Raw genomic sequence first — 64,428 nt, 5'->3', positions numbered from 1 at the left:
GGTATCGTATCAAAGTTAGAAATTCTAGTATGTGACAACCCTACCCTCCGGCTAGCACACTTACCGTAAATTCCGGACTATAAGCCGCGGCTTTTTTCCCGTTTTTTGGCCTTTTTTGGCCCCTGCGGCTTATATAACGGTGCGGCTTATCTATGGATTTTTTCAAAAAAAAAAAAAAAAAAATCTCTCTTTTTTAGCACTCTTTCTAACTATAAATCCACTTCTGTTTTAATTTCCTCTCTTGCCCTCTTTTAACAACATAACATAACATAACATAACATAACACAACACAGGTAAGCAGAAAGAAAAAGACGAAGCAATCACCGCCATGAATGAGGAAATGACTCACCTGCTGGAGGCTGGAGATACACGGCTTGGGCTAAACTTTTACTCCGTGAAACACTATTGATTAAGTCCGACATCGCTCAGAGGTTTGAGCAGCTTGAAAACAAGTTTGAAAACGTGCAGAAGTCCATCCACTCAATCACTAAAGAAAATAAGGCAACCGTGGCGTGAACAGAGTTTCTAATGCGGAAAAGCGCATCAGCGCACTGGAGGACAAAAACAACACAGTGAGTCCGAAAGTGGATAAAATGCAAAAACAAATCGAAACCCTGCACACGCAGGTTGATGACTTAATCAGCAGGAGTAAAAGAAATAACATTCGCCTGATCAATGTAAAAGAGGGAGCTGAGATTGGTGACATGGACGCTTTCGTGGCAAAATCCTGTGTTACATCCTGGACCTGAAGGAAGGCGAGAAACCACCAGAGGTGGACAGGGCACACCGGGCGCCTCGGCCACGTCCAGACCCCGGCCTGCCACCGAGGGCCATCTTCATCTGCCTACTCCGCTGGCCCGACCGTCAACTCATCCTCCAGGCTGCGGGGAAGAAGCCCCTCACCTGGGAGGGTAGGCGCTTTTTCGTCCGGCAGGACCTCTCCGCGTTGGTGCAACAGAAACGCGCAACATACAACAGCATCATCGAAAAGGTTAAAGTCAATGGATATCGCTTTGGCGTACTGTACCCAGCGAGACTCGTCATAACCATTGATGGACAGCGGCGGAACAAGAGCTCAAAGTGAAACTGCCGAATATCTTTTGAGTTGGACTGGTCAATAGTACTGTGAGTAACTAAAATAAAAAAATAAAAAACGGAATTCTCTCTTCTTTAGCACTCTTTCTAACTATAAATCCACTTCTGTTTTAATTTCCTCTCTTGCCCTCTTTTCACCACATCGCGGACACTGTGTGCACTGTAAAAAAAAAAAAAAAAAACCATTAAAACACCCGCGGCTTATAGTCCGGTGCGGCTTATATAAGAAAAAAATAGTCAACTTTGAAGGTGCGGCTTATACACCGGTGCGCCTTATAGTCCGGAATTTACGGTAATTTTATTTCTCTTGTCATTTCATCACAATTAATCAACTAAAAAATAAAAAATAAACAATGGATAAATTGATAATCGGTAATTAAAATAATAATTTGCTGCAGCCCTAGTCATCTTGATTTCATTTGTTTGTGTTTGTGAGATGTTTTTATAAGCCCATTGGCTCTGAACATACTGTGCACATGTCTGCATATAATGAAAGAATGATAGAAAAATAGAAGGAACCGTTTTTCCAACTGGTGCAGCGTCTCCCCACACATACACGTGTTTTGACAGACAACAACATGAGACAGGCCCTCTGAGGACGCATTTCAACAGAGCTGCTTCTTCAGCCTCGCACACACCGTTTTCTGTTGCTATGGTTTTAGCTAGCTAAGCGTATCCACCTCTTAGCCGCCAGATAACCTCAATCCAGTGGGAAACACACTATTGTCAGGCCAGCAGTGGGATGGTATATTTCTCTCTGACTGGGGTGGGGAAGTTTATGGTTCAATAACGTCAAACAGACATTCACACAGTGGGAGATATAGACACTCAGCCAGGGTTCAATCTATCATTTTTCAACATCTATGATTGTTGCTTTCTCCCCAGATATCTCACTTGGGAAAGAAAGAATCATATGTGAAATGTGAGGTAAAGCAAAGTGGATGTTCTCTTCTTCTCTCAGCACACACACACGCACGCACGCACGCACACGCACACACACACACACACACACACACACACACACACACACACACACATCTTGAGAAAGGAAAGTGCTGCCACTAGCAACTACAGTATTATTGCTGACTATTGTTTCTGACCAAAACAGAGAGATAGGGAATGATCAGCCAATCAGAGAAGCAGTAGAGAATAATGTGTATTGTATTGTGACCTCATAGAGGCAGAAGAAAACACTAAAAGCTAAAAAATAAATTTACTTCAGATTTATGTTTCTCATGCGGCCCGAAACAAAAGGGCTTGTGTGCGTGGCAAGAGGCTGAGCTGCGACCAGCGAGTATAAAACACATCAGCAACCAATCAAAATACAGCTCTCGTCTGGAACAGGAAGTGATGCAGGAAGCGAAGCCGCTTCTGATTCAAGCTTTGTGCAAAACACAATAAGAGTCCTGAGCGAAACGAGCGGGCGGAGCCACCGTGGGACTCAAACAACAGTCTTTCATCTGGGCTTTAGGAAGATAAGAATGTGTGAATGAATGGTGGCTTCCTGTGTGAGAGGCCAATCAGAGATCCTCTGAACACAGAGAGCAGACTGACTTCCTGTGTGAGAGGCCAATCAGAGATCCACTGAACACAGAGAGCAGACTGACTTCCTGTGTGAGAGGCCAATCAGAGATCCACTGAACACAGAGAGCAGACTGACTTCCTGTGTGAGAGATCAAACAGAGATCCTCTGAACACAGAGAGCAGACTGACTTCCTGTGTGAGAGGCCAAACAGAGATCCTCTGAACACAGAGAGCAGACTGACTTCCTGTGTGAGAGATCAAACAGAGATCCACTGAACACAGAGAGCAGACTGACTTCCTGTGTGAGAGGCCAAACAGAGATCCACTGAACACAGAGAGCAGACTGACTTCCTGTGTGAGAGAGATCAAACAGAGATCCACTGAACACAGAGAGCAGACTGACTTCCTGTGTGAGAGGCCAAACAGAGATCCTCTGAACACAGAGAGCAGACTGACTTCCTGTGTGAGAGATCAAACAGAGATCCACTGAACACAGAGAGCAGACTGACTTCCTGTGTGAGAGATCAAACAGAGATCCACTGAACACAGAGAGCAGACTGACTTCCTGTGTGAGAGATCAATCAGAGATCCTCTGAACACAGAGAGCAGACTGACTTCCTGTGTGAGAGATCAAACAGAGATCCACTGAACACAGAGAGCAGACTGACTTCCTGTGTGAGAGGCCAAACACAGATCCTCTGAACACAGAGAGCAGACTGACTTCCTGTGTGAGAGATCAATCAGAGATCCTCTGAACACAGAGAGCAGACTGACTTCCTGTGTGAGAGATCAAACAGAGATCCACTGAACACAGAGAGCAGACTGACTTCCTGTGTGAGAGATCAATCAGAGATCCTCTGAACACAGAGAGCAGACTGACTTCCTGTGTGAGAGAGGCCAAACAGAGATCCACTGAACACAGAGAGCAGACTGACTTCCTGTGTGAGAGAGGCCAATCAGAGATCCACTGAACACAGAGAGCAGACTGAGAAAGTGAACAGATTGGGATCTAACATGTAAACAGCTGAGAGAAAGGCGGTTGGCACGCGGATATAACACAAAACATTTCATATCATCTTTCAGCCACTAAGACAATACGCCAGCTCAGTTCAGCTTAGTCTTTGTTACAGGCCTTTGCAGTAAAATAAGAGACAAGACTGCAGAATAGTGTAACAGAATAATATTCACATACAAGCAGAACATAACTATTCGTCTCCATTCAGCCAGGGCTTCTTGATTTTTAACAGAACACAGAATCACCACTCATTGTTTTATACAGTATATATCTGACTACTGTGTATGGACTGATAATATTACCCATCCTTAATATCACACATTGTGTCTCAGGTGATGGCTCTGAGACACAAAAGACAAAAAGCTCAGTATGGCCACAGGCTGTGCTTTGTGACAGACAGGAGGTTTACATACCTGAGCTGTCTAGTTAGACTGGTTTTAAACACAACATTCAACAACTTCAACAAGACATCCATCGTAGAAGAGGAGAGAGAGCGGTTTCTCCACCCACAGGAGCAGGAGAGACACCAGTTGCTCCACCCACAGGAGCAGGATAGACACCAGTTTCTCCACCCACAGTAGCAGGAGAGAGAGCAGTTTCTCCGCCCACAGCAGCAGGAGAGAGAGCAGTTTCTCCACCCACAGTAGCAGGAGAGAGAGCAGTTTCTCCACCCACAGCAGCAGGAGAGAGAGCAGTTTCTCCACCCACAGCAGCAGGAGAGAGAGCAGTTTCTCCGCCCACAGTAGCAGGAGAGAGAGCAGTTTCTCCGCCCACAGTAGCAGGAGAGAGAGCAGTTTCTCCGCCCACAGCAGCAGGAGAGAGAGCAGTTTCTCCACCCACAGTAGCAGGAGAGAGAGCAGTTTCTCCGCCCACAGTAGCAGGAGAGAGAGCAGTTTCTCCACCCACAGCAGCAGGAGAGAGAGCAGTTTCTCCACCCACAGTAGCAGGAGAGAGAGCAGTTTCTCCGCCCACAGCAGCAGGAGAGAGAGCAGTTTCTCCACCCACAGTAGCAGGAGAGAGAGCAGTTTCTCCACCCACAGTAGCAGGAGAGAGAGCAGTTTCTCCGCCCACAGTAGCAGGAGAGAGAGCAGTTTCTCCACCCACAGTAGCAGGAGAGAGAGCAGTTTCTCCGCCCACAGCAGCAGGAGAGAGAGCAGTTTCTCCACCCACAGTAGCAGGAGAGAGAGCAGTTTCTCCGCCCACAGTAGCAGGAGAGAGAGCAGTTTCTCCACCCACAGCAGCAGGAGAGAGAGCAGTTTCTCCGCCCACAGCAGCAGGAGAGAGAGCAGTTTCTCCGCCCACAGTAGCAGGAGAGAGAGCAGTTTCTCCGCCCACAGTAGCAGGAGAGAGAGCAGTTTCTCCGCCCACAGCAGCAGGAGAGACACCAGAATCCAATGCAGCTACACAAGACAGGTTGGGGGTATGGCTGCAATTAGAGCCCAACCGATATATCGGTCCACCGATATTATCGGCCGATATTGGCCGATAACCGATATATCGGGGCATGCCCCCCCGCGCGATTTTTTGTAAAACATTTTAAAGTAAAATGCATGAATTTGGTGTACTTTGAGAAAGCTTAAAGGGATAGTTCAGTTTGTTTGAAGTGGGGTCCTATGAGGTACTCTCATACAGTCAGTGCACTGGGTAAAGCACTCTGGACGCATCGCCCACCGAGATAGGAGAACTGCACTCCAGCTGCGGCAGGCACAGAGAGCTGTCTGCTGAGTGTGATGGGGGCCAAGAGCAAAAACATACAAAACAACAGAAAGAATACATAAAGTGCTTCCATACTGCTCACCTGGCATAATGCAAGTCTCCACAAGCCCTGTGATGCCAAGTTGACTTGAAAATATGTAATTTACACCCTGTTAGCTGAAATTGTCACTAGGGCTAGCAGCTGAAAGTTCAACTAGGGTACAACCTTGCTACAGTATTGCTATAATCTTACATTTCCACAGAACTTGAAGAGATCTCAGTGTACTGTCCTAAGCCCTTACGGGAAACTCCGGAAACACAAACACACACACACACACACACACAAACACACACACACACACACACTTTCTCCAAAGAGCACACGGGTCTCAGAAATGAAAAACATTGGAAACAACTATCCAACTTTTCCCGACGTGAATATGAAGGTGGACACCTGCTCCTTTCCCCACTTAACTAGCTAGCATACATTTATTTACAGGTGAACTGCTGCTAAGGTGGTAGCCGCAGACGTACCTGTGTGTGTGTGTGTGTGTGTGTGTGTGTGTGTGTGTCCTAAGCCCTTACGGGAAACTCTGGAAACACAAACACACACACACACACACACACACACGCACAGTCCCCGTCATAGTTCCTGCCAGGAGGAGACAGTGAGGGTTTGAACTTTGACCCGCTGACGTCTGGTTGCCATGGGAACCAGCTGTGTGACCCTGGTGAGGCTTGACGAGCTTCTTGGGAACATGCAGAGCAGACACAGACTGACATGACTGACTGCCATGACTCTGCCCAGCCCAGGTTTTCAACGCTATTTATTGGGTAATAAAAGAGTCAGAGGAAATTGGATAAAGAAGGAATGTGCCTTTCTAATAGGGGTGGGGGAAAAAATCGATTCACCTAAGTATCGCGATTTTTAATGTCACGATTTTTTGGATCGATCTTTTATTCCAGAATCGATAATCACAAAAAAAAAAAAAAAAAAAAATGTGGTGCTTGCAGTCAGGCCACTCACTGAACAGCAGGCCAGGCGCCGCCTACTGGTTTACTAGTGGTTTTATTACTTTATTAGTTAGTCTGAAGTAATAATTACACTTCAGGGTTAAAGTGGGTGCATCTCATTGTAAAATTGGACTTCAAACGGCCCAAATCTGGCTTCAAACAGCCCAAATTGGGCTTCAAACGGCCCAAATTTCACACGCGTCGGCCCATATCGGCCTGGCCTGCTTGGTATCTAATGCCCGGCCTGAATTATGATCCCAGTCCGCCCCTGTTTTTAACTATATCGCCCAGCCCTACTCATGATATATAAGTCTTTAGTGTATGATTCAACTTTTCCCATGTTCTAATCTAGTGTAAAAAATCAAACAAACTGAAAAAAGAAAAGAAAAAAAGAAACAAAAATCGCAATAAATCGTAATATCGAATCGCAATAATCGTAGAATCGCAATACTTAAGAATCGCAATATAAATTGAATCGGCACCCAAGAATCGTGATAGTATCGAATCGGGAGATAAGTGAATCGCCACAGCCCTACTTTCTAACAGTACATTAGATTCACTTTGATGTCCATGAGATCAGGGATGGAACCATAACCGGTTGAATGATAACCGTGATAATCTGACCTGCATGTCCTCTCTATCTCTCCCTGCTTTCCTGTCGCTGTCCAGCACACACTATCCTATGAAATACAGGCAAAATTAAAAAAATAAACAATATATATATATATATATATATATATATATATATATATATATATATATATATATTAGAGATGGGAATAGATTAATTTTTTTAATCTAGATTAATCCTGGTCATTAATCTAGATTAATCTAGATTAAAATGGGTCATTTGAAGTCTGTCGAAGCCATTCAAAATATGTGTGTGCAACATAAATAATGACGAAGTAAATCCTTGTGAACAGGTTTCTGTTTATTCAATTCAACTTGAATAGCCAGTAGGCATTTAAAGGTAAGAAACCAGCAGGTTACACACATGGTTTGTCTTCATCTGGACAAAGTTCTATCCTGAACTACCTGGAATGAACACCAGAGGGTATAAGAACAACAACCCACATTTCTGGGATCAATAATATTAAACTGGCATTAAACTGTCAGTAGCTGTGTTTCCATTACAGTTTTTCGCAAAATAATTGCGATATTTCTACAACTTCGACAATGTACAATTGCGACTTGTAGGCGTTTCCATTGAAGTTGAGTTTGGTCTGATGCGCGCACACCTGAACGCAATTCCCCATTACCAGCAGCTGCCACAGTGATTACGTACGGGGATCTGCCCATATCCCGTCCCCTGCATGCTCAAATCTAACCAATGGTCAATGCAAATCACAACATCAAGTTACAACGCATATAAACGAGCCTGATTATCAATTCAAAAGAAAATGAGTCGCAAAATGTTGCTGGCTGCAGTGAATGCGAGCGCGACAGACAGAGGAAAAAAGGTAACCTATACAACTGGTCCGATTTAGACATTTCAGAATGTTGTGTAGGCTATTATAACATTGCACCTGAAACGTGTGTAATGTATTACTCACAGTCACTGTATTCACTTCACTGAATACTGAATACTGAAGTGACTTCAGTCAGGAGCACCACACCGGTGTGTGCTTTTCAAGGAGAAGACGGGTCACATGATGTGCAAATTCGGAAAATCTGTTTCCATTACACTTTTGCGATAAACTGCTATATCGACACGTCTGAAAAACCACCTCATGAGAGCGGCAGACATAAATGTCCGCGCTTACATACCTGTTCCATTCTAAAGTGATAATCATCATGGCCTGCTCAATATAAGTGGACCCTGCTACCAGACAACTTTGAGAATAGATTAACGGCGATAATTTTTTTATCGCGCGTTAAGAGTCTCGCGTTAACGCAGCCGTTAATGGCGTTAACGATCCCATCTATTATATATATATATATATATATATATATATATATATATATATACATATATATATACAGTGTTGGGCAGTAGCTTGCTACAAGTAGCGAAGCTACATAGCTTAACTACATTTCTCAGTAGCTTGGTGGTAGCTTCACTACTTTTGAACCAACTAGCTTGTTCAGTAGCTAAGCTATTTATAGACCCAAGTAGCTTGTAGCTTCCCGCAAAAGCTACAAGCTACTCGCCAGAGAAGATCCATGAGCAAAGCACGCAGTGGAGATTTCTGCTGCGGGTTGGTTTATACAGGAGGAGACATTGCATATGTCAAGTGTGCCTGTGTAGCTAATAAAGCACTTCCAGTTCCATTATGACGGACAAGTCATCCTTGCTTTTTAGCATCCTTGCCTCTCTTGCAGCAAGACCCGGCAATACTCTGCATCTGATTGGGTTGGGTTTAGGCAATGAATACTGACGATTGGTTAAGGGTAGGGCAAAATATGTCATGTGCTGGCGAAGTCACATCAGCAACGAACTTTGAAAGATGGCAGAGCCAGAGGGAGCCACTGGCAGTGATGAAGAAGATGTTCAGGTTTTATTGTCTGTTTTTGAATATTGTGCCAGTGAGAGTTTCAGTGTGTTTTATAATATAATAAACAATCAAAATTAGATTTTTCTTTGCCTGCCTATTTGTTTGGTGGAAAGTTGTTCTTTGACATGAAGTTGATTCAATGTAGAAAAAAAGTAGCTTTGATGTAGCAAGCTGCTATTGCCATGTTGCTCGTAGCTTAGCTTGCTACATTTCTCTGGGGATAGCTTCATTGTAGTTTAGCTAGATTTAATCGAGAGTAACTGATAGCTTAGCTTACTACATTTTCCAAGTAGCTTGCCCATCACATATATATAAAAGGGGGGATGTGGGCCATGGGGGGGCTTCGTTTAGAATAGGTAGGTTTCAGAAAATGCTTCAAAAGTCATAAAAGTCACGTTTGTGAAGATTATCCTGCTGAACACAAATTACCACTCCCATAAACGTGTTACCCACAGATATTTAAGCAAAATCCCCATTCTAAAACCCTGTTGACTTTTCCCCTGAAGAGACAACATATGCGGGACTTCCGCCTTCCGCATACTAAAATATGTCATCCCTGCGGTACTTCTTTGGCGCAGAATCAGATAACGTGCGACTATTCACGAGTTTCCTGATGAGACCGTGGGAGCTTCCATGACACCCTCCCTCCCTGTTTCCAGCTGCTGTTGCCTGTTTCCGCCCAGGACCGTTGATAGCGAAAGAGACTGAAAACAATCATAATAATTGTTGTGACTTTGTACCTACTGTATGTCTTGTAATGATGTCCCCCTGCATAATAATTTCACACGTGCATAATTGTACAAAACGGAGTGACAATATCTTGAATCTTGAAAGAGAGAGACCTCTAAAGCTCCGTTCAATGACCAAATAATAAGAGTTCCGGTTTGGACGTTTAGCCTTCAAAACAAAAGCGGCCGCTATGCAATCACATACTATTTTTAGTAATTTCGGCTAAAATAAGCCCATACAGTACGAGTGAATTGACATTCACCTAGTTTTTGTAAAATATCGCCGCTATGCAAACCACACGTTTCTATTTTTCGACAACCGGCAACCGCTGAGAATCATGGGAAACGTAATTCCAGGAATAAGGTGAATACAGCAGGTCCTAATAGAACGTTAGAACGTTTGAAATAGAACACCAACCGTTCCACAGGTAGAAAAACTGACAGGCGGCGCCTTTTAAGTGCTATCCAATTACAAGAAAGCATAGAACTCAAGACAATATTTGTTTTTAATCATGCAAAATGACAACATGTCAGTTTTACTAGACTTCCATCTGGCAATGGGCCATAGTGCTGCAAGTTCCACAGCTTGTTTTGCTCAAAGGACTTCCTGGAAGAAGATGCGTGCACAGCTACTTGTTTCAACGGCTCTTGTGCAGATCATGAGCAGTCACTCTCACTTCCCCCTTCACTGTACAACGTTAAGACAAGGAGGGCTCAAGTGCGCTCAGCAGCCAGCACTTTACATGTGACCCATACGAAGATTTTCAGAAGATGAGTTGGGCAATATTAACGATGGAGAGAGGACATCAGCATGTAGGCTAGGGCTGCTCGATTATGGCAAAAATCATAATGACGATTATTTTGATTGATATTGAGATCACGATTATTTAAGACGATTATTGACCTCATTGACATTGAGAATATCATGCATTTATTGAACATTGACACTGGCTTTTCTTTTTAACATTGGATGTCTTTGGATTTTAGATATAATTGAAAATAAATAAATAAATAAATAAATAAATAAATAAATAAATAAATAATTAATAAAAGTGCAAAGATTTAGAAATAAAATAAAAACTAAAATAAATATACAGTATATGTAGGCCTACTATGTTGCAGTGAACTGCCACAACCAACTGCAACTATTAATCTACATTCAATATGTTGGTAAACATCTGAACTAGTAGTCCTTAAACCTCAAATCTAACCAAATGAGAACGCTATTGAGTAACGTTCGTTTACATTAGGCTACATTAAATTACTCATTTGGCAGATGGTTTTATCCAAAGCGACTTACGTTTAGGTTCATAATAGGCTATTGTTAATGTGTATCTGTGAGATCGTTAGCTGTTGAATGCATATTCATGCATCATATCAATGCGGTCGCATTGTAAAGAGTGTCCTGAATCGATGACTGTGTTGTGGCAGGAGTAACTAGATGGGGCTTTGTCTTTTTGTTCATTTAGCGTTATTTCTTGGTCATAGACCACTTTGTGAGTGGATTTCAAGTGATTAAACAGAGGGAGAGGTCGTGTTGCGGGGTGATGCCACGACCGCGCATATCTTGACAGGTGGGTCAAAACTCGCATCGCAATTCCATGCTGTATATTCGCATCGCTCTTGATGTGTAAGTTACACATCAGTTACACATCAAGAGCGATGTGAATATACAGCACGGAATTGCGATGCGAGTTTTGACCCACCTGTCAATCACAGGCACAGACTTGGAACAAACAGTGCAAGATATGCGCAGTGTAAGGACCTTTAAACTCGGCGAAACCATAGTGTTTCCACCCCACATACGTTGTTTCACCTCTCTTCTCGACCAGCGGCTCTCTTTCTGTGATCGGGGAGTGGGGGAGGAGAAACGTGCGACGTGCCGTGGCTCTTCACACGACAGTCATTCACAACTCGAGCTGGTGTGCTTTGGGCTTTGGGGGAGGGGCCGAGCAAAGGAAGGGGTGCGCGTGATTTAAAACACAAGACAGAACGAGAGAGACAAGAGCCGCAAAATCGTTTGATGTCAATTATCTTGTTTTCATAATCGTGGACAGCCCAAATCGTAATCTAGATTAAAATTCGATTAATCGAGCAGCCCTAATGTAGGCTATAACTTGCTAACTGCTACGTGTAGCATTTTAACATCAATAAATTAGCACCACCTTTTGCTTTCCAAGTTAATACACAACTTTATTCCATGCAGTTGTGCGATTCTATTCTATTCTACCTGCATGTTCATCTTGTGTGAGTGCATAATGTTTTTATCAAGGGTTTATGTCCATTCTTCTCCTTCAAGCTTGAAACTTGATCTTTGCATCAGGAAGCAATGGGTTTTAGAAGAATGTGGTTTACATTGTGATCAACACAAAATACTACATGTGGCACCTTCAACTTTCCTGTATAAGGAATCAAAAGTATTTCAAAAATGTGTTTGGTTTGAGTTTGTGTTTGTTTTATAAGTATTTTCAGCCAAATTAGCCTGCCTGTGTTGAATAACAGGGACTCGGTTGGCAAGTCGGCACTGCCATTTGAGCAGGTTATGTCTGTGCCTTGCTCAAGAGCACTTTGTTGGTGCAGTAGATGCTGATGGAAGGATCGGCGACGTCTTGTTCACTCATCATGTATTTGAACCAGCAACCCTCCAGGTAACAGGTAAACTCTCCTCTCTATTCACCTCATGTAGAAGAGACAGTCTGCCTTGAGAGACTAACAGGAAGTGTAAACACAATCGGAAGCGATTGTTTACACTTCCTGTGTCAGAGCTTATCCCTGCAGCCTGCTTCCAGTGAGTCACTAGTTTTGACCAGAGAGACCATCTCTGCTTTGAGGTAAAACAGCCGACGTTTTGAACAGGAAGTCGTAACACAAACGGGTCAAGTGGGTGGGGCTCCATAAGGTGAATAGCATGAGGCTGCAGTGCCACAAGGCCAGGCAGGCAAAAGGTTATACAAGTTGAAACGATGACAGCTGCAGTAAAAAACGCTGGCTCATGTGAACAGTAACGTGGCAACTTCTGTAAACAAACTCTCCACTTGTTCATGGGTGACCAAGTTCAGTGTGCAGTGGTTGTCAGTGTGCACTAATGAGCAGTTAGGAGACACACATACACACACACACACACACAGGGGGGAATAGTCGGGCGTCCATACAGGCAGATTGGCCGTGTCTGCGGGTGGGAAGGCGGATTGGGGGGTATGTGTCCTGATCGCTGCACTAGCGCCTCCTCTGGTCGGTCAGGGCGCCTGGTCGGGGGTCGGGCGGAAGGCAACTGGTGGGGATAGCGCGATCCTCCCACGTGCTACGTCCTGCCGGTGAAGCTCCCCACTGTCGGGTGAAAAGAAGCGGCTGGCAACTGCGCATGTGTCGGAGGAAGCATGGTGCTAGTCTACGGCTCTCCCCAGATCAGCAGCAGGGGGTGGAGCAGCGACCAGGGCAACAGGGGGAAATTGACCAGGCGAGTACAATTGGGGAGAAAGATGGGGGGAAATCAGAAAAGAATAAAAAAGTAATAATAATAATAATAATAATAATATTAATAATACATACATAATAAAAAAATACAGGGTTGTAAATAAAGACAAGCCTGTGTTTCTTTGTTCCTGAAAAGCCGACAGCGGAAATACAGTCAATGGTTTTCAGTCGTCAGCAGCAATATCCGTTCAGATAAAAATGTCCTGGCCTTCCCCCTCCTGGAAAGAGTCTTATCTCTCGGTTTAGACGAGTGCAAAAGACCAAACTCAGGGTGATGACATCACAGTGACATCACCAGCTCATTAACATGTGGCAGCGCTCTGTTGTAGGAAAGCCAAGTCATCTTTTAGTCATATATTTGTTCATGTACTGAACGGACCTGGAGGTCATTCTATCATGTTTTGTCTTGGATGTTGTTTTGATCGTATCAGGAAAGAGGATGCAGTTAAGTGATGTCATGGTGACTGGGCGGGCGTGAGTGACTGCTCCTTCCTTTGCCATTTACATCTTGTTCAGTCTGCTTTTAATGCAGTTGAAGTATGCTCATGTCTTCTCAGGAACCCAGGCAGATCCGTCTTGGTGAGGCTTGTGACATCAGGAGTATCCAGGACAGTCGTGGTTATTGGCAGAAGAAATAATGTAGACTTTGTGGTGTTTTAGGAGACCGAAAAGGCGTATGGGGAAATGTTCTGTTGTTGTTGTATTAGGCTTCGGTGGAGGAGGTCTCTTTCTGTTTACATGTAGATGAGGAAAGAGAGATGCATCAAAATGACAATACCAGCAGCAACCACCAGGGTGTGACATCATGAAAGACAGTAGCCCTGTTCCAAACCGGTCCCTGTTACAGAAAGGATGATGGAGGAGTTTCACCAGGCAAGATGTAGCGCACGGCAGGATCATGCTATTCCCCCCAGTTCTCCTCCCCCCCCCGGAACAAGCGCCCGCCCACCCGACCAGAGGAGGCACTCGTGCAGCGACCAGGACTCATATCCCACCGGCTTCCCACGGCCAATTGTGTCTATAGGAACGCCGGAGGTACCGCTGTCGGGAATTGAACCCGCGTCTCCGCTGTAGTAGGCAAGTTCTTTTACCGCTACACTACCCAGACGCCCCAACATGTGAATTCTTAAAGTGGGTAGTACAACAAGTACAGCAAATATGCAGGAAGGAAGTGGTCTTGGTGCCAGGAGATATGTCACAACACAATTCATTTTGACATGGAAAATGGCTCTCTTCAAGTGCAGAACATACAATAAGTAGTAAACGACATATCACTCTACATACAGTATATACTGTAAGTCTGTATACTCTAAGTCCAGCAGTTCACTGGAATAAGAAAATATGGATTACATCATGATGACACAAGCACAAAGCGGTCAGACGCAGCTCGTCTCTAGTGACTGCAAAACCTTTTTTCTCTACTGAAAACTCCGGCCAATAGGAGTTTGACATTACGATCAGCAGGAACCGCGCAGCTCTGGTACAGAAGTCACATAAGAGTAGAGCCCGACCGATATTATCGGCCCGCCGATATTATCGGCCGATATTGGCGATTATCGATATATCGGTATCGGCCGATATTTTTTTTTTTTATCGGCCGATTTTTTTTTTTTTTTTTTTTTTTTATATATATAAGTTATAGACAGCATGGACAGCATGTTGTGTATATTTGATATTTTTTCTTAACTATTTGTTCTATTGTGTTTTTGTATTTCTAGTTATTTATAATTATTAAATTCCCAGTTAAGTTTACTGTTTCATTGCATTGAGTTTATTAATAAGCTGTAAAATATCCTGCCTACATCACATATTTCAATTCATGTCAACTCAATCATATCTTTGTCAAGTGTTTGATATTTGAGGGTTGCTGATGTGGTGCCTCCTCTGGTCGTTAACTCATTCAGGGCCAGTTTAGGACTGCCAATATTTAGCACAGGCCAAAGATTTTCATAATTGTTGGTCATCTTTCAAGACCCACAGTAAATTATCTATTAGCACCAGAGTGATTTGCAATACCTCAAAATGAAGATGTACGTCTCTGGGTTCACCAGGAAAAAAAAAGTGAGCTTTTAGCATGTTCTGTACTCTACTTATAGCCATTTATATACACCCTGTTTTCCCCCAGAATGTCTCCCAGAGAAAATAAACAGGAGAAAAGGCAATTTTTGTAAAAGGGCACAATCTCAGGCATAACTCACTCTCAATTCTTTTATTTTGAACTGTATTGACATCAGACATGTAAATATTATTCGTTAGGACACAAATGACAAAAAATATATATATATATATATATATATATACACATGAAGTGCTTTTTTTTTTACATTCAACAATACAGTTTACTCGGTGTGAGTGTGCAGACAGACAGACAGACAGACAGACAGACAGACACACACACACACACACACACACACACACACACGATCCTTTTAGATTTCTAACCCCACATAGGATAAGCAATAACCACGCCCTGTGGCGCTGGGATTGGCCAGGAGCAACACTGGAGGGCACGCAGCCCAGCGATTTCATGAACCAACTGAAGAGCTCTTGAGAAGGACAGCGGGCTGCTGTGACTGCCTTCTGCCCGCTGCTGCCTAGCTGTTCCTGTGTTTATTTTGATTTGTTCTGGTACACCCGTCCTCGTCCATGTCTCCCTGTCATATCTATGATCGTTCCCGTTTTCCCCTCGGCTATTCAACACGTCCTCACCGCCCTCGCAAACTGATCGATCATTTCCTCATTCCTCCGATGATCAAACACATCTCTTGATTACTTTCTCCCGTTTTCTCCTGGCTGGCACAGAGGAAGGCGACTCCAGCTCGTGCAGCGCGCCGAGGGCGTTTCAATGGCGTTTCTCCTGTCTGCACAAGGAAGCGTTACCCGTTTTGCTGCTTTTCCTCTTGCTCAATTTCAAAACAACAGCTGCGGTATGTGTTTGATCGCGTGCTGTCGGCTACCCTTTGAAGGCAGGGACCTGTGTCTGTGTCACAGGCTGGGCAAGTGTTTGCTGCAGGCGCTGCACCAATAAAAACAAAAACACGTCAAACACGTCATTGGCGGGGAGGGCTATTTCTGATAACACGTCAAAGACGTCATTGGCGGTGAATGAGTTAAGGGCGCCTGTTCGGAGGGAGGGGAACTCGTTGGAATATCGTGATCCTCCCACGTGCTATGTCCTACCGGTGAAGCTTCCCCTGTCAGGTGAAAAGAAGCGGCTGGCTAACTGCCCATGTGGAAGCATGGAGCCAGTTTTCGGCTCTCCCCAGATCGGCAGAGGGTGGAGCAGCAACCAGGATAAATAAATAAAAAATTAGCACTAATGGGGGATTAGCACTAATGGGGGATAAACATTTGATGATAAAAAAAAAATATATATCGGCCGATATTATCGGTATCGGTAATTTTTTATTCCCTAAAATCGGTATCGTATCGGTTTCAAAAATCCCATATCGGTCGGGCTCTACATAAGAGGAACTTAACCAGGCTACTCATACAAATGCTACTCTATAATGCTAGTACTACCGTAAATTCCGGACTATAAGCCGCGGCTTTTTTCCCGTTTTTTGGCCTTTTTGGCCCCTGCGGCTTATATAACGGTGCGGCTTATCTATGGATTTTTTCAGCAAACGGCCACTCGGGAACCTCCAAAATCTATGGATGTTGGTATGAGGCAGAACGAGAGCAAGACAGACATTACGAGAGCGAGACCCTGATTGGATGATGTTGCAAAAAATGTGCCTCGCGACCTGATTGGAGCACTGTGCCACTACTCTCTCTCAGCCACTACAGTAAAACACCCTCCCTCCTCTCACCCTCCCTCGCTCCGGGGGGAAAATGGCAGCGATTGAGCCTGAAAGACAGTCTGAATGAAATTGAATGTAACATTCCCAATTCTATGTATTACATTCTAAAAAACTAACGGCAACATTTTGGAAGGCTAAGCCACACAACTAGCTCGTTGTAATCTAACATCATGCTTCAAAAGATGGAGAACTGGCTGTGTTATGACGATGGCGGCGAGAAGAAGAAGGAAAGAAGGAAATCGAGCAGCAGCACATAACCTTGGCATCAGGGTGTTGACACAGAGAGCAGACGGCCGAGGTGCCGTTCAGATCCGACTGAAGGCTCAAGTTTGCCAGTGGATCCTGACAGCGTGGAGGAGTGTCAAAACATCCACGATCACCAACGGGTTCCGAAAGGCTGGACTGCTGCGTGATGAAGAGGAGGACGCCGCCACAGCTGAGGGCCTTCAGAGGCTGTTCGATTCCGACAGTGACGAAGAGGAGTTCTTGGTTTTGAGAGCGACAACGAAGGAGAGAGGAGAGTGGCTGACGAAGCCACCCTGAGCCTGTTCGTTTCCGACACTGAAGATGAGGACTTTGGTGGTTTTAGTACGCAGGAAGAAGACGAAGATGAGGATTAATGACTTGACTTTTCTGGTTACAGCCGTGTACTGCACCTTAGCCTAAAAGATGAAGACGAGGATTAATGACTTTTCTGGTAGGCTGATTACCGTATATTTTAAGCAGCCGTGTTACTGCAACTTTAGGCTTACGCGCTTACTGTCGTGTTACAGGCACTTTATTTTGCACTTTAAAAAAAACACATTTAATTTAGCGATTGATATTGCCTCGTCAAGCGCTGTAAGCTTTGTTTTTTGTTATGGTACTACTGTAGGCTATAATGTAGATCAGTGGTTTTCAACCTTTTTCATGCCAAGGACCCCTAAATTTACACAGCACAGTACATGTTCTGTAGCTACTATTGCACTAAATGGTAACACTTGAATACGTTATGCAAATATGCAACTTGTTTTGTTGAAATGTTAATAAATGGGAGCTTCCCCAAACAGCCATCTCTTTCCCGACAATCCCCTCTGTGCACGAACCCTTACATATGGTAATTAAACATCAAAACACCCGCGGCTTATAGTCCGGTGCGGCTTATATATGTAAAAAACAGTCAACTTTGCAGGTGCGGCTTATACACCGGTGCGCCTTATAGTCCGGAATTTACGGTACTCACTTTCAATGGTTGTTTTGACAGTATGTCACAGTGTAATAAGTTCCTGATTTGATGTCAGACCATGACAAAATAGTTTAAATCGGTTTGACACACGTGACAGTATGTTCCCCCAGTGTGTGTGACAGAGAGAGAGAGAAACAAAGAGAGCGAGAGAGACAGCAAGAAAGTGAGTGGAGTAACTGATGATTCAAAGATGTGTGACTGCAAGCAATTCATTGACGCATGCACACGCACACACGCACACGCACGCACGCACACACACACACACACACACACACACACACACACACACACACACACACAGCCCTGCAATAGTGGAGATATATCTTATCAGTAGAGAACTACCTTGGACAACCAACGGACACGCATTGGACTCTGAAATTAATTAACTCAAGTTCCACCAATGCAGCGAGCCATCCTTTCCTTCCTACTCCATTTCTCATATTTAGCAATTAGCCTACGCCACAAACGCCTAGCCTGCAACAGGCCTTTCCACTAGCCTACGCCACAAACGCCTAGCCTGCAACAGGCCTTTCCACTAGCCTACGCCACAAACGCCTAGCCTGCAACAGGCCTTTCCACTAGCCTACGCCACAAACGCCTAGCCTGCAACAGGCCTTTCCACTAGCCTACGCCACAAACGCCTAGCCTGCAACAGGCCTTTCCACTAGCCTACGCCACAAACGCCTAGCCTGCAACAGGCCTTTCCACTAGCCTACACCACAAACGCCTAGCCTGCAACAGGCCTTTCCACTAGCCTACGCCACAAACGCCTAGCCTGCAACAGGCCTTTCCACTAGCCTACGCCACAAACGCCTAGCCTGCAACAGGCCTTTCCACTAGCCTACGCCACAAACGCCTAGCCTGCAACAGGCCTTTCCACTAGCCTACGCCACAAACGCCTAGCCTGCAACAGGCCTTTCCACTAGCCTACGCCACAAACGCCTAGCCTGCAACAGGCCTTTCCACTAGAAACAACAAATAGATAGACACACTGGACCCTTTTAATTTAAGACCAATTGAAAATAAATAATCAAATAAGAAACAAGGCTGCCGTAACCACCAGCCTACTTCTTTTGAAAGTTCTGAAACTATAAATGACAAGTGGTAACTGGTCATTAGTTGTTGATGGATATGAAGTCCAATTAATTTGTGATTAGCAAAACGGATACGATGCATATTTATTGAACCCCTAACCCTGTTCTCTCTATGCTAAGAGTAGACATGCAGCTTAGGAAACCTGCCATTGCATGGTGAAAAGATAATACCGGCATGGCTGCATTTAATGCATTTTAATACTTTTTTATGCCTTAAATCTAGGTAACTTAGTACTTTATCCAACTTTTTAAGGACCTGCAGACATTCTGTCAACCTACAAAACAGCCTTTTTATGCTTGTTTTAATATGCAAATGTAGTGCAACAAAACTGTGCTACTCAATACTGAAGCTACAATGACCTTAAAGGAAATGATATGTTGTTGTTTTCTCCTATGCTGTCACTATGCTGTTATATTCCTAGGCACTGGGATCGTTTTTCTGTGACATTTTAGTCATAGGATCATTCTAAAATGGTTTTCACAATGTTACAGCATTCACACTCACTTGTTTGCACAGGTTTGATAAGAGAACCTGTTCATCCCAAAAGTCGTTCATCCCAAAAGCCCACCGCAATATTTGAATGAAGCAAATCCACGTAGTGAACCCCTGGTCGCAGCCGGCTTACCTGAGGCTGAGCTGAGGGGAGGGACGTCGTCCGTGCCGGAGAAGTCCAGCGTGGCTCCAGCAATGTCCACCATCTCATCGTCGTCATCGTCACTGGGGTGATGAAGGCCGTCAAAACTCCCCGTGCTGTATCCGGAGTTGTCCATCCTTCTGAATTCTGTTTACAAAATAAAAGGGGGGTCATTTTGTGAAGCAGCATCTGGACTTGCCTCTACACAGTAGTTTTACTGTAACGTTACCTATGATTTCAGACGTGTATTTCTGATACAAACTCGTCCAATATTTAAACATTGTCACCAAAAGGTTGTGCGGCTTCAGCAAACAGCGACTGTCTGCAGGGAAAAACTAGTTGTCTTTCCTCTGTATTGATGAAAATAATGACAGCGGGTTCTTGTGAAACAGCCTCCCCCGCCTCTTGTGAAACAGCCTCCGGACCACAGCTGGCCCAGTCACCAAAACAAGCCCCCAACTCGGCGGACAGTAATGATGAAGGCAGTTACTTCGAGGGAAGTTTAGCAACTAGTTCCGCTCTTATTCTGCAGAAGTGCTATTAATATAGTGCCTCTGTTGTAAGTAACCGGTGTCTGACAGCACCCACACCAGATGAAAACTTACTACTACTTCAAGGTGGTAGGCAGTGGTGGAAGAAGTACTTCTTCTTCTTCGATCTTGTAAAAGTAGAAACACCACAGTATAAACATACCTCTGTTACACAAGTAACAGAGGTATGCGGTAGTCTTGCATTCAAAATGCTAAGTAAACGTACAAAAGTTATTGGCATCAAAATGTACTTTAAGCAACTGCAGGCTCACGATGCAGAATTATTTCAGAATAATAATTGAATTATAATGATTGGTTTATTCGTGTGTAAGCATTTCATGTTTAGATGGAAGGTGGGCTGATTTTCCACATAACATTAACTGTATTAGCTTACAGTCATCTATAATGAAGGCATCACAACTGATTAGCTAGTTGAATTAATTTTGCACTCTAATCTGAATCTGTAAAGTAGCTAACGTTATTAAACTACGTTTTCAAACAAAGGTAGTGGAGTAAAAAAAAAAAATCACCGAGCATAAAATGGTAATGCCCAAGTAGTTAAAGAGTGGTCAAATGAATTACAAGTAACGTTACCTCAACACGTTACTTTAGTAACTCACGTTACAATATTCGAGTTTCCGCAATAAGTCACCCACACCAGCTGATGAAAACCTAACGTTAGCTGCTTCAAAGCCTATCGTTAGCTTGAATCGTTATTAGCCTAGCTACCGGTATTATTCTCGTGAGAGCAAAACGACAACGTTACCCGTCAAACAAACTCACAAAATAACCGTTGTTGTTGTTAGCTACGACGGCGGTATTGGCGTTAAAACGAGTAATAAGACAGAGAGATAAGAAAAGAAGGCCTGACGGTACCTGTGAAGAAGCAGCGGTCGCCCAGGCGTTAGCTTGCTCTGCTCAGAAGTCTATCTTGTGACTGTGATTAGCCTCAGCGTCGTCTTTACTGTAGGCTGCTGCTTGTTATGTCAACACAGAGCAGAGTTATGTCTTCGCTCCACTGAAGACTGCTCCTCGGAAATCCTGCGTCATTCTCTCCGAAAACGACGGTTTTTAAAACCCATGAGCTGCTCTAAAGCCTGCCATCATATTGTAGCATTGCGGTGTGGCTAACTAAGCTAGCCGATAGACAGAGACGGACAAGTTACACTTTTACCTCACGTGAGTGTTATTTATTCCCTGCCGCAGCTCACAGAGTAACCCGGGAGTTGGAGGTGCTCCGATAACTTGCATAGACAACAGCCAGTTTCGGTAGCCTGCATGCTACTTGTAGCGCGTCTCTCCTTTCAGACTCTACCGGAACAACAACAGAACGGTGTTACACCTAAAAGCTTCCCCCTCGTCCCACCCCGTTGACCCACCGGCATATACCCCCACCAGTCCGTCCTCCAGCGTTACACTATAAACTACTTTGTTTGGACACGTACAATGAGTAAACAGCGTAAAGTAATCCACTCCCCGCCTTGTTTTTGTCTTGTAAAGTTGCCAGCTTTTCTGTGCGGACGTCAGACTACTGTCAAGTTAGCCGAAATAACGAATGAGATTGATAATGAGAATTCCGATCAGAACTTTCAAAATAAAACCGGTATTTATGCGAATTATCTTTAACAAAAAAGAAGACGTTTATTTTAGCTTCATTTCACGTATAATCTAAACGTCCGATTAGCATCATAATATTTATCACTTTTGGTGTTCTGTGTGTACCATAGCTAATCCTTCTCCTTTTTCTAACATTGAGGTCAATGTTTTACGCGGTGAACGTTAGTTTTATTTTGAAGGCAAACGTAACTTTCGGTCTGTATAGCTGCATTGCAGGAGCTGAACGGCAGGATGTGTTTCCCATGCCAGGAAAATCAGTCGAGTCATGAGCTACGGTAATCTCTCCAGCTGGGTCAGAGGAGCAGCTCGATTTATCAGTCATCCTCTATTATAGGGATCAGTTCAATAGTCTCTCGCTTGCCAGACTCGAGTCTGGATCAAGTAGATCTACTTGATCAACGACTCTTGGCCCTACAGCATGGAAACAAAATGTATCATCAGTCTCTTATCACCTTTAATTATTAACATTGTTGAGATCACATCTAATGAAGACCTGTATGATTAAGAACCTACTAAAGCCCAGCATTTTATAAACCTAGTAGCCTATGATCGAGTTGTATTCATCATTATATTCAACCATTAACTTTTTTTGTTATGTTCATTGTAGGCTATTATTAATTATTCGCTGTTAATTTTCTTTTAATTGATTATTAATTAGACACCTTGGTGTGATTTTGCACTCAAAATAAAACTGACTGATTGATTGATTAGGCTAGGCCTAATGTTAAACACTCAGTGTCAGAAGTCTTTGATTTTATTTAGCCTATCAAATGCACATTATAGCCTACATATTATTATCAGTATTTTAAAGGTAGGCCTACATAAACACTATGCACTCTAAAGCCTCCATACAGCTATAATTTAGACTTTGGACTCCTTTATTCTTGGATTCAACTGTGTAATGCTTCTTTGACATTTTTTGATAGGCTAGTTTGAATCGGGCAAATCTGAAACTGCTATGAAAAATGAATGGGAGTCAGTGGTAGCTGCTGATTACTTGCTGAATGATGCCATGTTATTGTTGTGATTTAACTTGCCACTAGATGGCGATACAAATTTTCCCTACCCCATTTTTCGCGTCTCCATGGCCCGTCCCGAGGAGGCGAACCAACGAGGTTTTCTACGCCAATCACATACATGCATTTTCGCCGTTGTTACAGTAACCAATCACCGCACCGCTTTCGGCATTTAAAAAATAGATATAAACGCTGGCGCAAGCCTTCCCCGTCATATGATTACAAACTCTTGATATAACGTGTTGGAAATTGAGAGAGAGAGAGAGAGAGAGAGAGAGAGCGAGTAATCATACTATCAACAACAAACTACTGACAAACGACTTGGAGCACATTTCTTCTCAGAGAGGTTAGTGAATTCTACAAGCTAAAAGACAAAACATTGCATTTAATAGTGGATTAATGTCATCAGTAAATCTGTACAGTATGTTACTGTAAGTTGTGAGCTAACGAACGCTACATCTATGCTAACGTTAACGTTAGCATGTAGGGCTCGCTGGCGCCGCCAGACGGCGAGACGGCTCCAATTCGAGGCGGACGGACGACCATGTCTTCTTCACACAACGGTAGCATAATGTAGTTTAGCAAATTTGACATTGAGTAGTATGGTTAGCTAATGAACCTTACGGTTAACTAACGAATGTAACTGCTGCTATTTTTCATGAAATGAAACTTAAGTCAACTGGTTAAGCCCACCAGTTTACTGTTTACATTTGAGCTAAATGTGAATGAACATGTTAAATAGCGTTAACTGCTCTCCTCGTCTCTCATGCTAGCGAACGTTTACGCTACTTTCAGACTGCTGCATAACGACATGAGGATCACCAACATGGCGAGGTGGCGAAAGGAGGCCAGCGACTCAACGCCTCCAAATGTTTTGTCCCCTGCCAAAACGCGGAGGAAAACTCCAGGTAACTTGCTCACATGATTGAAATATAATTTGTATGGATGCCTTCCAGTATAATGTTTAGTCTTCAGCAGACTTGTCAAACAGATTGTGGTGTTGGATCTCTTTTAGTAAAAGTTTCTGAAAACTGTTAACCAATGAAATACTTCTCCTATGTAAAGGCAAAAAACGCACCTGTTCCAATGTTGGAGGCGACCGCTTCATTCCCACCAGAAATCCCAAACAAATGGAGGTGGCAAACTTCCTTCTGACAAAGGAGGCTGATCCTGTCGACACAAAAGATCCTATGGGAGCACTGGTCAGTTTGCTTTGATACTTTAAAGTTTACAGTATGTCTGGCCTGTATTTTATAGGCATGTTATTGACTAGGCTATGTGTCTTTTGCAGGAGAACCGGAAAGCCTGGTCTGTCGCACTCAATGGGTTCGACATTGAAGAGGCGAAGATCCTGAACCTGGAAGGGAAGCCACTGTTTGATCCAGGAGGTATAGCATTTTACATTACTGATGCTGTCGTGCAACTGTATGACGACCCGAGCAGGGAAAGTGAACGGTGTATAATTCGTTTTCCTCTCATTTACAGGCTATCAGGACAAGTTTACAGGCTATCGGCGGAACAATGTGAAAGTCCTCTCCAGTCAAGCCACGGCCCCAGCTTGTGTCAAGAAGACCAGACACATATCAACTGCTGCTGACCGAATCCTTGATTGCCCTGAGCTCAGGAATGATTTCTGTGAGTTTCTCATCTAACTTCATATTTCTATGACTGGGCGGGTGGCAAAGAGTGGTGATTTATTCCTAGTAATGTACATGCATTTCTTGGGTTTTTGGGTTTAGTTGTTGGCCTGGTGACATGGGTATTAGAGTCAATTAATGGTCTAATAATAATAATAATAATATAATAATAATAATTAGGCCATTCATTGATTTATATTACCACTCAGAAATCATTAATTAGTTCTGAGTGGTTTTGTGTATGTCACCTTTTATCACTCTGCATGAGTTTGCATCCCTGCAATTAATTGTTTTGGATGCTTGTCAAGATTTGATTGCTTTTCTCAAGTTTCATATCTTTATAAATTTCTAAATAAATAAAATAAATAAATATAAAGTTTGCATATTGGGTTGTTGGGGGGGAGCCCTTTTGTACTTAACAAGCTTTCATTTGGTCCCACTTCTCCCAGATCTGAGTCTACTTGACTGGGGCAGTCGCGACCTTCTTGCTGTGGCTCTCGGTGACAGTGTCTACGTGTGGGATCACAGTCAGGGAGACGTCACTGAGCTCATGAAGATGGATGGTGAAGGAGAGGACTACATCACTTCAGTGTCGTGGGCCAAAGAGGCTCGCTACCTGGCCATCGGCACCAGTGACTGCAAAGTTCAGGTGAGCAGGCTAACACACACACACACACACACCACTGAGTCTTGGCTTCATTACAGAGTGCACTCTAATGTACTGGAAACTTGGTTTATTCCTGCATTAACCCATTGATACCTGATGCAGCATTTGTGTGTGTATCCCTTAAGTTAACGCGGTTCGCCGTCTTAAAGGGATACGCACACAAATGAGGGATATACACGCAAATGCTGCATCAGGTATCAATGGGTTAAGAAAATAATTGTTCTTATATTTTCCTTCCCTCAGTTGTGGGATGTGGAGACCCGGAAGCGTCTACGCAGCATGGCCGGCCACGTGGGGAGAGTTGGTTGCTTATCTTGGAATGAACACGTTCTGACCAGGTACAGTCTCTGTCCGACACTTGTGTCTATAACTGTCACTGGCTACAGGGTAGGAAGTTAACGAGGGGCTCGGGGGGCAAAATGTGTTTAAATATATATATATATTTTTTTTTACACTCTCCCTCAGTGGCTCCAGCTCAGGACTCATCCACCACCATGATGTGAGGGTGGCGGACCACCACGTCTCCACGCTGAGGGGTCACACTGACGAGGTGTGCGGTCTGCAGTGGTCTCCTGACGGGAAGTACCTGGCCAGCGGCGGCGCCGACAACCTGGTGAACGTGTGGCCCGGCGTGAATCACCGCCAGTCGCTCCGCTGCTGGAACCAGCACCAAGGAGCCGTCAAGGTGAGCTGCTTCACCCTGACAACCAAACAAACCACATTGTTGTTTTTACTCTCTATTTTTCACACACACACACACACACACACACAATATTGTTTTTCAGAGGCTGTGGCGGGCTCATTTAAAAAAAAAAAGCTAGAGTGATGATACTTGAAGATGAAACTAGAAGACCTAAGGAATCCATCAACTCTAAATCTAACTGATGAAATTACTGTTAAACAGAGAAAAAAAATTTTTTTTATTAGAATAGTCTACAAAAATATAACACATTTTCACTTAACGTCAGTATTAATTTTTGGCCCCGCTGCCCTCCTTCCAGATGAATTTGTGGCCCTTCATAGGAAAGCATTTGGGCACCTCTGGTTCTAAACCCTGGCAGTGGGACTTGTACATCAGATCATGCTGTGAATTCTGACAATCGTATTCATTTATTTTGCCATCTTGTCTTAGGCTTTGGCCTGGTGTCCATGGCAGCGGAACATCCTTGCTTCTGGAGGTGGGACCAGTGACCGACACATCCACGTCTGGAATGTGAACAGTGGCTCCTGCATCAGCTCACTTGACACTCAGTCTCAGGTAACCGTGCAACTTTCAGCCCATCCAGTCCCTTCGTATGATGTTGATGGTTACTGTCAGTCGATGATTCACTGTGTACTTTCTTTATTTTGTGACTTAAGCTATGTGATGTCTTTGCCTTTCAGATCTCTTCCCTGGTGTTTGCGCCCAACTACAAGGAGCTGCTTTCTACCCATGGACTCAACAGCAACAAGGTTGTTATCTGGAAGTACCCATCCCTCTCCAAAGTTGCAGAGCTCAAAGGTAAGTTCTTGTCACGACAGTGGGTGTGTCCGGGTGGTGCAGCAGTAGATTCCCTGCCTATCATCACGAAGGTTGCAGGTTTGAAGTCAAACAGGAGGGGAACTGGGGGAATAGCGTGATCCTCTCACACGCTGGTGAAACTCTGTGTCGTGTGAAAAGACTCGGCTCGTGGGGTGGAGCAATGACCGGGACAGCAGGGGAAATTGGCCAAGTACAATGTGGAGAGAAGGGGGGAGAATCTTAAAACTTGTCTGATACTCGCCCAGACATTTTCTCCCCCCAGATTCTCACGCTATTCCCACCAGTTCCCTTCCAGTCCCCTTCCGCTGTGACCAGGACACATACCGCCAATCCGGCTTCCCACCCACAGACACAGCCAATCGTGCGTGTATGAACGCCCGACCAAGCCGGAGGTAACACGTGGGCGTGAACCTGTGACCCTCGTGTTGGTGGGCAGGGAGTCTACCGCTACACTACCCGGACGCCCCATACTTGGGGCTTTTTAAAAGGGAACCACCAGCTAACATTTCAAAGCAGTCTTGTTGTTCATGCTTTTGCTGTTCTAAGATAATAAATGCACTTTCTCTTCTTTTAGGACACGATGACAGAGTTCTTCATGCCACTCTGAGCCCAGACAACTCCACATGTGCTACGATTGGGGCTGATGAGACTCTTCGTCTGTGGAACAGCTTTGTGAGGGACCCTGTAGAGAAGGCCACAGACAGGACTGGACGTGACAGGGCGAGCAGCATACTGCGGGGGATGATAATCCGATAGACTATATAATATATAGTCTATCGGATTATCATTCCCTGCTGGGGAGTCACATGTAAATACTTTTGTTATGTTGCACTTTTTTAAAATGTTTTTCTGATTGTTTTAATGTATCTGTTTTTGTGTTTTTAGATTAAAAAATAATGTTTCTACATACCTTGCCTTGCGTGTTTCATTAACACCTTCTGTGTGAATGTGTTAGTTAAGGTATTCAAGGGTAATATATGTTATGTAATGATGGTGCAAAAACCATTATGAGCTCTGAAAGCCTTTGTAACGTCTCCTGAGAACATTAGAAACCTTCCTATCATGACTGTGATGCATTGTAAACATCATTCACATGATCACTTGACATGTGGTACAGTGTATAGAAACTACCATCTCTGATTCCAGGTGATGTCACCCTGCCACTGCCAACCTGTAACATCAAGCACAACTTTAAAGACAGACACCAAAGAAGCAAACATCCTCTTGCAACAAGGCTTATGGGAAATGTAGTCTTCACTTTGAGAAACAGTCTGACCACTGACATTATGTACAGTCAATGAGTCTGACCCTGGGCTGGTGTGAGATAGAAGTGACCATAATATTGTCTCCACCAGGGTCTAATTTGTTTTACAGTAGTTATACCAAGGGATCACAATTAGCTAGAGTGATGTTGGTGTTTAAAAAATGCGACACATGCTGCACTTTTAAGAAAATAGAACCCCTCCAAAGTGTGAATATATTAAGATTGTTGATTTGCAGAAAGTTTAGTAGAACCACAGTCTGGTAGAACTACATACAGTTGAAATGGCTAAAGAGTGACACCTTGTGGTCAGATGTAGAAATAACAAGGGCACAGTTCTCCCATGAGCGGGTGATAGCTTGAGAGATCATTCATCCATCCATCCATTAATTTCTTTCCTTCCTACCCTCTGGTCCTCCTCTTGGTTAATCTCTCCATTTCCCCACATCCTCATGTTTCTCTCATACCTTTTTTTACTCTGTCCATTTCTCCTTACATTCCTATCTCTTTATTCTCAGATCTGGGTCAACTCTTCTGCTTGTTCTTGTCTTCCTCATGCCCCTTGGTCTCTCCCATCCCTCTCTCCTCCTGTCTCTCCTTATACACTCCCGTCTCTCTTCTCAGGTCTGGGTCAGGCTCAAAAAATGTGCTCCCTCGCTGCTCTAAAACGCATATTCTTCACTTTTACGACAGCTGTTTTCTTTAACATCCCCCCCCCCCCCCCCAACACACAACACACCACTCCAACATGGCTGAATATTCCCCAGCCTGGTGAACCATCTGATTTGATAAGATTTGATAGATTTGATTGGTTTTCTTTCTGTTCTGATAGATGCACGTGTGTTATCGTCCTAACATAACAGGGGTGTGTGAAATGGTTTTAACTAAGATGGGATGTGAAAATGCAATTTTGAAAAAGAAAAAAGAAAAATCTAATGCAATGATTCTCCACCTTTTTCATATCAAGGACCCCCAGTTCAGTCCACATTAGGGTCACAGAAGAAGCCCATTGGTCCAAGATATGATTTTGTCCAGAAAGTCCAGAAAGTCCCAAGTATACTTTTAGACCAGCAAGTCAAGCCAGAACAAATCAAGAGTCCAGTAATCAAGTTAATATTGTAAAGAAAACGAAATATTGAGGACTTTTCAATGCAATATGGTTTTAATAGGATACAAACTTGGTAAGAACATCATGAGTTTGATTTCTATCATCACTTTGTATGATGATAGTACTTCTGTACTTTTAATCTTTGTTGTATTATTAATTTTTCTTTCGCTTTCATGATTACATCAACCTGCCATGGGACTACAGGTGGAAACTAGCCCTTGGGCTACAACTTGGCATATTTACTGTACGGCTGTACTGTTCATTAATGTGTAAAGTCCCATTCTTTAAATAAATGAATCTGAATCTGAATCTGAATCTGACTTTCAATTTCACTCATTCCATACAAATTCAGAAATCAGAATTTGAATCCAGTGGTCTGCTGGAACAAATCTCATCACTTTCAATCTGAGTCATTTTACACACAGACTCAAGATCTCAAGTCAAGACTTTAAAAACCTTTTCGAGTCATCAAAGCACAAGTCCCAAGTCACCAGAACCCAAGTCTTGAGTCTTCTCTTCATGTATCAAGTCAAACTCACTCGCTATTAAAACGGTGATTTCATGCCAGAATAATGGACAAACTGCATCTTGGAGCTATGGGCTACAATTATTGTTAAATATTGTGATTTGGGGCCTTAAAAGGGTCGCTGACCCACTGCAGATCAGTCACATGACATCAGTCACATGACAGGCACATCAGTAGTTTTAACGACTGTTGCTCTCGGAGCTTGACAGCAGATTTTAAGAACCCCTGCCCTTGGGAAATTAACGACAACACTCCGCCCTCCCACTCTTAAAGGACTCTCCATCACTTCACTGGGCTCTCCGTGCCGTGCAGAGCTGCTGAACACTTTTTGCACCCCGCCCGCTCCTCATCGCCCAACCCCCAATTTGGCCCCCGGCCATATTGACTCAAGCGTCCCCCCACATTCAAACAACAGTTTCCCCCCAGAAGGGAATCAATGACAGCACACAAAAGCACCAGTCACCCTAAGAGGCTATAAATCAGGACACGAGACGTTAAGGTCGTTTAAAATACTATTATTATTATTATGGTACTTTTTTACTCACACGAGTGTTTTTGCACTTACAAAAAAAAAAAGTGCTTTTGTAATGCATTTAAAAAAGGTTCTGCAATAAATCAACATTACATAGGAAAACATGAACAGATGAAATATATCCTCTTACTGGTCCACCAAGCCAGTTTTTTTCTTTTCTCAGCCAATAAGATTCCAGTCTGTTTTAAGAATGGCTGTTATAGTACAAGAATATACGGAATATATACAATGCAAAATAAATCAACTAAAGTATACACGGACGTCTTGGTTTAAGGTCAGAGTTTGTTTGGTACAGAACTAGCAACAGCAGAAATCAAAATCACTGGTTAAAAGTCACTGGGAACAAACAGAGTGACAACATTGATAAGTGATTTATGCCATTTTGATTGTATTTTAGTCATTGTATTTATGCAAATCTTTGATTTTCAATCTCAGCGGGACTAATTGGTTAAATAAATAAATAAATGCATTTTATGTAAATGATCATCTCACCTCATTCCCTGCTTTGGTCAGCCCTTAGTCCTCCTGAAGGGAGTGAAGGGAGGGGAGGCTGGCTAGCGAGACTACCGGTAGTCAGCCCTTAAACCGTGTGCTCATCCACCAGGCTTCCTTTGATGTTCAGATACTTCACCTCCCTGGAGAACACAAGATACAGTAAATACAGTCACTGGGTGCTCCTCTGGATGCAGCAACATATAGTGAGCTATAGAGAGTGGTGAGAATGAAACGGATGACTATAATAGTGTAGTCATTCACTATACTGTAGTGTACATATTCTAATTGGGAATATTTTTGAGTCAACAAGAGAGAAATTCATCTTTGCTGATTTTGCTGCATGGAGGAATGCCTGAAACTCCTTTATCCACTTTGAGAACCATTGGTACAGTGCATCAGACATCAAGTTTGTTGTTATACATTGACTCTTTCAAACTTCACTTTATTGAATAGGTAACTCCAGTCCTCAGTTTAGAGTGAAATCCATTTGATACCTGATCAATACCTGATGAACACACAGCCATATGGAAAGCCATTAGTGCCAGCAGAGACTGCATTTCAATAGTCTAATTGTGAATGTATCATGCTCATACTGAACCATTGACCTAAAAAATAAAATAAAATAAATAAATCTACCATAATTTCAAATTCAGCTTTAAAATTTGATACTGAGTTCTCAGAGACACATCTAGGGACTTGAGAAAAAGCAGACGAGTTCATTAATCTCATTCCATACATCTATGCCCACAAAAAAATATCCATACCAACATAACTATATTGCTTCCCAGAAGAATATCATTTAACTACGGTAATATTATTTAATTGCTGATTAAAAATAAATAGTGAACTGAACATCTGTGTTCTTTTTTTATGACGCGTTACCACTGCTTCACAATCATTCCTAACGATGCCTCTCAGCTGTTCCGACCTGTCATGGCTAATTGCTTATTATTCAAAATGAAATGAAATTCTGCCAGAACCATTTTCTAATAGGCCGAGACCATGCGAAGGCTCCCACTGCATAGCAGTGTATTGTTAGTTGAGCATGGGCATATCCAGACAGAGGTTAGCACCTGTTTACCTGTGGTCCTGGCCTATCAGTCATGCAGCTGCATGTGCAGCCTTCAGCAATGTCTCATAACCAGGAGAATGAGTGGAAAAATAAATAAATAAATAAATAAATGAGACAAAAAAAATTGGAAAGGTTTTTGAAAAACAATACCAATATTTTTGTATTGCAGCTGAAATGTTGTGCCTATATTCAATATCCCCCCACCCTCATTTTCATGCCAAATACATTACAAGTATTCAGTGAAAATGATGGAGAATGATGGTCAACTCTGTAAGACATGATGTGATGTGTTTTTTGCCATTTCCAAACGAGAAAAGAGATCCTCTTTTCCGTGTTGCTTCTGTCTCAGACGAGAGACAGGCAGCAGCTGCCATCGAGGAGCCAAGCCTGACTGAGAGGAGAGAGGGGAGGGGCTGGGTGGAGAGGGGAGGGGCTGGGTGGGGCGGGCAGCACACACACATGCACACAATACACTAGGGCTGCAACTAACGATTATTTTCATAATCGATTAATCTGTCGATTATTTTCTCGATTAATCGATTAGTTGTTGTTTGGTCTATAAAATGTCAGGAAATGGTAGCAAATGACCAAATGATCAGTGTTTCCCAAAGCCTAATATGACACCCTCAAATGTCTTGTTTTGTCCACAACTCAAAGATAATATCAGTTTACTGTCATACAGGAGTAAAGAAACCAGAAAATATTCACATTTAAGAAGCTGGAATCAGATAATTTTGACCTTTTCTCTTAAAATTGTACTCATACTAACGATTAATCGATTATCAAAATAGTTGTCGATTGACTAATCGATTAATCGTTGCAGCTCTACACTACACACACTGAAGGGAAGGCAGCTGAGCCGAGGAATTACCGCAACACGTTAAGAAAGAACGGAGCGATCAAAAGTCTGGTTGTACTTCACTCGAGTTGATGCTGACAATTCATGTCGTCATAAGTGCAATAAATCGTTTGCTAGTAACGGTGGAAACATGAGCAATTTGTCTAAACACTAAAGTGCATCAAATAGGTGCAAACGGAGAAACGCACAGTTTTTGAAAAGCTAGCTCACACAACTTCATCATCCGTCAATAATGCCCCGGTTGCAGTTACCCATGATACACTCGGGAGAACGGCAAAGACATCTTTTCCGCCGAGAAACTCCGCTGGTACATACTCCTGTACTTGTTTGATTGTTGTTATTGAGTCTAATTCTGTGATAACTGCATTTTATGGCTGTTTAAACTCGACGAACGTTGATGTTACTGTTCGAGGCGGACGGCCACGGAAGCAGCTATTACTGTTTTGTTTGCCAGCGCCGTTCCTGATTGGCCGGTTCCGATGTCAACTACTCGACATGTGCCTGATTAGCTAGTGCCCTTTGTAAAAAAAATCTGAAAGCGCCCACCCAGGGCTGGAGGCCAAACGGTCCAGCAGAATAAAACAGAATGTGAGTTCATGTGACCGGATGGTTTACCAGGCTAGGGCTCTAGGACCACCTCAGCCTCATTTTGAGACAGGGACAACCCTGGATCAGCAGAGGGGGTGGAGCAACCACCTGGACTAATGGCCAGTATCTGTCATTTCATTAACGACTAACATCAACCTGATATCTAATCTCTTCAATGTCAATACAACATACAGCACTGGAATCAAATACATGGAGTGTGCGTCACTCACTTGCTCTGGAGCTGAACCCTGTGACCCCAGTTTAAGGACCCGATGTGGTTCTGGACCGCCTCTGCCATGGTGGCCCTGGAAACATACAAGAGACACCACAGTACTGTACCAGACTGCTGTCAGACAACATGCAATCCTGATCACATTCAGGCTAGAGAGAGTGGATCTTCTTAGAAGTATGAGTAAAAACACTTGCTACTAGAATACTGCGCTTGTTGTGTTAACTAAAGCGAGAAATATGTTTCAACGTCGGCCTCAATTTGGGAGCTTGTCGTCGGCAGCTAGACATACAAACTCGAACATCACCTTCACGAGGGCATCCCAGGGGAGTGCCCAGCAAAATGACAGTGTGATTTCAATGACTAAGTTAGCCCAAGGAGAGAATGTAGTCATGCATATATGTGGTCATAGATTTCACTCTATCCCGTTATCTCACCATCTACATTATACAGTATACTTGACCTGTTCATGTCAGCAGTGCCGCTCCTTAGCCGCCAATAGCTTTGATGCCCAGGTATAAATTTCACTTTAGGCACACGATTAATTACTTGGGTGCATTGGCTTAAAAAGGCATCATTAAAAAAAGAGAAAAGGAGCTCCCAAACAAAAGTCTACACACCAGCCAGTTAGGGCATCAAGCCTCAACAAAAGGACATTGAAAAGCTGAAGTAGTAAAATAGATATCATTTTTGATATGAGTTCACTGAGACACACTTTTTTTCCCCCAAATAGTGGGGCAGATAAGCTTGTATATGGAAGGTATTGTGCATTTTATGACTAAAGCATGAAACTTTCAGCATATAATCTACATAGCCAAAGGTTTTAATTCAGACGTAGAAACACTTTCTATCTGACCTCTGGTGACCTTGAGAGGTCATTGAGCTCAGCATTGCATTTTTCAAGTTTGTGCCCCATCACTCTCCATTATAATCTATATAAAAGGGAGCATGTGGGAAGCATGGTGCTGTCTTTGCTCTCTCCAGACCGGCAGAGGGTGGAGCAGCAAACTTATCCAATGTGGCTGCAAGAAAGGGTGTACTACACGCTGCAAGTGCAAACAGGCTGCCCTCAAGTGTACTGCCCTTTGCTCATGCTCAGGAGACTGTTAGGCTTAGAAAGGACACACATGATCATACTGAACTACCGTAAATTCCGGACTATAAGCCGCACCGGAGTATAAGCCGCACCTGCAAAGTTGACTGTTTTTTACATATATAAGCCGCACCGGACTATAAGCCGCGGGTGTTTTAATGGTTTTAATGGGTTTTTTTTTATTTTATTTTATTTTTATTGTGTTTTAATGTTTAATTACTATATGTAAGGGTTCATGCACAGAGGGGATTGTCGGGAAAGAGATGGCTGTTTGAGGAAGCTCCCATTTATTAACACGTTCACTGCCAATGACGTGTTAACACGTTTTCAGAATCCAGCTGTTGACTGCCAACGACGTGTTAACACGTCAAAAAAAAATTTTTTTTTTGACGGTGGGACGTTGATCTAACCCTTTTACGTCTCCTACACCAGAATTGGAGGTATTGAATGTGTATAATCTATTTTACCGACCCACTGAGTGTCGACATGTCTCTCCACAGTAGAAAGAGGCGACCCAAAACTGGAGGGAAAAGCGCGAGGAAGCCGTTCTCATACTGTAAAATTGATGGCGAAAACGCTTTCACTTTCGCGCTGATGCACAGCGGTGGCAACGGTGGGGGGTTCCAAGAATAGATTGGATGCACACTTTGAAACACGCAGCATAAATATGACCAGAATCGCATCAAAGCTCTCAACCAAAACTCCACGAAACGAGCGAGTCCACCCAGACTTCCTCAAACAGCGGCCGCGCAAACAGGCAGCAGCCAGGCAGCAGCAACTTCGTTGTGACACGCCCGCTGGAGAGCCAGGGAGGCAGGAGGAGAACACACACGGAGGGAGGAGTTGGAAGCAGAGGGGGGTTTCCTGCTGTTATGGAGGAAATTACTGTTCAAAACTATTGTTTAGATGTCTGACTCTTACTGATGCCAAAAATGAATGGTTAAAGTGACTGTTCTATCGAATTTCACAAAAAGCCGTTTATCTCTGAATAATTTTTCTGACGCTGAAACCATGCTGTATTCAACTGCTAATGCTTACATAACTACTAACTCTACAAACTAACTCTTTTAGACAGAGAAAGCACACATTCTATTAGTTCTTTTGAGATATTGTGTGTTCACAAAATCTTAGCAGAAAAGAATCCTCGGGTCTTGAAAGATGAGCCAGAATCCTCAAAAAAACCCTCTGGCAGAAGCTAACTACAGTAAAAAAAAAAACGTCTGGCAGTGAATGTGTTAACATTTCAACAAAACAACATAACACAACACCACCTGTGTTGTTTTTTACAGTGCACACAGTGTCCGCGGTGTGGTGAAAAGAGGGCAAGAGAGGAAATTAAAACAGAAGTGGAGTTATAGTTAGAAAGAGTGCTAAAAAAGAGAGATTTTTTTTTTTTTTTGGAAAAAATCCATAGATAAGCCGCACCGTTATATAAGCCGCAGGGGCCAAAAAAGGCCAAAAAACGGGGGAAAAGCCACGGCTTATAGTCCGGAATTTACGGTAATAATGTCATCGTGGTGTGGGTTAAGAGATGCCGACATGACAACACTGTTCAGTCAAATTTAACACAAATTGTGTGAAGTCCACTTTTTTGAGTTGTTTTTGTAAGTAAGTAAGTAATACTTTATTTATATAGCACTTTTCAAATCCATGGATCACAAAGTGCTTTACATACAAGAAATAAAAACAGGTTTATAGCAGGTTCGTTAAAAATTTAGCCAACAGGTACACAAAAGCAGGCTAAAAACGTCAACCGGCAAAAACTGCAACAGGTAAATAACACAACAATAGCATGTGCAGGAACAGCACATAAAACAACAAAAATAAAAACCAATCAGGCAACAAATAAAAAATAAAAAGCAGCGAGTGGGTTACAATTAATAAAAAGCTTGTTTAAATAAATAGGTTTTAAGAAGCGATTTAAAAGTGGACACTGAGTCTGCCAATCTCATACCTAGGGGGAGGCGATTCCACAGTGTCGGCGCTATGGACGAGAAAGCCCGCTCACCTTTTGTTCTGAGTCTGGTTCGGGGGACAATTAACAGTCCTTGGTCCGATGACCTGAGTGGCCTTACTGAATTATATGGCTTCAGGAGTTCAGAGATGTAGCGAGGGGCTAGGCCTCGCAAAGCTTTACAAGTGATTCAAAGTATTTTAAAATAAATCCTCTGTCTCACTGGCAGCCAGTGTAAGGAGGCCAGAATGGAGGAGATGTGAGACCTACGGCTTGTCCTGGTTAAAAGCCTTGCAGCTGCATTTTGGACCAGTTGAAGCCTGGACAAGTTGGCATCGCTGAGGCATGTAAAGAGGGCATTGCAGTAATCAAGGCGTGAGGAAATGAGGGCGTGAATGAGTGTTTCCATATTTTTAGCAGAGGACTGATTTAATTTTTGCAATATTAAGCAGATGAAAGAAGCAGGATTGAACAGTTTTTTTTGTGTGTGTGGTGGGTGTTTCCCCCATTTGTTCATGCTTGGAAAATAAAACACAATTGACATAGCCAAGACTGCTGTTGAAATGTCAGTCTGCTTTCACCTATTAAAGCAATTTGAACATTATCAGTGTGCTCCAGAACTCTCCTTTTTGTTGTTGTATTTTGTTGTCTCTATACTGCCTTTGTGCCTGCTTCATGGTGTATAGAAACACTGGAGAAAGTTTCATGCTTTACTCATAAAATGCGCAATACCTTCCATATACAAGCTTATCTGCCCCCACCCACTATGCTGGTCTGCAATGGTATTATTATCATGCTACAAACTGACACACATGGACACAAGGCGATGGCTGAGAAAATAACTAGCTTTATTAGAACAGAACTGGAATTTTAGCAAAGATATATATACATTATTATAATGGAGAGTGATGGGGCAAAACTTGAAAAATGCAATGCTGAGGTCAATGACCTCTCAAGGTCACCAGATAGAAAGTGTTTCCACGTCTGAAATAAAACCTTGGGGTATGTAGATTATATGCTGAAAGTTTCATGCTTTAGTCATAAAATGCACAATTGGTTTGCTTATCTGCCCCACTAAAAGTCAGAGATGACTTCCTTAAATGTCCTGACTCCTGACCAACAGTCCACAACCGAAAGATTCTCAGTTTACTGTCACAGATCACTAAAGAAACCAGAAAATATTCACATTTAAGAAGTTGGAAGGAGATAATTTTATATAGCCTACTATGCAGTGCTCGATTCCTCGCCCACCCTGCAGCTCGTGCGGGCTCGCATACGCAGCTCAGCCGCTGTGCGGCGTCGCCTGCATCTCGGCTGCTGCGTGGCCTCGCCTGCTCTGCGCTATTGGCATGCACTGTGCACATTTGCCCAATTTCGCATCATTGATGACATCACTCACTGATGACATCACAAATTGCTCAAGTGACCATCACTGATCACATCATGGTGTGCTAGAGTGACATCACCCCGTGCACAATTGCTTAACTCCGCATGTCATAGACATTGTGACATCATCAGTAGTCTCTCCCCAGACTCAAATATTATGTTGAATCGCTGCGCTCCGCATAACAGAGAGAGCTCTGCAGCATGCAGTAACGTAGTGCATCAGCATAAGAACTCTCATGGGACTGGCGTCGAGACTACATCATCAGTGACATCATTACTGACCAAAATCATCACAACTCACACAATGTGGGACAAAAATGGCAGAGAAACAAACAAACAGAACCCACTTACTCCCTTTTATATGATGATTTTATTTTATTTGTTTATTTCTTAAAAATTTGTCTAAATAAGGGGGGGGGGGGCAGTGATTAATTATCTGACTAAGTCCTAGCTACTTGGTCTGTATCTCAGTTCCTGACATTTTGATCAAGTTTTCCCCAGGTAACGTTAATGTTTAGCCATTAAAGATACAAGTTGATGTCATAACTTAGGTCAGTGGTCATAACGTTACCAGTTACATCATTACATATGGTATCCCCTTAAGTTCTCTCTTGTATGGAGAGACCGTCACGCCACACTCCATTCAAAAATGTAAATAATGTTGCTTTGCTTATCGCTACACATTATTTTACTTGGTATACCGGTATGCCATACGCTGGGACACAAGACAGGGATCTGAATGGACGTTGGGTAACGTTGTTTGACTACCTCGCCTTTAGCCTTTGTAAAGCCAGAGAAGACTGAAATATTGTGACTACTATTAAGAAAAGTGAGTCTATTCTTAATTCATGGTTATAGAGGGATCTTTCAATTTTTGGACGTATCTTGATTACTAAAATTGAAACGCTATCTAGGTTTATATACCCAGCCTTTTCACTAGCCATTCCTGACAACTTAATCAAATAAATTAATCAAAAGATTTTCAATTTTATTTGGAGAAATAAAAACCACTATCTTAGAAAAGGTGATACAATAAAACCGTTAGAAGAAGGAGGTCTACATGTGATTGATTGATAAAAACAAACAAACAAAATCGCCTTTAGCCTCAACACGAGACTCTTCGCGTTGAGGCTACCTCGCCTTATCGAACTTAACGTTATTAGCTCACCTTTGAACTTTTAACATAACGAGCCAGGCAATTCTTTATGTGCACGAGAAGAAGCTATGTTCACAGATTTAAATAACATATGTGTTGTTACCTGTCAGGTTTCTTGTCAAATTGTAGGAACAGTTGTTTAGCCCTTTTCCACCGGTGTCTGCCTCTACAGAACATGCTAGTCTGAACGCTACAGAAGGCAGCCATGTTGTTGTTATCAAAGGACCTCACCTGAGTGGTTGGTTGGTGTCTGGTGATTTGCCTGAATGAAATTGGACCACGGTATTTGCCCCCCAAATATGTATATTATAATAATAATAATAATAATAATAATAATAATAATAATAATAACAATGATGATGATAATAATAATAATAAATGTTTCCCTAAATGTATTTATGAATGATTGAAAGCTATTTCTTAACTAGCAGCTCACAGACAATTAAAAGAGAGAGGCTTGAATGTGTAACCCTAAGTTTTAGACGTGTGCTCCCCGTCTCTTCAGGCTGTGGGTTCAGTGAATCGGGCTACAGTTACTGTCGGGTTTATTTATTTATTCATCACACATAGCCAAACGGCAAGGGCAAGGGCAGTAGCAGGCTAGCAGGCTAATAGCTCAGCTTTCACATGTGTGTTGACAACAGGAACTCGGTCAGTTGTTCTCCACCTACAACGTTCCCCTGGGATACGAACACCAGGCGGAACCAACATTAATCATCAACATAAAACACTACGACCCAATAATAAATAATAGTACAATTAACAGTAGCAGCGACAACTACATTATAATCAAAATAACAAATTAAAGTGCATTAATAATTACTAGACATAAAACGGTACAAAATAAATCAAACACAATAACATAGATTACAAATGTGTGAACACTTCTCAATGGTGCTGTTTTTCTGGGGGCAACTGCCGGAAACAGCAGTTCATGGTGAAACCATGCCCTCTTTGAACTCCAACTGCTCCTTCATACTTTAAGCTAGACACTCCATTTAAACTTTAAACGAGTCACCACTTTTAGGACTGCATCACCTTAATTCAGCTTTAATTTATCTTTTACTGTTCACAGTTTAAGTTTTATGCTTTTTTCAGCCTTTATAATAGGACCCTATGGAGCCAGCCTTGAGTGTGTCTCACCCTAGCAGGCTGTACTTTTGACTAAATTCACACATTTTAAAACGGCGACAGTTCACACAACTTTAACACTATTATACATCAGACCCTGAGCTACTTCTGCTAACACTCAGTCAAAATATAAGCAATGTGATGTAGCCTATAGTTTTTGAGATATCAACATTTTTTGATACCCCCATCTGCCTTGAACTCCTATGAAAGTTGGTGCCACAATGGATCGGCCGGAGGGACGACTGACTCTGATTGGTCTGAACCAACCAATCATCACTCCTCCCCATACCTCTGTATTCTTCCTGCATTTCACTGTATCACCCAGTGATTGCAGAATCCAAAAATAGAGAAAGCAGAGATTGTGGACTTGGCTGTGGACTATCTTCAAATGTGGACAGACAGGAAGAGCAATGGTTGGTCAATCAAAATAAATGATCAATAGATTGTGAATCATTTCTAAAAACATCCCATTTCTGAAACAACAAATCAGTAGAAGCAATGAAACCAGGGAGGGAATAAGTCTTTCCCTGCTCAGTCCTTCCTCAGTGGGACAGTCTCCTCTTTGATGTCCTCCTTGGAGATGATACAGATCCGAAGAGCGTCTCCAGTGTTCACATCTCTTTCTGTGGCCGAGATGAAGACTTCTTTGACCAGCTGGGTCGTCTTTTCCCGAGTCAGAGGAACGTGCCGCACACCCTCCATGTTCTTCAAACCAATCTGGTTGTCTAGTAGTGGTTGAAGCATGGCACTGGCCGATCCTCCAGCCTTGTAGGTGTCTCTCTGGTAGGAGCCCACCGGGTCAAAACTGTACACTGCTCCCTTGCCCTCCTCATCCAGTCCTCCAATGATGTTAGATATAGTAGGGGAAGAACCTCCTGCCGTACAGGATGGTGGACAACATGGCTCCTATGGTCATTATCTTGTTGTTGGAGTGTTTGTGTTTGTGTTTGTACATCTTTACTCTGGCTTCAATGATTTTAGTCAGGGTCAGAGAGTCACCATGGCAACCACTGCAGCCAATGACAGTGGTGTCTGTCAGCTTGTAGTGACGGCTGTGAATGGAATAGCCTTCACTGAGAGGCGTGTCTGAGGCTACGATGGCAAAGTCTATCCGGCAACAGCAAGGACAGTCCCTCTGTTGAAAGCGTATGGTGAAAACCGTTGCTCTACCGGCACGGTGTAATTATATTCTTTCATCCTCCCGTTATCTCCGTAAACTTGCGTTTGTTCTCACAAAAGCCCAGCAGTGTTCAATTTGGTATATTTACAAAAGGTGGCTGTTCTGTTTGGTGAACCTCCACTTGGTGAACCTCCAGGGGGAGGTGCGCCGCTTCGTGGGCCTGTCTTCAATGGGGAAGAGCTCCCTCAGCGGGCCACGGTGGGCCTTAGTTTTGGCCTCTGTGCTGCTCCTGCAGTTGGAGAAATGAAACCAAGGATGAGATCATGGTGACACTAACAAGAACACTTTAGACACTCAACAATTGAGCCAAGATAGCCTGATAACACACTTCAGACTACACCAAATACATAAAGAAGCTCTGTCTGATGGCATTTATTCGTTTCTGACTCTGGGAAAGTGACAACAACTGTCAAATTATCTAAAACTACACTGTCTCTGAGCTATTAACCAAATCACACACATTTAGACTATACTATGTGATCTCCTATTGATAACTAATGTAAAATGTCATCTTTTTTCCCTCTGATTCACTGAGCCTCCCGTGAAACTGCTTGGAGTCCCCCTGGGGAGGCCCACCTCCCACTTTGAAAACCTCTGTATTCGAGTGTTCTCTTGGAGTAAGTTTCTGTCCCATTTCAAAAGTCACATTGTTCCAGACCTTAACTCCCTGACTGGATTTAAAGATTTGGGGTCAGAGTTCAATATAATTGTTAGCTAAGCCAGAGGTTCTCAAATGTTTTTCTGCCAAGGACCACTTACAAGATAGAAAATATACCGGGGACCCCCTCATTCTGATTTGTGATTTTGGGCTAAGCTTGTTTCCACGGTAACGCGCTTGACTTTTAAATTGATAGGTTTGTTAGATTAGAATATAATCAATAAACAATTTTAGATTTAAAGCATACCATATTTTCGTTGAACTATGAAGCTTTTGTAAAAAGAAAAAAATATATATATATATATATATATCTTTTCCTGGAAACTTTTCACGGACCACCTGGCAAAGTGCCACGGACCCCTGGGGGTCTCCGGACCCCCATTTGAGAACCACTGAGCTAAGCTATATCACGTTATGGCTGAAGAATAGCTATACTTCAACGACAACAATTTCAGATCACAAAAGTTCAGATCATTTATAATATGGAATCCCCCTTGATAGGGCCAAAAGTATCCACAAGTATGATGGAAAATAAATGGTAATGTAGTCAAGTTAAAATAAGGGCATCATATGAAGCAGGAAATGTTTGATCTTAGTCTAAACAACTTGCAGTTAAGACTCATATTTAAAATACAGAATATATGCAATATTTATTTATGTTGTATGGAGATGGAAAAAAGAATGGTGGATGAATGGCTCTGGTGCGTATGCCTAAACAGGAAGTGGGTGTGACTTTGTCTCTATTCTTTATGGACTAAAAAAACGGGAGGGGAGGCAATTACACTTTTTGTAGGTCTTACATTACCTTGTGGCGTTATGCTGCTCCAGCTTCTTCTCTACGTCCACCTTGTTCTCGTGATTCTCCTTGTTCTCTAGGTTGCGATCGATCTCACGACGCAGCTCTGAAATCTGCACAACACCAAAAAGGACAGATGGCTTAGTGTGAGAGTATTACAGACATAACACAGAATAATAGCGAAGGCGCAGCAGGCTCAGGCCTTATCACAGCAAACTATATTTGCTGCAGTGATCAATCAAGCTGCAGGCTAGGTTATTGTCTAAATTGTTCTAATGTCAACAATGAGTGAAATGAGTTGTGTTGTGTTAAACTCACCTGTTTTTCTGTTTCTCTGGAGAGTTGGTGTACCCTGTGATGTATTTCAGAGCTTTTTCCTTCAAAGAGCTGATCTCATCGTCGTTCTCCTTCAACTCCCAAGACAGCATCTGTTTTGAAGTGAGCTCATGATTAGCAACTGGTCAATCAAACATACTTTAAATACTGTTCAATAACAAAATAAAGGTTGTTGTCTCCATCTACCTTGTTCTGGTATTTGGCCTCCTCCAGTGCTTTTGTCAACTTCTCATTGACCTCATTTGCCTGGATGAGCCCTTCATATAGCTCCATATTGTTGGCCTCCAATCGGCTAAGCTCGCTCTGCTTCTTAGCACAAACACAGAATACATCAAGAAGAAAAACACATTAGCATCTTATCAATATCAGCAAGTATGTTTAGTGACACAGCTTTCATTGGTCATTGCTCATTAGGGCCCTACAGTGGTTTTCTCCTCCAGAGGTGACTGGACAGGACTACCTCATCAAATTACTCAGTAAAGTCATGCAGGGCTTAGCCCTGGGGTTGAGATGGTCCACAAGATACTTCTTCAGGATAGGGATGTAGCTTCAGTATTTCCATCTCTTTTTCTGTGAGCATGTGTCTTATAGGACGAATCAGCGTGACGTCACTTGCCACCCAGAAATGCGGAACGGCAGTTATTCGTATGAGTTGTTTGTATTCAATGTGTGTTTCTCATGTTTCAAAGCAGTACCAACCTGTGCTTTCAAAGTCTGCCTCAAAAGGTTCTCCTCATTGAGATGTTTCTCAGCCTCTAGCGAGCGTTGCAGGTCAGCCACCTATTATTGACAATCAACAATGAAGTAGTTGGAGATATGCACAAGAGAGAAATGTCAAACTTCAAAGTGTGTTGTGTTCAGTGGGGACTGTGTGTGTGAGATCACGCTCACCTGTGCCTTGTAATCCTCGATCTCTTCAGCATGCTCCTGCTCATTTGTATTCAACAGGTCCTGCCAGTCTTGGATCTCCTGGCACAGCAGGGCTGACTGCTCAGAGCCTGTGTTGTCAGACACAAGTGGGGCGGTGAGAAAGCGGTCCATTCCCAAAGACCAACAGTTTTGTGGGTTGTCATCCGCCACGTCCAGGAGTCTGTCGTCCTCGTCATCGTTCAGAGAGCAGGTGCTCAGACACACAAGGCTGTCATCAGAAATCTCCATGGGCTGCATGGGAGGCGGGGAGAGCTGGACAGGGAGGAACACAAGTGGGTTGGACTCAGACAAAAAAACCTTCTGGACCCGGGTCACAACTTTGTGACCTTTTGAGATTTTCTCCCCAATTGACTGTGCTTTGCCAATTTTCCCTGCTGTTCCAGTCGTTACTCCACCCCCCTCTGCCAATCGAGGAAGAGTTGTAGACTAGCACATGCTTCCTCCTATACATGTGGGGGCGCTTCTTTTCACCCGACAGCCGGCAGGACATAGCACGTGGGAGGATCACGCTATCCCCCCCAGTTCCTCTCCCCCCCAAACAGGCGCCCCAACCGACCAGAGGAGGCATCAGTGCAGTGACTAGGACTCATAACCCACAGGCTTCCCCGGCTTCCCACCCGCAGACACGGCCAATTGTGTCTGTATGAAGGTCTGGACTGGAACATACACATATTCTGGACCCGGGTATGTACAAAGATGGATGGCGGTAAAGATATCAACCAATCTGAAAACTTTGAATGAATCCCCTCCTATTTGACAGCGATACTGTATGTATAATCTGCTGGCTATTGTAAATCCAGCTGTTTCCAGTACCCCGTGTGAGTATGTAATGTGTTGCTTCCTGATTTGCAAAAAAAAGAGTCTTGTACATTTATTGTACTTGGTGATAAAATGTGATTCTTATTTCTCCCTGTGAAGGCAGGTCAAAAGGTGTGTGTGTGTGTGTGTGTGTGTGTGTGTGTGTGTGTGTGTGTGTGTGTGTGTGTGTGTGTGTGTGTGTGCGTGCGTGCGTGCGAGAGAGCGTTCCCTCACCTCCAGATTGAGTGCCCGTTTCTCGAACTCATTGATGCACTTTGTGATGATGTTGGGGAGGTCATCAATGACGTAGCTACCTTTCAGCTTCTTATGGCTACACTGGATGGCTAGCCTCTTGAGGCAGTCCTTATGGCACGACATTGAACACTGTAGTGTGAACACATGAAGAAGAATGACAGGTTTTTAGGCAATCACCGGAAAGTATTTTGAAAGTGCGTGCATGCATGCAGTGCTGAACGATAAAAACACTTTTAATGAAATAAATAAATATCTCTCGGAGCAGTCATCTCTCCAAGAGACATGATGTAAAGTCCTCTTACCTCCTCGCACTTGGCCCCGTCGAACAAACGGATGTACTCGTCACACAGCCAGCACTGATCACGGGTCCACAGCTTCTTCAGGTGGTGCGTCTGGGCAGCTGTGGACAGGCCGATGCCCCGGAAAGGTCCGGTGGAAACCACACCGTCAGACTCGTTGTCGTTGATATCTAGAAACGACAAACAAACCACTATTATAGCACAGACGATTCAGTGGCAGTCATTTTTTTTTAGAATTCCACCAGACATCATTAAAGAATAGAATACTTGTAGTTTCAAATGAGGCCACGCTCCCGAAGGTTCATATTTCCACTGTATTTTTGTTTGCCCAGGTTATTAATGATTTCTGGGCCAAAGTGTGTAAAGAATTTGATACCATATTTGGGGGGAAATTGACCCTTGACCCTATCTCCTGCATTCTGGGACTACATACGGCAGCATTATACCTTGTCTCCTCTTCATTGAAGCTGCTCAATGTCCTTCTTTATAGTGCAAGAAGACGTGTTCTTCTTCAGTGGATCTCAGACTCAGCCCCAACAGTTTCACAGTGGATTCGGAGTGTTATGGAACTTCTCCCGGAAGCTATCAGCTTTTGGCTCAAGGCCATTCAATTTTTTTTTCAAATCTGGAAAACCTTTCTGGACGATATTGGAGAGGATAGGGCCCAGGCCCTTCGGAGTGGTCTCTACGGACTAGCATGGAGGGACATATGTATCTAGGTAATAACATGTAATAAGCCTTTATCTATTTATTATTATATCTAAATACCCCTGCTATACCTATTTCTACAGCATTAACCTTCTGCCTGCTGTAGGTGCTCTGTGTGTTTGTTTTTTCCCTTTCTGTTTTGCTTATTTTTGTGGAGATTGTGTGTGTTGTGTTGTGGGTGAGTTGGAACATAGGGCATATTCTGTTCTCCCATTCAACACTAACTGTTTATCCCTCTGCTAACTGAAAACTGAATAAACACATACTTATAAAAAGAAAGTAGGCCACGCTCCCAACCTTTATCTCTGCATTCTCATTATGTTGAGGGCAACTTTTGTCCCCACTGTCTAAAAAATGGGGGCATTAACCAAATCTTCCCAGCAATAGGAAAAAAGTAATTAGTGCATAAAGTTGCTAAAGCACGCTGTGAACAACAGGTCTGTTTGTGTGTGTTTTTCATCATCTTCTTCTGGCAACTAGGGGCTGAGTGTGTGTTAGAGATGGAGATTTACATTAATTGAATGAAAATAAAATGATCAGAATTACAGTTGCACCAAGTGAAATAGTTCCAATGTATGCAAGTTACAACTTAAATCTTACACCTACCCCTAGCTAGATGTAAAGTCCTCTGTAAAATTGTAAAATAGCAGTTTTGGCACGGTTTGTAACGCCGGCGTTACGTTTCTGATTTTTTGCTGTTTATTTGTCATTTATGTGATTAATTAGGTAGTTAATTCTGAACAATGCTGTTCATGCTACATACCAAATTAACCGGCTGAATCTTGCGCATCGAACCATGTCTTCCTTTTTCAGATCAGATCAACACAGCAGAAGTTATAGCTGTCTTTGTACAAAGACAAAGACAACATTTCAGATTATTTGGCTTTTTCAAATGACTTTTTATAATGGCTTTTTGGAAATCCGCCTAGGTATCTCCCTACAAAAACCACTGCCAAATACTCATGTTTTGGTATTTTTTCATCTTCTTTGAGTTGGGATGTGATAAGGCCTGTGGCTATGTCTCCATTGGGTTTCTAGCCATAAATACAACAACCACAGGTAACTGTTTACACTGTAAAAGTGTTTTTTATTCTAGGCGAGAATCAACCACTGTGTTTGAGCTGGTGTTACTCAGGGTGAGTAACACATAGAGTCATTCTGACACTTGGAACAGAAACTTCAAAGTCTTACCTTTCAGAAATGGTCAGGCAGTTGTCTGTAACCCTAGCGGTTCAGCCACAGTAAGCATTTTAGTTTGGGTATGTCGTTTTCACCATTTTCTTCAGAAATAGGCCCCTTTAGAAGGGGTTGTAACTTGGCACCATGGCGCATTGTTTTGAAATGCCATATTACTGGACGATGAGGACGTTTGGTGATTAACGTTATTGTAGCCGTTAATAGCTGTCTAACATCCATATTGATACTGCAAAGTGCAGTTGTTGTAGCCTACAAAACGGCGTTTTAAAAACAATAAACACGATGACACAAATAGCCAACGACGTTATTTTCTGAGGATCCTAACGTTTTATACGCAAAAGTAACTGTTTAAAATGATATACTAATTGTCTGGGTACTAAACATGACCGGTGACCTCCAGGCCAGGGGGTCTGTCCTGGCTCATCGAGGCCGACTTTGGTGCATACAATCCGGGTAGCCTACAGCTGAGGTGACCTCGGTGGGGATGAGAACACCTAGCTGATTGACGCAGTTACTGATGGACACAAGTCCCCAACGCGAGGCTAACGTTACTCAACTCGCTGAGCTTTACAGTACCATCTTCTACAGCAGTCCAACCCAGACTTTAAAATTGCATTGACATCTACAGCTAGTTCTAATGTTGTGGTAACGTTAGCTGGCTGCATTCACCTTGCAGTTCCAACTTAGCTAACGCTGGCTAGAACAGCTAAGCTAACGCCGTTGCGTTAAATCTCGTTAGCTAGCTGCATATACAATCGTTTGAATGTGTTTTGTTTCAATAAAGATTTTTCAAATGGTTCACCTGTCTCTGACTCCTGCAGGGTGGTTCGTCCAGCCTGGAAGAAACGACGAAACTTGATTTTTGTTGATGCAGGCATCTTCAATATTCAAGAGCAGTTACCGCTATGCACGTCTGTCTTCTGTTATGGTTACAACTGCACTGAATCTCAGGAGTGCAGTGCACGTCTCCTACTGAGATTCAAACCTGGATGCCACGCCCCCTACGCCTGCCCGTCAGGTCACGTGCCTTGATCTCCTGCGAGCCGTATCCCCAGTGTTGCGTAGTCTGGGCACCTTCCACCCCGCTTTTTGTCATGGGGGCGTAAACCCCGGACCCAGAATTAACACCGGATGGCAATGCGCCTAACAACGTCTTTGTTGCCGTTAGCTTGACGCGGTGATGTTACCTAAACTAGAGTCTGATCAAAACAAAGCTAGCGTTACATAAAACAAAACGTTTATGCAATATGGCATCTCCGCCACCACCGCCTGACACACCGGTCAAAACGGTGAAAGAGGATTCTGATACTTGGGTCAAATTGTCAAGTTAACGTGAAAGTTGACGAGCTAGAAACGCTGCCATCCGGTCTAGGGCGGGCTCTAGGCGGGAACCAGTAGGGTGACAAAATCAATTGTGGGCGGGAGCCAGGCTCTTTCTCGCCGAGAAGAGCCTGGTGACGCGAGGTTAAGTGTTGCGTATCCCCAGTGTTTATTTTTGTTTTGTGCGTCGCTGTATCTAACGTTAGCTCGCGTTAGCATATGCTAACGTTATGCTACGCCAGCTCCCGTTGATGCTTTGATCGATGGCATTTCAAACTAACCTCAAACATGTCATGATGATGTCAACCCGTGTTAACGGCTTTACTGTCTGGCCCCGTGGTGAAGCGTGCATGAGTCTGAATTAGCATGTGTCCAAACTCCATTCAAAAACATGCAGTTCTAGCTCTGTCTATAACGTTAGCTAGCTGTTACAAATGCAGTCTGTCTGAAGTAACAGTGTTAGCACAATAACAGACTGAGCTGGGTGATGACTTCAAAAACTCTCACTGATGTGTAAAAGGGCTGGATTGTTTATTGTGCAAGTAGACTTTACATAATGTTGACTGTACTGAGCTCTGCAGGCAGGTCAATTATCAGACAGAAATGTCGAACCTCACCGTCAGCCTATGCTAATGTCTCCCATGAGTAGCCTATCACCATAAATTACCCTGCTATAGATTATGTTAGTAATGAAAGTCGAGCTGGTTGGGTATGAAAGGAGATGTGTATGTGTGCAATTATTATTTGTATTTATTTAAGTGGGTGTTGTGATGCCCTTTGAGGCTGTAACAGTCATTAAAACAAACTTGACTTGATGTGACAGATCGTTGACCTCAGTCATTCATTTCAACATCATGCCAATATTGATCATCTGGTGCCAGTTTGATGAGTAGACGAGCCCAGAACAGGATTTTACTGTGAGGAGAATTCAAGCAACTATGAGAATCAAATGGAGTAGAAAAGGAATGTAGCCTACTACTGCCCTTGGAATGTACTGATCTTTCTTCCAATTTATATTCAAATACAGTACATCAGTCTATTTACAAGTACAGTGAATCAGTCTATTTACAAGTACTACAGTGAATCAGTCCATTTACAAGTACAGTGAATGGGTAAATGGGGGAGCTGGCGTGCTCTGTCGTATGTGTGTCTGTTTGTTTGTTTGAGGTGCTCTTGGTGAGGGAACTATTAATAAATATAGTGCCAGAGGCCACTTACTTGTGCAGTGTGGTGGTCTCAGGCGGAACCAAGGCGACACTCGTTGAGGGAGGTAAGAGGAAGGAAAGTGGGAAAAGTAGGAAAAAAGGTGTAGTTGCCTACGCGTTTCGGCCGCTGTGGCCTTCGTCAGGGCAAATGTAGATACCCAATACAGTGAATGGGTATCGTTTCTGAACAATCATCTATGCTGTAATTTCCCCCATTCCTATTAGATCAATAGCAAAAATACTTCACATTTTGGGTATGTAGAGCATCAACTTTGGTTTGTGTAAACAACAATAAATGAACTAACAATGTCAATGTACAATATCACAAACAATATATTTTTCAGTCAGCAAGTTTCATTTGTTCCCCCAAATCCTTTCATCAACCTTTCTCTAGAAGAGGGTCTGTCACCCCAAAAGAAAGAAAGGAAGTGGCCAGGTCGCGATGATGCTACTGATGACACCGAGCATCGAGCAATTGTGATGTCATCGGTGATGTCATAAATCACTGATGTCATACTCGCTGTTATATACATTGAAACACCATCAGTGATCCTTCTCTACTGAGGTTAGAAAGAAAATGGCCAGGTGCTTGAGTCATACCCATAGACATTGTAACACCATCAGTGATGTCATAGATCCTTCCCTACAGAGGTTATAAATTGGACTCTGGATTCTGAGTGGCTTGGAGCGGTCCACCGAGGGTACCAGGGCGAATTGGGTTTTAGAGAATGTAGGGAAACAGTGAATGGATAAATCCAGGAGGCGGTAATGCAACATAATATGGATGCCAACTGCCCTAAAACACAACAGAAGAAGAATTGGATGACTCTTGCTCATAGCCCAGCAAATACAGCCCGAACCTGCAGCAACAGCATATAGGGCAGCAACCAAGCCACCAAGTCCAATAACGACATGGCGGCGTTTTTAACAAAACTGGGAAGACTCAGAAAGGAGATGGAATGTGCCTTGTAAAAAACAATAAGGGGAAACAGCAGTATAATAGACACATACATGTATGACTGGAGATTGAGATTGAATTATGTCATAGGACAGTGGTTCTCAAACTGTTTTGGCTTCAGTACCCCCTTTCCCTGATTTCTGAATCCAAGTACCCCCTTTACCCGACTACAACATTTTGCTTAGAAAAGTGCAGCAGAAAACGATAGCATATGATGCAATTAATGAATGATAACCCACCTTTTCAACATTACAAAATAGGAAACAGAGTGAAATACAATGCTAAAAAAAGGGGACACTTAATTGTCGCAGTAGAACACTAGGGTCCCAGCATGAAGAGTGTGGAGATACCGTGGTGAACGTTCTGCTGCCCTCATCCAGTATGAGTGGTGTGGTGGCTCAGTGATGGTCTGGGGAGGCATTTCCTTGGAGGGTCGCACAGACCTTGTTCCCATTCATTTTTTTAGCAGTGTAGTTGGAATTAGTGCCTCCTGAGCAGATTAATTTTAACCTTTCATTTATTTTCATGATTTATTAGGACATTTTTCCATTTTCCCTTTCTCTCAAATACCCCATGTAGTTACTACCTTGTACCTCACTTTGGGAACCACTGTCAGGAGAATCTCTTATTTACTAACAGAACTACAGTATGTCTACAGGATAGAAACCTTTCTGACAGTTTCTGACAAAATGTGATAAAGAGCTGATATTTCCATTGCGGCCTATACAGATATAATCAAATGTTAGTAGTATCAGAGTTATATTAATCTCAAAAACAAAAGCAAAAAATAAAAATAAAATGTGGGGCTGAACTTAAGTTAAGATCAAATGTACTGCCTCCTTTCCTCTTTCAAAATGACCTTATTGGCTGTTTTAATGAATGAGCCCGAGCCGTCAACAAAGTTAACAATCCATGTGTTAGTCGTGTCAACATGCCTGTCTGGACACATCTGATCTGTGCCACATACACAGCCATGCCAACAGCCTGCTCACACTTGGATATGAACAGAATATCAGATTTGGTCATTGCCCTCCTACAGTGTGAATGCAGCCTACGGCCAGTCTAAGTGCTTCTGATGGTGTAGGCGTGCCTGCTGGGGTGGCCGATAGCCACAATCAGGTTAGCTACAGTACACACAAAGATGCAGTCGTCCTCTCATCGTTCAAGTGTCCCCATTAGGGGCTCCATGGCGGCCAGGAAGCAGGCTTCAAACTCCTGGTCTGAGAAGCGAGCTACCGACAGGCGGGCACTGCGTCGGATCTGCAGCCTGCTGGCAGGTGGCAGAGCCAGGATCTTGTCCATGGCCTCCGCATAGCTGTCCTCGTCATCAGCCAGGAAACCTGTCTGGCCTCCCTCAAAGGGCACCACGATGTCCAGCTTGGGCCCGCCAGACTTGTGGGCAAGAATGACTTTCCCTGCGGCCATAACCTCCACCACACCTGCAGGGGACAGCAGAGAGAGGAGCGTCTTTTAAAGTGAAAAATGTCAACTGAAGATGTCAGCTCTTGGACAACAGAGAGGCCTGGTTGGATTATCAGGTGTGATCCATACATTACCAGTGAGATTCATTATCATTATGGGTGCTTCTAGCTGAGCTGTGATCAGATGGATGTAACCTCTTGTGATATAATTTAAAATAACATTTGAAAAAGGCAACAGAAAACATGTCAGCCCCCACAATTGGTGCAATGCCTATTAATAGTAGTGCCACCCTTGGGCTAATAATGAAAATGCTGAAATACAGTAGTGAGATGCATCTGTGACCAGCAGTGTCTAATTTTTTTTTTTTTTTTTTTACGAATACGAGAATGAAGCAATCATGCATAATCACATTAACGTTGATGAAAATCCGATCAGTGGGGACCAATAACACAGTCTAAACAATATTCTTTTCTTTTTTGTATCTTTTTTTCCTTCCGATTTTTCACCCATTTTCTTGTACTTGGCCCCTGCTGTCCCGAGGCGTTGCTCCATCCCCTCTGCCAAGAGTTGTAGACTAGCACATGCGTCCTCCGATACATGTGCAGTCGCCAGCTGCTTCTTTTCACCTGACAGTGAGGAGTTTCACTGGCAGGACGTAGTGCAAGGGGGATCATGCTATTTGTTCCCCCAGAACAGGCTCCCCAACCAACCAGAGGAGGCGGTAGCTCAGCGACCAGCACTCATACCCCCACCAGCTTCCCACCCACAGACACGGCCAATTGCGTCTATGTCTGACCAAGCCGGAAGGACATCGACCGGGAATTGAACCCGGGTCTCCGCGGTGTTAGGCGAGTGCTTTTACCTCAACACTACCCAGATGCCCACAACTAAACGATCATTCTAACCACTGTGCAATATATTACCTATCCCAAAGTGCTCGTTCCACATGGTGTGCAGGCCGATGGTGGCTTCCCCCAGCTCTCTCTTCAGCTGGTGGTCCTTCTCGGGCCTGAACTGCCCGACGGACACGATGGAGCTCCGCTTCCTGTCCCCGTCCTCCTCCAGTGGGATGTCCAGGAAGGCGCCGACATCACAGGGCGGGTAGACCACGCTGGTGCGGTTGGGGGCGCGTCAGGGCGAACAGGCAGTAATAGACCACCTTGAAAGCACTCAGGAACAGGTTGTTGGAGATGTAGTCTGCGTTGTTGAACCTAAGACAATGGCAGGAGAGGTTAGTGAGCAGCAACGTGGTTGATGTGATGAACTCATAAATCTGCGTGAAATGAGACCAAAAGCCACCAAATTCTAATATTTTTCTTCTGGACATTTTTGCACAAGCTTGGGCTGAAAATAGCAGCAACAGCAGGTGTGCTTGTAAAACATCGATCCATGTATACGATTTGAATGGGCCAATAATTCAATAAATCCCTCATAGGATCAAATTACAATCTAGCCTATCCCGTCTGTGGGGGTTGATAGGGTTGTTGACCAATACCAATTAATTAGCAATAATTGGCAATAATAATCCAGTAATTCAACAAGATTTAAGATTAAGGGTTATATTCCCCTCAAAGTTTCAGTCGTGTATCAAGTGCTTCCATCATGCATGATAAACAATCACAACCTTTGAATGTGCAACATTCAAAGGTTAACCTAACCTAACACTAACCTAACACTAACCCATGTGACCCAAACTCAAGTTAAGATGGAGAAGAAGGCAGCTTTGGTGGGGGAAGGGGAAGAGAAAAAGCTAACAGAGCATCTATAGAAAAACACTATAAAAAAATGATGTGTTTAAGATGAGGGTTTTCTTATCTAACCACGACCAGACCCAAACCCTAACCACATGGTTGTACTTGCCTAAACCTAATGTTTTATACAAATGTGTGTGAACCCTAACCCTGTCTTCAGATTGGAAGGCACGCAGCTTATCCATTAAGCCATATGAGTCAGCACAGCTGGAGCAGCACTTTTTTCACACCCTAATCCTAATCTTGACCACATTTTTTTACTTGCCAGACATTTTAAGGAATAAGCAATTGCTGCGCCCAATCAAATGAGTTCGGGGGCGGGGTTTTTCCGGCCCATAGACGGGTTTCTTGTATACAAACATTAGTGGGTGCGTGCGCGCGCAGGGACAGAGGATGACGAGAAACGAATCGAGCTGATCGCCCATTGGTTCAACACAGGTGCATCACAAACCCACAGTGAAGTGTAGAAACTTCAATTTTATATCTATTCCAAGCTGTCACTCTACATGTTACATAAATACCACCTGTAATGCCTACATTAACAATAAAATAAGTAATCTGAACGGCTGGGTCATTTGAGCAGTGAGTGTGGGTGGCGCTAATTCATGTTTTAATTTGTTTACAAACCGCTGTTAAACAAAACTGTAGAAGAAGAAAAGCAGCAGTGAGTGTGCTGCGGGGGTGTTGGACTTGTTGATGCCTCGCCTGACTGCGCTCGCCTGCTCTCGTCTGCTTTCCAGGCGAGGCGGCAGTCAACTCAAACGAGTGTGTGGAGCTATAGTCTAAGGTGTGGAGCGGCTTTCTACCCCGGTGATGCGCCAGGGAGTTCCCCAAGCCCCTGTAGCCGGCGATTTCTCCGCCTACCGGACTCTGGCCTACCGGTTACTTTATACACTGGAAAAAAAAAAAAAAAAAAAAAAAAATACAGTGCACCTGAACGCAACATACAAGATACCCGCTGAATAAGTGTCCAAATGTTCATGTCATTCTGGCCAATACTCCAATTCTGTTATAACATTTCAGTCTGGAATATGGAATATCTTTCAATAATCTTTATGACTAAAAGGCTAAAAGTAATCTCATGTGTAAGAAATGACTTGTCTACATTGAAGTAAAAAATGTAAATAATAATTAACTTGTTGGTTTTGGATTTATTTAGCTTCAAGAGTGCATTTTTGTTCGTGTGACCCTCAACACAGGCTTTGAGAATCCCGGGCCACTTACTGATACTTATGCTTAAATTAACCCACTCTCTCTCTTTCTTTTTACCGTTTTTCTCCCCTCCCATTTTCTTCCCAATTGTACTTGGCCAATTCCCCCTGCTGTCCCGGTCATTGCTCCACCCCCTCTACCGATCTGGGGAGAGCTGTAGACTAACACATGCTTCCTCAAATACATGTGCCAGCTGCTGCTTTTCAGCTGACAGTAGGATTTTCAGTAGCAGGACGTAGCACGGGGGACCATTACGCTACCCCCCCCCCCCCCCAGTTCTCCTCCCCCTGAACGACCAGAGGAGGCACAGGAAGCACTAGTGCAGCGACCAGGACACATACAACCTCACCGGCTTCCCACTCACAGACACGGCCAATTGCGTCTGTAGGAACGTCTCCAAGCAGTACCGCTGCCGGGAAGTGATCCTGGGTCTCCGTGGTGGTAGGTTTATACTGTCTTAGAACACGGCTCTCTTGAATACTCGATTCTGATTGGTCAATCAACAAGATTCACCGGTCATTATTTCTCGACAACCGACCGCTGCTCTGCCACACCTGAGATTAATCAGTTGATAAGAGCTTTTTGTCAGCAAGACACTACTAATTAGGCCAACCAGTTGCAGCTGTGGTGTCTTGTGTGCCAATTACGAATGAAACCGCTTTGTCGTTGAAAACGCTATTAAAAAATCTATTTGAATAATTATTTTTGTCAGATTATTGAATGATTTAGTTGTAGGCCGTGTTCTAAGCGGGATAATGTATATTGAGGCGGTGATTACTGGGAAATAATGACCTTCAGGTGAATCATTAAGCCCTCCGCTGCGCGTCGGGCTCAATCATCACCTGTCGGTCATTATTTCCCCCGTAATCACCGCCTCAATATACATTATCCCTTACTTATATGTCGTCCATGTGATTTATGTGTTTATAACCTCTTGCACCCCAATCCCACTGTGGTTTCTATGCAAATGGTAAATAAACTGCCTCTGACTCATGTCTTGGTGTTTAGGGTTCCAAAGCCCCCCCCCCCCAGCAAATTGATGAATAGTTCAGCTTCATTCTTGTTCTTTTAGAATGCCTATTTTGCTCATAGTTTCACTGTTATCTCTCTATCTACAGTACAGATAGTCATGATAATGGAATTATGGACAAAATCATAGGATTTAATAATTTAATAAAATATATTCTCAGATTTGGGTGCAAGACACAAAATCTCATCAAATGTGGGCCCTCATGTGGACTAAATTAAGCGTCCTTGATATGAAAACGGTTGAGAACTGTTACTAGTTACCGTAGTAGTTACTTACTACATAGCACCAGTTGATCTTGCAGAATATTAGGCAACAATCTGTGTTAATAATGTGTAAATGGTTGAAGCTGAAGCAATTGCAGTTATGTGATTGTTATCCGACCGAACCCCCCCCCCCCCCTTACCCTGCCTTTTAGACACAAAATGGCTGTTTAAAAAATCCTATTTGCAACGTTATCAAGGTGTGGGTATCCGCTGGATGCTAAACGAGTAACGACAGTTACCAGGTGTGGGTATCAGCTGGATGCTAAACGAGTAACGACAGTTACCAGAACAAGGTGTCGAGCGTCAGCGGGACAAAGATGCTATGCAGCGGCCTCTCCCAGACGAGCACTCTGCACCCACAGCAGCAGCGGCTCGTACTGCGACAGCCAGCCCTGGAGACGCTCCCGCAGGCGGACCAGCTCCGGGTCCCCGGGAGGGAACATGGCCTCCAGGCCGACCGAAGAGGAGGGAAGCGAGGGGTGTCATGTGGCCCCCTCTCCGCTCCATGGATGTATTATTAAAACAACCTCCGCTCGCCATGTTTTGTCTCTCCCACTTTATTATGTGTTGCAACTTGTTTTGGAGATCACGGGGACCAGCGTCAAGCAAGCCACAATACAAAACGGGGGTTTTCCTCTAGTTATTGCTTTCAAAATAAAGGCATAATAATAATGAAGCTCTGTTCACTGACTCAAATGCCACATGCGCTAGACTATTTTAAAGCCAAAGTTGTATATCCAAGCTAATGATTGCATTATCTTTTTTTTATTCAAAGGTAAAGTTGCAAAAAAAAAAAAATCCCCACGTTTACTTTTAAGGCAATATTGCTCATTTCCGGCTATGTTGGAGTAATTTCAGGCGCCTTGAGGTCGCTATGGATGGACGGATAGATCAAGTCGAGAGAGATCTGATATAGATCTGATATAGGGGAGAGTGGGGTGAGTTGTGCCAGTGGGGAAGTTGTGCCACCCCTTGTATCTAGAAAACCATAGAAGAAATTGGTCATCTGACCACACATTTTTGAAGAGGCATCCATTTTACTCACTCTGCAAAGAAGGGAGGCAGAAGAGCTAAGCACATCTAAGTTCAAAAAACTGTTTTTTGCCTCTCAAAGTAAATTTTTTATGATCAAGGTTTATTGATTGTTGTGTCTGAACAATTATAGACAAGCTTGAAAACATTTCACACATGTGTTAGTGTTTTAGTAAGCTACAATATGAGGCTATACTGTTAGCATGATGTTAGCTCCAAACCAGCTATATGATACAAGTTTGTTAAAATGGTGGGGATGGGGTGATTTGTGCCAAAAGGCCTGGGTTAAGTTGTGCCAGTGCAGTTGCAGTTGATTTAGTGAAATTTTATTTCATTTTGTTCTTAAATGTTTAAATAGACCTTGTTGAAGAATATTGCAGTATTGGCAAGTATAGCCTGGCTCTGTGATAGTTGATTTTGTTCATTTTGAACATAATTTGTATTTCTGAAAATGTTAAATATGTAGGTCAACTGCTGCTACCGTTTAGCCTTGTTTAACCCTGTTATAGTACACTGGACTTTAGTGTTATCTTTATTTTGTCTTGCTTTGATATAGCATTACAGTATATGAGATGAAAATGTTCTGTTTTACCTCAGTAATCAATGGCACAATTTACCCCAACGTATTCTCTCCAAAGGCACAACTTACCCCGCACCGGGGGCAAGTTGTGCCAAGAGACCACTTTTTTAAGAATAGCCATATTTTTTTAACAGTTTATTTAAGATCCAAAGGGAGTGTTCCCAGTGGTGCACAACATCCTGAAATATATTTACATATTGTAGTTGGAGGCATTACTGTCATGCCCTCACTTTAAAGACACCTCAAGTAAAAAGTGGCACAACTCACCCCACTCTCCCCTATATATATATATATATATATATATATACATATATATATATATATTGTAACGGGTTGGGTTTGTGTGCTGCTGTTGTGTGTTGTACTGTTCTGTGCATGGGGAGTTACGGGGGGTCTGTGAAGGCGACATTTAGCCAGTGGGGGGGGGGGGTGAGAGAGGGATTCACCTGTGATTGGCTGGGGGGAGGGGAGCTGTGAGAGCGGGGGACAGCTCGGAGAGTTGGTGTGTGGAACCTGAGACGGAAGGTTGTGTGTGTGAAGAGCGGAGAAGCTAGGAGGAAGCTAGCGGGGGTTTTGGTGTGTGTGTGGGGTTGTTTTGGCGTGGGCTACGGCTGACAGTAGCCCCGGACCTGTGTGTGATAAAGAATAAAGTGCGGTGACTAGATCCTGACTCTCGCCTCGTTCCTGACAATGCTACACTGGCGTCAGAAGAAAAACTAACGACTGGAAGGCTCGAGCGCGACCTGGCGTTAGCAGTTAGCTGTTTGTGTGCTAGCTGCTACAAGGACCACGTGGAATGGTGCGCAGAGAAGAATGCCTGTCGGTGGACGGGGGGGAAAAGGAACTACCGACCCCGGAGTTTGGCTCGGTGCTTGCTGGTATGGAGGGCCGCCTGAAGCAGGAGCTCAGCGCGGTACTTGCCGGCGTGGAGGCCCGCTTGATGCAGGAGGTCAGACGGCTGTTGGAAGCGACGCCTGCCTGGGCAGAGGGGCTTATGGAGCTACTATGGGAAGTCGCGCAGCGCGGAGAGAAGCGGACGGAGGAGCCGCAAAGAGTGTGTTGGACCTGTGGAGAACCGGGCCACGTGGCGAGGTGGTGCCGCAGCGGTCCCGGGGGACAGACGGGGTACGCGGAGCAACGATACTGGGGACGGCCAGGTGTCTGCTGGTCGTGCGGAGCCTTTGGGCATCTCGCCAGGGGGTGTCCGGAGGCTGTCGGGGAGCAGAAGACGGCGGGAGAGGAGAGACGTGCAGGCGGCGGGCAGGTGAGACTCTGCTGGTCGTGTAAGAGGCCTGGACATTTGGCCAGAGACTGCACTGAGACAGTGGAGGTCAGGGAAGAGACACGGGTTGGGGAGAGTGTGGAAAGCCGGGGGGAAGAGAGCGTTGTGAGGATCGGGAGAGCGAGGCTCATATTTCCAGGTGAGCAGGTGTCGCTACTAACGCCGGAGGGACCGACACAGCCGAGCTGCGCTACGCCCCCCACGGTTGCTGTACGGGAAGCCGAGGTGGTGGTCGCGGCCGTTTGTGTTCTCCCTGCTGTCCTGAACACGCCGCCCCCTGGGGGAGGGGGACAGGAGGACGAGCGTGGGCGAGAGGCGGAGAAAGAGGGGGAGTGTTCAGATGTGGACCTGGCGGGCGAGGACGACATGGCCATTTGGTCGGTCGAAGCGGAGGAGTGGAAACGCAGGCAGGCGGAGGACGCGGATATCGGTCCGGTGTACACGTGGGTGGTGGCCGGACGCCGGCCCCCTGTGGAGCAGATTCACACGTTTTCCGGTGCCACGAAAGGACTGTGGGATATGTTTGCGAAGCTGCGTCTGAGTGAAGATGGAGTTTTGGGGAGGGGGGAGAAAAGAGGGTTCCAGACGGTTGTACCCAGCTCCCTCCGAGGGCTGGTACTGCGGTGGGCGCACAAGGGCCTCGGCTGTCTCGGGCATCGCGGGCATGAGGAGACGCTCCGCCGTGTTCGTGGGGGACACTACTGGGGCAAACACAAGGAGGATGTGCGGAACTACTGCAGTGCGTGTGATGACTGTGGGACACAGGGGGGGGGGGGGGGGGCTGAGGAGAGTCACCTGGCGGAGGAGTGACCCCACTGGGGGGGGAGAGGGACTTGTGTGCTTCTGGGGGGCCAGAAGCTTTGATGTGCGGGGGAAGTGTAACGGGTTGGGTTTGTGTGCTGCTGTTGTGTGTTGTACTGTTCTGTGCATGGGGAGTTACGGGGGGTCTGTGAAGGCGACATTTAGCCAGTGGGGGGGGGGGGTGAGAGAGGGATTCACCTGTGATTGGCTGGGGGGAGGGGAGCTGTGAGAGCGGGGGACAGCTCGGAGAGTTGGTGTGTGGAACCTGAGACGGAAGGTTGTGTGTGTGAAGAGCGGAGAAGCTAGGAGGAAGCTAGCGGGGGTTTTGGTGTGTGTTGTGGGGTTGTTTTGGCGTGGGCTACGGCTGACAGTAGCCCCGGACCTGTGTGTGATAAAGAATAAAGTGCGGTGACTAGATCCTGACTCTCGCCTCGTTCCTGACAATGCTACAATATATATATATATATATATATATATGTTACAAATACATATATATATACCAGTGCATACTTCAGCATGCACTGGGACGCGTCATCGGGTCAAACACCGTCACGGTGTTTCGGGTCTGTTCAACATCATACACCCTCGCCCAGTAGACCCAGCCGAGGCCGATTGGACCCCGACCCGCATCCCAGAAGCAGCCGCTCACGGATCAGCCTTCCTACTCTGTCTGCAATGTTGCCTGCGGAAGGGTTGATCACGCCCAATCCGCTGCAATAGAGCTAGTGCTACACCGCAGTATTGCAAGACCCTTCGGTGCATGGAGGCTCTACGGCGCTGCGGGTTTCTCCCGGCCGCTCTCCTCCTTCGTCTCACCAGGCCCTCCCGGGGCAAAGGCATCCCGAGGCAGAGAGGATGCCTCAAGAAGGCCTGTGCGTTGCACATCATTCGGCTGCGCCAAGCACCTCGCTCTAGCCTGAAGGACCCCAGGCCGCGCCGATATTTACACAGATTTTCGGGAGGCGAATCCGTAGCGTTTGTGGATTTCTCCCTCACGAGAGAGCCAGGCTGGGGTGCTAAACCCATCCCGTACCGAATGCCGTCTCCCCGACCGTCAACTGCCTCTCCAGCTTGTCACCAATCTATACCTGGTTGTCACCTGGTTGTCTATTGCTAAGTGTCACTGGTCAGGGAAGCCAGAACTCTATGTTACAAATACATACTTCAGCATGCACTATACATTTGATGATGTCACAGTGAGATTTATGACATCACGGGTGGTATACTGTATCACTCATGGTCTCACTCTCATTTGCCGGAGGGTCCTTCACCTGAGACATCGTGATATTGGAGTGTTGATGTATGTATGTGTTTTTTTTGTTTTTTTTTGCTGTCCCCAGAAAATAAATAAATCAACCAAAAAAGGCAGTCAGTGGCATATAGGCGTATAGCATATACCCTAATATATATATATATATATATATATATATATATATATATATATATATATATATATACACACACACACACACACACACACATATATGATCATAGTCAATAGCTACAAAACCACAGGTTATATGGGCACAGGCTGCTTGGTCACAGCAATGCATTGCAGGACCTCACCTCATTCAAACAAAGCCTCACAACCCCCACTACACCCCACCTGAACCATCTGTACTACAACCCCCACTACACCCCACCTGAACCATCTGTACTACAATGGGCGGGGCGTCGGTGAGTCAAAGGTGTGACGTCACCTGCGCTATATAAACATCTGTTTACAGTTGGTCTGCCTCTTTATAGGCCTACTGCCGCCCAGCTGTGATCACTAAAGAGACATTTTCTGCAGAAATTCCAATAGACCAGGAGGACTAGGCCTCTGATCAAGGTTTCTTTGTGCTCCGATCTAGTCTCACGTAGTCAGACCATAGACTAGTCAGACCCACCGTCGACGTCATCAAGCTTCCAGCGACAGAGGCAGATATCATCTACGGCATTTGTTTTTGTTTTCACTCTTGTCATTGCTACTTGATTCTCGACTATAATTTGTACCATCATGCTTGTCCATTTTTATTTATTTTCTGTTATAAGCACTTGTCTGTTTGAATTAAAAAGACACTGCGAGACTAGCTCCGATCCAGTCTACAACTACTGCGCACAAGCAAGGACAACTTTGGAAACGCAAAGACTCTCCAGGTAGGCTGAATCTGGCAGAATTAGATTAGCCTTATTGTTAGATGTGTAGTGCATGCATACTGTCCATGATGGAATATATCTTCCAGAATCATGAGGACGATCTCCTTCGTTGAGTAGCGCAGTGATTATTAATACGAATTGATATGCCTCTGCTCTCTCTCTCTCTCTTGATTTCAGTTTTAGACGCGATCCCAAATTATCTCATGCCCAACTTTTTAATAACTAAAAAAAAACTTAAAAAAGAAAAAGAAAAAGAAAGAAAACCAAGGCCGTCGGAGGCCCTGGTTTATTACCCTTCTCTCTCTCTCTCTCTCTCTCTCTCTCACACACACACACACACACACACACACACACAGACACACAGATCTAAACATCACTCCACGTGTTATTTTTCTATTTAGCCTACTGTAAAATTCAGGCTTGAGTTGTTTTGATTCTTACTTTTGATATCAATATTAATACAATACATTTAATTCATTGATAGATCGTATTCTGCTTATACTGTCTTTCATTTATCAGAATCACTTTTATTGCCACAAAATGCAAGATTGTAATTTGTCTCAATGTAGGCTATGGGGGCCCGATTAGATAATGTGAAAATACCCGGGGGCCAGCTGCTTCTCACATCATGGTTAGCCTATATAAAAAAAATCACATACAATTGTACTCTAAGGATTTTGTTTAGCATCTGAAAACATTAGTTTTGCCTCTGTTGTTCCTACTTGGTGCTTGTCTACAGACTGTATGATAGTGCTGTCATCGTTAGGTGAACAGAAAATGTGAATTGAACTTGCTTGTCAATACTGTGTGGAGGGCCGCATATAGTATATTTTGGGAGACAAGCTGAGGGCCACTTAAAATCGGTCCGCGGGCCACAATTGGCCCCCGTGCTGGACTTTGGACATGCCTGATTTAACCCTACTGTATCTACAGAGCTGCTTGGTGGGAGGACAGACATCTGGCGTAGGAGGGGAGGAACATTGTCGAAATGAATTCTTCAGAAGAGGTGAGAAAAATATCACTGTTGTATCACTGATGTTGCAGCACACACACACACACACACACACACACACACACACACACACACACACACACACACACACACACACACAGTGCACCCCTGTCCTAATTCTTTATGTCTTCCTTTATGCAAACAGAGAGACACCAAGAGACCCAAACACATTCACACTGGAGAGAAGCCCTACCACTGTGACCAATGTGGGAGCAGTTTCAGTAGGCTCTTTCATACACAGATCGCGCAAAAATTGCCGTTTAGGAGTCCCGTAAAGCCAGCCGCCTCGTCACAGAAATTGCTTTCACACGAGCCAAGCAGCACGGCCACATTACCGTGCTGCGTGTACTTTCAGGTGAAATCCCCTGCTCCCGCATTGAAAGGCGAGCGGAGGGATTTCCTGCTCCTCCTAGCCCAAATTAATATTTTCATAGGTTAGTGTAGCCTAGGCTACTGTATGATGAACGAATTCATTCAACAAGACTTCCCTCCTAGTCCGCTGAGCAGGGAGGATAGGTGCACTCGCATGGTGGGCGGGCAGATCGATATGGTGTCCTACTAAAATTGAAACGATACACGACCGCCCGCATATCAAACAGCTGCAGTCTGCATAACGTTCGTCGGGGGAATAGTATAGGCTATAAATGCACATGACTACTTAACGTTAACTGTAGAAACGGCCTGTAATGGCCCACCGTCAGGCCTGTTCTTGGGGCAGTCGATGCCCATGGACCGACGCGCTAACGACGTAATGATGATGACATCATCAACGATGACAATGATGTCATAGCATAGAGTTCACCTGTGAGGTCATCGGCGATGTCAGACATAACACCGATGATGTCATAGCCCCCTCGAACGTTGTGACATCATCAATGATGTGATGTCATACACCAAATGTTGGGATATATACAAGCTTCTTCCTTCCTCTCTATCCTTCATAATGTCAACCATTAGCACAACCAATTCCGAACTCGAGCTGAATCCTGGCTATCTTACAACCAGCCAGGCCCTGGTGACCGACTGCCTTACACCCAGACAGGTCAAGAGTACTATTCGGCGTAATGACAGGGACTATCCCGTAGCTG

At 44.0% G+C, this 64,428-nt stretch overlaps 2 protein-coding genes and 1 pseudogene across 3 annotated transcripts in view; 1 reads left to right on the top strand and 2 right to left on the bottom strand.

Annotated features, from left to right (window-relative positions):
• Nucleotides 1–23,771: 23,771 nt before the first annotated feature.
• Nucleotides 23,772–27,542, top strand: LOC310771410 (cell division cycle protein 20 homolog; the record flags this gene model as incomplete). Its single annotated transcript, XM_083664030.1, has 10 exons — nt 23,772–23,868; nt 24,026–24,162; nt 24,252–24,348; nt 24,446–24,595; nt 25,047–25,246; nt 25,508–25,602; nt 25,730–25,949; nt 26,397–26,522; nt 26,648–26,765; nt 27,361–27,542. The coding sequence occupies 10 exons, from the start codon at nt 23,772–23,774 to the stop codon at nt 27,540–27,542; spliced, it is 1,422 nt and encodes a 473-aa protein (XP_083520156.1).
• Nucleotides 27,543–40,707: 13,165 nt separating this feature from the next.
• LOC310771412 (proteasome subunit beta type-1 pseudogene) lies at nt 40,708–41,373 on the bottom strand (annotated as a pseudogene). The gene has a single exon. The product of its transcript is annotated as a proteasome subunit beta type-1 pseudogene (transcript).
• Nucleotides 41,374–52,120: 10,747 nt separating this feature from the next.
• LOC310771411 (kinesin-like protein KIF13B) overlaps nt 52,121–64,428 on the bottom strand; it is a 40,816-nt gene continuing 28,508 nt past the window's right edge. Inside the window, exons 6-7 of the mRNA XM_083664031.1 lie at nt 53,162–53,449; nt 52,121–52,255 (exon numbers count right to left, since the gene is read on the bottom strand). Coding sequence (XP_083520157.1) covers nt 53,225–53,449 — 225 coding nt within the window. The 3' untranslated portion in view covers nt 52,121–52,255; nt 53,162–53,224. The remainder of the gene's footprint in view (nt 52,256–53,161; nt 53,450–64,428) is intronic.

The sequence above is a fragment of the Poromitra crassiceps genome (genome assembly GCF_964638095.1).
Source record: "Poromitra crassiceps genome assembly, contig: HAP1_SCAFFOLD_623, whole genome shotgun sequence".
NCBI classification, from domain to species: domain Eukaryota; kingdom Metazoa; phylum Chordata; class Actinopteri; order Beryciformes; family Melamphaidae; genus Poromitra; species Poromitra crassiceps.
Note: the sequence above shows the minus strand (reverse complement) of the source record. Positions and strands in the feature narration are given on the sequence as shown.